The 72,089-nt window shown below is 33.2% G+C and overlaps 2 protein-coding genes, 2 non-coding genes and 1 pseudogene across 6 annotated transcripts; 2 read left to right on the plus strand and 3 right to left on the minus strand.

Moving 5' to 3' along the window:
• The first annotated feature begins 5,837 nt into the window (after nt 1-5,837).
• Nucleotides 5,838-5,944, plus strand: LOC121231250 (small nucleolar RNA R71). The gene has a single exon (XR_005929314.1). It is a non-coding gene; the product is annotated as a small nucleolar RNA R71 (small nucleolar RNA).
• Nucleotides 5,945-27,178: 21,234 nt separating this feature from the next.
• On the plus strand, nt 27,179-32,030 carry LOC107962628 (probable ethanolamine kinase; annotated as a pseudogene).
• Nucleotides 32,031-32,546: 516 nt separating this feature from the next.
• On the minus strand, nt 32,547-36,368 carry LOC107962629 (F-box/kelch-repeat protein At1g55270). 3 transcript variants are annotated; one of them, XM_041115114.1, is made up of 3 exons: nt 36,069-36,362; nt 35,275-35,410; nt 32,547-34,133 (listed from the first exon to the last, which is right to left on the minus strand). In XM_041115114.1, the coding sequence occupies exons 2-3, from the start codon at nt 35,299-35,301 to the stop codon at nt 32,874-32,876; spliced, it is 1,287 nt and encodes a 428-aa protein (XP_040971048.1). In that variant the 5' UTR covers nt 35,302-35,410; nt 36,069-36,362; the 3' UTR covers nt 32,547-32,873. The 3 variants fall into 3 exon arrangements, with proteins under 3 accessions (XP_040971048.1, XP_016754577.1, XP_040971047.1); XM_016899088.2 differs by having other exon boundaries at nt 35,275-36,368; XM_041115113.1 differs by lacking the exons at nt 35,275-35,410; nt 36,069-36,362 and adding an exon at nt 35,106-35,236.
• A 10,015-nt stretch (nt 36,369-46,383) lies between these two features.
• Nucleotides 46,384-47,472, minus strand: LOC107963272 (uncharacterized). Its single transcript, XM_016899831.1, has 3 exons — nt 47,266-47,472; nt 46,745-47,154; nt 46,384-46,396 (listed from the first exon to the last, which is right to left on the minus strand). Exons 1-3 carry the CDS (start codon nt 47,470-47,472, stop codon nt 46,384-46,386), a joined length of 630 nt encoding a protein of 209 aa, XP_016755320.1.
• A 4,590-nt stretch (nt 47,473-52,062) lies between these two features.
• LOC121231689 (small nucleolar RNA R71) lies at nt 52,063-52,169 on the minus strand. Its single transcript, XR_005929745.1, has one exon. It is a non-coding gene; the product is annotated as a small nucleolar RNA R71 (small nucleolar RNA).
• Between the last annotated feature and the right edge of the window lie 19,920 nt (nt 52,170-72,089).

A 72,089-nucleotide genomic window follows, 5' to 3' on the forward strand; every position in this document is an offset into this window, starting at 1 on the left:
AATCCAATATAATATTATAGTTGACTCGTAAATATTAAATAATAACAATTACAAACTCATTTACTGGACTTGTGGTCTCGAAACCACTGTTTTTGGCACTACTAAAAAATAGATTGTTACATCATAAATGGCTATATGATGATCGTTTTATGATTCACTAAACTAGACTACGGTCACGACTAAGGCAAGTGCACCTATCGAATGGTAGTATAGCTATGGTGAGTCTAGAATATCGTATTCATAAGGACTAAAAGTACTAGTATTAACTATATTTCTATTATTTAGCCTAAAATAAAAGGGATTTGTTTTATTTTAAAATTAACTAAACTAATTAACTAATGAACGCGACAGAGAGCGAATTGGGAAAAATACTTGAAGAAAACTTATAAGGAGGGCAATACCCAGGAAAGAATCCACCTAGACTTCACTTATTATTCTGACTCTAAATCAAACGATCTATTCACTTGTCTTGATTCGTAGAAATCCCTAAATTATGTTAATATCTCTTTTAAGACTAAGAACAAATGACTCTAGATTGATTAATTGAAATCTCTTTCTAATTAAAACCCCTATTGTAGCATTAACTCAATCTATGGATTCCCCTATTAGATTTGACTCTAATCCGGTAGATTTATGTCGTCCTATTTTTAGGATTGTATGCAACTCCGCTTAATTATGCTAGATCTACTCTTAAACTGGGACTTTTGCTCCACTGAATATGCACATCAAACTTGGAATAATATCCTGAAAATATTAAAACAAGGATTAAGAACACATAATTAAGAACAAGAACAAGTATTTATTGTGTGATTCAGATAATTAAATAATAAGATCCATCGTAGGTTTCATCCTACCTAGGTATTTAGGGAGTTTAGTTGATAATGTAAAAGGAAGACATCTCAATTTTAGAAAAACAATAAAACATAAAAAAACCAAATAAACTTCGAGAGAAATTTGAATGGAGATCTTCAATCTTGAAGTGGATCTGCTTTTGAGATGATTCCAACGGCTTCCTTCGAGTGATTTCTGCTTTCTACTCTGCGTGTCCCCCTTAGGTCTTCTTCTAGTGTGTTTATATAGACTTTAGAATCCTCAAAAACCCTAAAAATTAGCTTTTTTGCGTGTTTAGGAAACAGGAAGCGATATTGACATGGGCTGGCACATGGGCGTGTGGCCTGCCCGTGTGGATCACATGGGCATGTGCCCAGCCCGTGTGGATCCTGAAAACACTGATTTTGCCCCCCTTTTTCGCTCCTTTTGCTCTCAAATGCTCTCTTAAGTATAGAAACATGAATTTAAGGGATTAGGAGCATCAAATTCACTAATTCTCATCATAAATCAACCAAAAATATGCCAAGCATGGAATTAAAATATGTTACATTTATGGTTTATCAAATATCCCCACACTTAAACATATGCTTGTCCTTAAGCAAAATCCTCAACTCACAATTAAAATTAAACTTTCTCAATTCATAATTCTCATCAATAATGATTTACCATAATTCACAAATAATTACACATTGATAATTTAACTAAAAAACCACTAAAGATTCAAGCAATCCAAGTCAAACATTTTTTTAAAGCATGAAAACATAGGTATTTCCCCTTATCTAAGTAATTACCTTTCATTCAAAACTGATAGGAATTGACATCCTCACTAAAGATTCACTCAAATCACTCAAAGTGTTTAAGGTTTAAAAATTAAGCACTCAAAAGTCAAACAAAGTTATTACCGTAGTCTTGCATGAAAATCAAATCTCCACCACTATAAAATGAGATGATACACAAATCAAAAGGTCTTTACAGGGTTGTAATGGGGCTTGGTTTAAAGGTGTGGATAAAGGTTGAAAAAGAAGGTTAGAATCGAAATCGAATTGATCAAGTACCTAACTAGAAAAATAAGCTAATGCTGAATAATTACATCAACCGAAATTATTAAAGAATAACACGAGCTTCTTCACCGAATATGAAATTAACTACTTAAACTCAGAACAAAGAAATAATAATAATCAACATATATGTATTTTTTTTACTTTTTTTGAATGAATAATGAGATAAAATTAAACAACTGAAATAACAGAACATAGTTAGGCAACTAACCAAATCAAATCTCGACAAAAAGGGAGTCAATAAAAAGGGAACAACAAATAAAAAAAATGAGTTGCGGGTTAATATTGATGGGTGAATCAAGAAACGGTTTGTTAGGCTCAAAGGAGTTCACTAATAGTTAATTATGAAGGTAAGCTTTTTATAGGATAAGTGGGTTACAACCTAGGTGCCTTTATCATCTCAGTATATCAAATCAAATGTGTGGTCGTGACATGTATAATCGAAGCAAGTTCTAGAACAACAAATCAATATTGACACACTCATAACCAATAATAAAGTAAGCAAGAAAAATGTATGCTCTAAAGGATTAAAGTCTCAAAAAAATTATGGTTTTTGATGTCAATCTTACAAATTTCAAACTTCAAGGTAATACCTCAATTTAGGGAAACAACCTAGAAAATTTTAATTCTGAAAAATAGACTTATCATGATTGATTCTCTAATGTCTTAAAGTTTAAACAATCAATGCACAATTACCTATGAATTTAATCTAGAAAATATCAGTAAGAATCATAAATTGAAGAAAAATTCATTCTAAAAGTAATATGAGAAATTACTTAAATACAATACATAATTTAGGGATTTTCTAATAATCATATAAATAACCTCCCCACACTTAAGATATACATTGTCCTCAATGTATGAATATATATAATGACAGTGTAAGTAGAATATCATAAGAGAGGGAGAGAGTGAAACTGGCCTGAATTTTGGATGAAGTCCTCAAATTAGTGACTAGCGGAATTGTAGAGAAAGCTAAATATAACTCATGATTCCGAGCAAACTAACAAGAAAATAAACAAAAATAATAAAAAAAATTAAGGGGCTATAACTCGATTAGAAACAACCATAAATCTTTCAAAAGATAATAATGAAAATAAGTTGAAGAGAAAAAAAATAAAACAACTAAAACAAAATTAAAAAGAAATATAAAAAATAATAATAAAAAAATAAAAAAATAAAAAAAATAAACTCAATGATATCAATAAACTTAAAAGGTAATTGTAATGATAATAGTAAAAAAAATACAAAAGAAAAAAAAAGAAGAAAAAAATAGAAATAGCAAAATAAAATATAATAATAAAAGTATATAAAAATTAAAATATAAAAAAATTAAAATTAAAAATATAAGTTTAAGTATAAGGATAATTAATTAATTAATTAATTAGTAAAATAAAAATAAATAATATAACAATTAAAAATAAATAAAATAAAATAAAATTGGGGTGATTAACACAGTTTTCACAAGGCCATGGACATGCCCGTGTGTCCAGGCCGTGTGGGTCACATGGCCATGTCGCCAGGCCGTGTGTGTTTTCATTCGCTTCTCACACGCCCATGTGAGATCCCACACGCCTATGTGGTCAGGCCGTGTAACTCTTTGACTTTGAAAAAAATTAGCTCTAGGTTTCACACAGCCTAGGACACGCCCGTGTGTCCAAGCCGTGTGGGTCACATGGCTATATTGCCAGGCAGTGTGTGTTTTCCTTCGCTTCTCCCACGCCCATGTGAAACCCCACACGTCTGTGTGGCCAGGACGTGTGCTCCACACACCCTTGTGGCTAAGCCATGTGGGTCAAAAACACACTTTTTTTTAGATTTTAAAAATTAATTAATTTTAAAAAAAATCGTGAAATAATGTTAAGAAAATTAGCAGTGTTAACACTCGGGTTGCCTCCCGAGAAGCGCTTATTTAAAGTCTAAGCTTGACTTACCTCGTATTCGCATGATTACGGTGGTTCACGGAGTCGAGACTCCTCATTCTCACTGTCAATTCTATTATCAACATAATGTTTTAGCCGAGTAATATTTACCTTAAAAGTTTCAAATTTAGAATGATTTACCTCGACTGTACCGTATGGGAAAATATTCAGTACCGTAAAAGAAGTTGCTCCGTTTGCATTATGCTCTAAAGTGGCTATTCAATGGTCCGTTTTATCCAACAATACCTGATCGCCAATCTTAAATTGGTTCGTCTCATCCTTAAGCTCGTGAAGGAGTTGCTTTGGTTCATTGTGTATTCTAGGTTTCTCCTTGACGTGTGTTCACCATTCATCTAGTTCATCGATTTGTAATCTTCTTTCTTCATGATTTGTTCTATTTTTGTTATGTAAACTGGACTAGACTCTGTCACTTTTTTCTGAGGTGTTTCTTTCAAAGAATGTTGAGCCACAAGGTTATTAACATTAACAGAGCTCGTAATATCATCTCGGTCATTGTATATCCTAACAGAATCACGAGCTTGGAGTTTAATCGTGTCATCACCTATACGAAGTATTAACTCACCTGTACCAACATCTATAATAGTTCTAGCAGTTGCTAAAAAGGGCCATCCTAAAATCAATGGTATGTTACTATCCTTATCCATGTCTAGAACAACAAAATCAACTGGGAAAATGAATTTATCAATTTTGACGAGTACGTCTTCAACAATACCCCTAGGAAATCTAATTGTTCTATTTGCCAATTAAATGCTTATCCTAGTTTGTTTGGGTTTCCCAAGACCTAGTTACTTAAACATTTGTAGGGCATGACATTAATACTAGCCCCTAAATTAGTCAAAGCATTATTAACACTTAAACTACCAATTAAACAAGGAATAGTAAAACTCCCTGGATCTTTCAATTTTTTTGGGTAGTTTCTTCTGCAAAATGGTTGAGCACACTGCATTTAGCTCTATGTGTGACGAATCATCTAACTTCTACTTATTTGCTAAAAGCTCCTTTAAAAATTTAACGGAATTTGGCATCTACAAAAGAGCTTCAATAAACGGTAAGTTAATATGTAATTTTTTCAACGGTTTAAAGAATTTACCGAATTATTCGTTTGTGTGGTCTTTCCTTGCCACATTTGGATATGGCATATGAGGTTATATTCCTTAATGACCAGTTTTTGCTCATTGTGGCTCACCTCAACCTTACCTTTACCTACCACATCTTCTTTTCTTAGTTTTGGTTCATCTTCAACTAACCCTTCTTCATCTCGAACAGTAATCACATGAAGTTGCTCCCTTGGGTTAGTTTCAGTATTACTCGGTAAGCTACCTTGTAGTCATTCTGAAATCATCTTGGCAAGTTGACCAATTTGATTTTCGAGCCCTTGAATTGACGCTTGCTGATTTTTTAATACGGTTTCAGTGTTTTGGAAGTGAGTTTCTGACACCGAGATATATTACGTTACATCTCCTTAAGGTTCTGCTTCTTTTCCTGTTGGTAAGGTGGTTGTTGAAAACCTTGAGGGGATTACGGTTGTTGATTTCCTCGACCACCCCACGAGAAATTGGGGTGGTTCCTCCAACCTGCATTATAAGTGTTACTATATGGATTATTCTAAGGTCTAGAATTATTACCCATATAGTGGATCTGTTCGTTCTCTGTGCTAGGGTTGTAGAATGGATATTCTATGTTGTTCATTCCTCCTCTATTTGCATTGCACTGTATTATCGGATGTACTTGCATAGAAACACATAAACTATTAATCTTTTGATTTAAGAGCTCTACTTGATTTGATAACATGGTGACTATGTCGAGGTTGAAAACACCGGCTGCTTTATTAGGCTTTGTCCTCATGACTTGCCACTAATAATTATTCAATGGCATCTCCTCTATGAACTCATAAGCCTCCTCAGGTGTTTTATTATTTATGGTACCACCGGCAGCTGCATCGATCATCTGCCTAGTTGAGGGGTTCAAACCATTATGAAAAGTCTGAACCTGTAACCATAGAGGTAACCCATGGTGAGGGCACCTTCTCAATAAGTCCTTATACCTCTCCCATGCATCATATAAAGTCTCTAAATCCTTTTGCACGAAAGAAGAGATATCGTTCCTCAACTTAGCTGTCATAGCTGGTGGGAAATATTTCAACAAAAACTTCTCGGTCATTTGATCCCAAGTAGTGATGGAACCTCATGGCAAGGAGTTCAACCACTACTTAGCCTTATTTCTCAACAAGAAGGGGAATAATCCAAATGAGTATCAACGAGAAGGGGAATAATCCAAATGAGTATTTGGGTCTTCATCCTACAAACTATCAATCTGAAAAAATTGTTGAATCATTTGAATAGTGTTAGGTTTCAGTTCAAAATTATTTGTAGCAATGGCAGGTCTAACAATACTCGATTCACCCCCAATGAGAGTGGGCTTAGCATAATCGTACATAATACGATGAGTAGAATTATGATTTACAAGAATTGCGGCAACCACAGGAGGTAGCGAATTATTCTGATTTTCAGCCATCTCCTCGGTAATATTAGTATCGTCCTCTTGCCCTTCCTCTATATACTATAGACTTTGCCTTATTTCTCTATGATTTTTGCAAGCTATTCTTTCAATTTCACTATAAAAAAGTAGAGGTTCTGACGGGTTTCTTCTAGTCATAAACTACAAGAACCTGCCTAGAGCAAACAAAAGAAAAGTTAGTAAACAAAAATTAAAATTAAAATAAAATGTAATAAAAATAAAAAATGGCTAAATTAATAAAAATCAAGCGTTCCTAATATCCTAACAAGAACAAGTATTTATTGTGTAATTCAGATAATTAAATAATAAAATCCATCGTAGGTTTCATCCTCCCTAGGTATTTAGGGAGTTTAGTTCATAATGTAAAGGAAGACATCTCAATTTTAGAAAAACAACAAGACATAAAAACCCGAATAAACTTCAAGAGAAATTTGAATAGAGATCTTCAATCTTGAAGTGGATCTGCTTCTGAGATGATTCCAATGGCTTCCTTCGAGTGATTTCTGCTTTCTACTCTACGTGCCCCCCTTAGGTCTTTTTCTAGTGTGTTTATATAGACTTTAAAATGCTTAGAAACCCTAAAAATTAGCTTTTTTTGTGTGTTTGGGAAACAGGAAGCGATATCGACACGGGCTAGCACATGGACGTGTGGCCTGCCTGTGTGGATCACATGGGCGTGTGCCCAGCCCGTGTAGATCCTGAAAACTCTGATTTTGGCCTATTTTTCGCTCCTTTTGCTCCCAAATGCTCTCCTAAGTATAGAAACATGAATTTAAGGGATTAGGAGCATCAAATTCACTAATTCTCATCATAAATCATCTAAAAATATGCCAAGCATGGAATTAAAATATGTTACATTTATGGTTTATCACTATATGGTATGGATGAATGTGTGCATCTAGGCTAAGTGTTTAGTTATAATTGTGACATGTAGATGATCAAAATGATAGTGAAATGGTTGATTTTTAATGTTACAATTAAACCATATTATAAATTGATTGGTTAATGATTTTCAATGGATGAATTGTTTGGTAAGATTTTAATGGATAATTTGAATGGTGTATTTGAGTAGTATCTTAAGATTCAAAAGTTGAAGGTTCATGGGTTAATATGTTTGGTAGGTACTTGTATGTTGATCAATGGATTGGTTCACATGTGAATGGTACAATTTCCAATGGTACATTTTGAAGTTGGTATAGATGCATATGCAAGATACTTGTTAGTTAGCAAATATGGCATAATAGATTGTTAATTGATAAAAGTAAGATATGTGGTATTGTTGGCATGATTTGAACTAGTTTTTATACAAGTTTTGAGCAGGTTTAATTGTGCATTGGGACATCAAATATGCTATTTGTAATATCTCGAATTAGGGCCTAATCGGAATAGTGGTTTCGTGACCATAAATCCGAGATAGAAATAATTATTTTATAATTATTTTGAGGTTTATGTATGAATTGTGATAGTGTGACAACTTCTGACCTTTTTAAATGAATTTTTTTATATAGTAAATGGATCCCGATCCAGCTGTGGCAGATGAAGTAGAGAGTAATGCGCCAGCTCCGGCTGAAGGAGTAGCGCCGACTGAAAACCCACCCCCTACTGTTGGTCAGGGAGGAGGAGAAAGGGATCGGAAAGCCTTTCTCCAAATGATGAGTGCATGGTACACTGAGTTCGTTCCTACGAACCCAAATGTACGACCTCCCCCACCTCCCCCAATTCCTCAACCTGTACCCCCGATGCCTCAAGGTATGGATATGATAAAATTTTCACCCAATCATGCAATCATATCATAAACCTCAAAATAATTATAAAATAATTATTTCTATCTCGGAATTATGGTCACGAAACCACTATTCCGATTAGGCCCTAATTCGGGATATTACACTATTGATTTAGTTTGGCATGAAGTAGGCATCAAATTACATATTTTGTACCACACGGCATGTCCACACAACCATGTGTCACACACGGACTGGTGACATAGTCGTGTGTCCATTGGAAAGTTGAAAGCACTAGAATCACATGATTCCCAATTATCACACGAGTTGTCCACATACCCGTGTGAGTACTGTAGATTTGGTCATCTAGGTTTCACATGGCCTTAGTTAGCTACACGGCCCAACTATGTGGTTGTTTGACTTTTGATGAAATTTTTGGTGTTTGATCCACACGACTTCGGTTTTTTATGCAGCTTGGACACACGCCTATGTGTCCCCTGATTTGCATGAGTGCCCTTATCTTTTGAAAATGCTGTTGATTGATCCTTGTTCGTTCTTGGGTCAATTTTAGAGCTTTCATAAGCTCGATTTAAACTTGGTTTTATTTGTGATGCTAGATATATGTAATCATTGCATATGTAATTGAAATTTTTGAATTAAGTTTTGCATGTACTATTCTGTTGACTGTCGTGACATTCTATAACTCGGGTCTGGTGATCAGACTGGGTAAGGGGTGTTATAGATCTAACCCTCCATCAACAATTGTTTAGCGTCCCATCCATTTAATTGTTAGCAAACCTTTTCAACTACAAATAGAAAAAATGCTAATGCTCACTTCTCCTATGAAAAACCAAAATGCCCAAATACTTAACTAGATTTTGAACTCTACAAGAACCTAAATGCTCACTTAGTTGTACTGCTAGCTCCTTATTCGTGTTCTTGAAGAAAAATAATTTAGTTTTTTGTAGGTTAACCTTGTGCCCAAAAATAAGACAAAAAGTGTCCAGAACTTGTCGGATGACTGATACTTGCTTCAACTCTGTTTTTTAGGACAAGATGAGATAATTTGGAAAAACATATGTGAAATCGGTGGCCCTTGCCTCAAGAGCTTTGTAAGCTTCCATGTATTCCCCTTTACTTCTTCCTTTATCTTGAGGCCCGGCAATCTTTCCATACATAATACAAATAGATACGAAGACAAGGGGCACCTTGTGGGATAGCCCTTGTTGGCTTGAACTCATCCATGAGTTGCTCTTTCCACAAAATTTGCATAATATGATAATTAGATTTTAATTTTGTTCCTTATTGCCTTGATAGGCTTCCCCCTTATTTCTTTCTCTTTTTGAACTAAAATATTACATATGATAATTAGTATTTAGTTTTTTTATTTATATAAAAAATTTTCTTAAGTATTAATAATAATAATAATTAATTAATATTTAAAAAAACAAATTATATTTTGTATTATCAAACATATAGGGAATTACAGTGTAATTATACTATGTCAACCAAACATATCTAGAAAATTAAAATTCTTTATAATTACAAGAGGATGTAATTTCTAGTTACACCCGAACAATTACACTTTCATCCAATTGTTTTGTTGTGTCCAAGCATACCCTAGATGTGTTTAGTTGATAGAATGTTTTTGCATCATAATTTCTCATGTCATGTTTGATAGTATAAATTGTAATTACATAACTATTCAATTTTATATTCTAAAAATGGATATTAATTATTATAAAAAATATCAATAATACTTGAGAATTTTTTTCTAAACAAATAAAAAAACTTAAAACCAGATGATTGTACCTAATAAGTAATTGACATTACAATTACTAATAAAATTAACAAAAAAACCAAACTTCCTATACAATTTTATTTAATTAGTTTAGCATTTTATATGTGGTAGGTTATTCCCTCTCTAACATTAAACATATACTCTTTATCATTATCTATTGGTTCTTATTAAAGTATAAATACTATGTAATTTAGTTAAAAGTAGTATAAATATTTTATAATAAATGTTTTGACTTGAATGAAGCATTAGTTAAAGCTCTTGTCAAACACTCGTTTGGCACGGGTTTGAATTGTGTTACCCCCATCCCCTTGATAACTCTAGAATATAATGTTATCTTCAATACTTTTATACTAATAATAACACCCTTAACCCGTATCCGTTACTGAAACAGGGTTACAAAGCATTACCGGAATATACAGATCAAGTAAACAAATATTTCATTTTATACAGTATTCATGTTAGAAATCAAACATAAAGTCTCTTATATGAACCCTCGAGGTCCAAAACATGCATTAGAGACGAGTTAGGACTAAACCGGTTATTTAGGAAATTTTTCGCAAAATCTCAAAATTTTTCCTAGGTGTAGGGGTCACACGCCTGTGTGGTTCACACGACCAAGGGACACGCCCATGTCTCAGGCCGTGTAACTCTCTAACTTAGGCCACACAACCAAGACATATGCCCGTGTGCTAGGCCCCTGTGTAAATACATGGGCAGTCTATTTTGAAATTTTAAAGATGCAGGGGACACACGGCCAGGTCACACGCCAATGTGCTAAGCCGTGTGTCACACATGGCTAAGACACACGCCCGTGTCTCTGTCTGTATGGACGAAAATAAGCTATTTCCAAGCCATATTTCTCACCCCATTTTCTCATCCTCCTACACCAACACTTTAACACATTCACAAGCTATTATAAGTCATTTAACCCAACTCAAAATCAAGTCCTATACATGATATAATACCTCATATAATCAAGTATACACACTTACTTAAATTACCAAGTTAACATATATGTATATCTTATCAAATATGCTAACTTAATTCAATCATAAAGTTCCTTATAATTTCTATCAATCAACCATTTCAAAAACATACTAAACATATCCATCACAAGCCATTTCAATAGCTAGTTACAATTAAAGCATTTATATGTCAATATTGATCAATTAACCTACACATGCCATTATAACCATAATTGATTTACCATATATATATCAAAATGGGCTGATGGATAGTGTGAGCGATTTTCGCCAAGTTTCCAATCCAATGAGCTTCCAAATTTCTATAGAATAGTGGAAAATAAAATAGAGTAAGCATGAAATGCTTAGTAAGTTCATATAACATGGTAATTAACTTACCACTCATTTAAATTCAATATAAACATACAAGGCACATTCAATCAACTTGATCACGAGCCCTAGCACATATCCTCATACCCTTGTTAGTCATATATTTCATATAAATATCAAGAAACATGTATGGGCTCAACAATAATTAGATTTCCATGTACATATACTTTCCACATCATGTATTCATATAATATATACAAATCATATTCTTGTATTTCAAGTACGTTTTCAAAATAATTCGTATCGAGTTCATATTATTTCATGTCGGAACTTTACCCATTAAATCATTTGAAATATCAATGTCACACGGGTAGTACACTCAAAGCGTACAAATCTATAATCATGGATGAACATATTCATCAAACAAATTCAATGTTCATATATCATCATCTTGTATTTCCATATATCATGTATCATCATTTTCATGTATTTCAGGCAGATGCGTGTAATAATTCATTTCGTGTTCATATTTTCTCATGTCAAGATTTTTCCCGTTGAATTATTAAAAACATCGATGGTTACACAGGTAGTACACTCGAAGTATACAAATCAGAAATTCATCAATTCATATTCAGGGGTGCTTATTAAAGCACATAATCACGACATCCTCTCTCGAGCTCTCGAGCCATATAACGGGAAGCTCACAAAGAGCCACTAATCGGGAAGCTCACAAAGAGCCTATCAGGAAGCTTATTCGGGCTATATAACAGAAAGCTTATAAGAGCCATAATCAAGAAGTTCACAAAAAACTTTTAATTAAGAAGATCACAACGAGTTTTTAATCAAAAGCTCCGGATAGCCATATATCAGGAAGTTTAAGTGAGCCATATCAGTACACTCACAAAGAGCTACGTTTGTGTCTGCAACATATGTAGGATCACAACCAATCATAAAACAGGACGTTCACAAAGAGCTGCGGTAATCTGCAACACATGCAGAATCAATATCAATCAGGATGCTCACAAGAACCATGTAACAGGAATCTCGAGAGGGCTTATAACGGGATGCTCGTAGGAGCTGTGGTGTGTCCGCAACATATGCAGGACTACAACAAATTCAGGAAATCTTGTATCCATCGAATTTCATTATTTAAACAAGATTTAGCATTTATCAGGCTCTGTCGGATATGTGATCAATTTCATGTATTCATAGCATTTATACAATTCACATATACACATTAAATTCTAGCATATAAATATACCCAATTTAGTTACACGAACTTACCTCGACAAATGTTCGTGTACGTAAAATTTACTAATCCGACATTTTCTCTTTTCCTCGTTCTAACTCTGAATTTGGTCTATCCGAATCTATATGAATGAATTTAAAATTAATTCATGTTCATTTCAATTCAATGCACACCTTAGGAAAAATTACCATTTTGCCCCTAAACTTTTAATTAATGATGATTTCGTCCTTAGTCTCGAAAAATGAAATTTATACAATTTAATTTTTATTCCAAGCCTAGCTGATTTTTACATATAAAATTTACAGCTCATATATTTCATAAAATTTATAATTTCTCCATGAATTTTACATCTTTTCAATTTAGTCCCTAAATCATAATTTCATCAAAATTCCATTTACAAAAATTGTTTATCTATCAACAACCTTTCATTTTCTACCATAAAACTTCATAATTCATTTATGTTCATCCATGAAAAAACCCTATTACCTTGATAACTTTTCAAATTAATCCCCCAGATAGCTAGATTAAGTTATTACGTATCAAAAATATAAAAATCATTAAAAACGGGATAAGAAAACATACCTAATTGATCAAAGTAAGCTTGCTTAAGCTGCTTTCTCTTATCTAGGGTTTCCATGAAAATAATTTGGGAAAGATGATGAAAAATATTATATTTTCATTATTTAATTAATTATCATCTTTTATTTTTTTTACTTTCCAATTTCATCCTTTTCTTTATTTTATTTTCCATGGATGAATCATCATCCTTAACCACTAAGCACTTTTAAATGGTCTATTTACCATATAAGGACCTCCAATTTAAAGTTTTATAGCTATTTAATCCCTTTAGCTATTAGAACTCAACTTTTTCACTTTGTGTAATTTGGTCCTTTATCAAATTAAACATGTAATTGGTAAAATTCTTTACGAAATTTTTATACGACATTACTATCATATTATAAACCATAAAATAATATAAAAATAATTTTTCTTTCGAAATTGGATTTGTGGTCCCGAAACCACTGCTCCGATTTTATTGAAAACGGGCTGTTACAAATAATTCATGCAAAATTTGAGTGATTGATAACAAATTTCGTAGTTTTATTATAATTCTATCCTATTGGATAATGTTAAGGTAAATTTGTTATCTTGATTAATTTATATACTAAATGCATGATTTTTGCAGTGTTAAAAGTAGTTGGTGCATTGAGAGGAACAAAGGACTTAAAACTTACTTATGGATGCTCAGTGTTGTAGCATCTCTGCAACAAAAGACCTATGGGATTGAGCTGATATGTTGCCATCTTTGAACACCTCAAAGAAGTTTACTAGACCTCAGAAATCCTCTTGACCCAAGTCTGAAGTAGGTTAACAAGTCTGAACAACCCACTAAGGGAGGAAGGAGCCCAAATCAGTTGCTAAATGGATTTTGCTTTTCAAATGCGTCCTAAATATTTTTAGGTAAACTATAAAATCAACTACTTATCTATAGTTTAAATTATGTTTTGAATTTTGATAATCGAATTTTAATTTATTATGATATGGTTACTAACGTTGTCAGTTTGTGCATTTTGGTCACTGCATTATTAACTATTGTTAACGGGGTAACAAGTTGACATGACATTCTAAATCATCATTTCAAACTAAAATTTTAGGTAAAATTACAAAGCTAATCCCTATACCTTTTCTTTGGAACAATTTAATTTCTTCTTCTTTTTCTTCTTCTTATTTCTTTCATTTTCTTTCTTCTCCCTAAAATAAGATAGTTAATTATTCTTTGTTGTTCCAGCAAAAACAATTCAATGTTTTAGATCTAAAAGGAATTGCCACCCATCAAACATAGAAAGAAAGCTTGTCTTTGCATTACGTCTTATATTGTAAATGAAAATTCAATTAATTTGTTAAAGTTTACTTGACTATCTAACATTCTTGAGAAGTCCCTGAGAATATAATGGTGATATTGTGCTCCAAGTTCCAGTCGTTGAGCATATCGGTAAGCTTTCTTCTTCAACAACTTGTAGTTTATATAATACCTGGAAAATAAACATATTTTTAGGGATACTTCAAGAGATTACAAAGTAAATCAACTACCAATCATTCATCAGGGTGTATATATATGTATATGAATATACATACCCTTGTCATTCTTGAATTTGAGACTCTTTCAACTTCTTCCCAAAGCCCACCATAATTGTCACAAGTATATATTAGATTGTATTACCAACAACGATTTTAAACTTGGGTAACCCATGTTATATAAATGCTGATGAAGGTTTAGAATAGAAATTCTAACTTAATAGAATATATAGAAATCGATTCAAAATTGCACCCAATAGGATTTGAACCTATACCAAAGGTTTAAAAGACCTCTGTCCTATCCATCAGACAATGGACGCTTTTCATTACGATTTTTTGACATTTTGCGATTCACCTTTATCCGAAAAATATATCGAGATTTTTTACATACAAAGGATTTACTTGTTACTAATATAGTCTAGCCTTTACTCTTCTTTAGATCCTGTAACACCCCAACCCGGCCTAGACGTTATGGCTGACTCTGCGATGTCACATTGAAGTGTATTTTGAAAAGTGCCGTTCTATTCGAAAAGTCCGTACTATATAAAAATCCCTCGTAGTGATCTTTTACAAAACTTTTAGGTGGAAAGCTCCAGTAGCTTTAGCAAAGGTTTTAATCATTTTATATTGTTATTACACTTTGAAGACATTGTTTGTTGCGGAAGCTTTCAAAATATATTGGAATGGCGTGGTGTTTTGAAAACATTTATCTTTTGAAAATTCGCGTCCTACTGCTAGCAGATATAAATCAAAGTGAGTAATCCTAAATCAAAGTAAAAATTAAAGAGGCCTTATTACATAACAAAAAAACCCAAATAAAATGGCTTAAAGACTAAAAGGTTAAAATAGTAGCAAAAGCGGTTGTGTGGCCTCCATCGAGTCCCTCACAGCACCAACTTGTCTAAGGATTACCTACACAGGAAAGCAGAAGGGTGAGTTTATGAAAACTCAGTGTGTACTACCTTTACAATAATCAGTCAAACAGTAGGCAAACACTGTAACACCCCCTAACCCCAAACATTCACCGAAATAGGGTTACGAGGCATTACTGGACTTATACACTGGAATTTATACAAAACCGAGTCATAAATTTTCATTCCAAATCAAAATCTTTCAACTTTCACCATAAAGTACCTAATATGGGTCTACGGGGCCCAATACATGATTTACAAGTAATTCGGGATTAAACCGGCAACTTTGGAAATTTTTCCTTGAAGATAGGGGCACACGCCCGTGTGGCCTGGGACATGGCCGTGTGGCCAACCCGTGGGGCTCCCATGGCCGTGGGGCCAGGTCGTAGGCAGATCTAACTTGCACAAACGGTTGTGGGAATAGCCACATGGCCTGAGCACACGCCCATGTGATTGGCCATGTGAAAACATGATTTTTGACCATTTTTAAGCTATTTTCACAAGCTAAACACATCTAATTCATGCTCAAGCATTTACTAATAGTTCTTAATTCAAATATCATTTATTATGCCATTCAAACATAGCAAATATTCATTCATTCACTTCAATACCTCTTAAGGACTATGTACCACAATTTATATCAAAATTATACTACATTAACATACTAATAAAGCTCATGTAAGTTTAACTTCCAAAATATGCATATTTCATACCATGCTTCAACAACTTTCATGTATATTCACTATCATGTACAAAATAACACCTTAACAACCTAGGTACATGCCATTTTACCAAAAGAAAAGTATTCACCACTTTGAGTTCGGGATTGGCTTGGATGCTGAGTCCTTAACTTTCTTTCATACCTAATCCTACGCACGGAAAACAAACCATACGCTGAGTATACACTCAATGGTATTTCTATAAACTAATACTTAAAACATTAAGAAGCTATGAATATACATTGTAACTTAAACTTTTTACTTTCATAATCTTAATAGCTTCATCACTTACCTTTAACTTATAGCTCTTAAAAGTAATTAAACAATTCTTTATATACATTTGATATCATTTAATATCTTTCAATACTTGTATAGCAATCGCAGTCACATAATCAATAGCAGTCAGTCTTTGTCTTTAGTACTTTCATTTACCCCTATTAACATAACTCAGACCTGGACGGATACACGGATCTAACCTACACACCAAGGATAATATACAATGTTTTATCGGTCGAAACCTGAATACACCGTAGGGTAACAGTAACAGTCATAATCAGGTACGAAGTACCTCTTTGGAAAGAATCCGGAATAGTCACAGTAGTCAACACATATAGTGTTTCATCGACACACAGTTGGAATATCCCTGAACACTTCCAATCCTATGGCATGCCAACTATATCCATCTGGCCCGACACTGTTAATAGGGTATTCAAATCATTTCATTTTGATACAGAAACAGTAACAATTTTTCATCATTTTATTTATCATACATGCTAACAATTAAAAATAGCAATTACTTTTATTAAATTATTAAGCATAGTTTATAGAAATACAAACCGAAATTCTCGAGTTTACTCGATATCCTCGTTCAGTTTCTCTTTTCCCTTCTTTGATGACATTTCCGGTGCTACGTTAGCTACGGAAAAATTAACATTTAAAGTCATCAATACATATCATTTAATAACACACTCTTCTAATTTTCATGTAACTTTTATAAAAATTCCAATTTAGTCCTTCCACCATAACCATTCTTTTTCTTCAAATAAACTTATATTTTCATTTAATACCTACTTTAAACGAGTTTCAGCTCTTCATATTCAATATAAAACATTAATTCTACAATTTAGACAATTTAGTCCCTACTATAATAAAACTTATATCTCTTTTTACAATTCAATTCTTCTCCCACTTCTAACTTGAATTTCTATCACTTTATATCATAATTCATCTATTTATTCAACTTATTAAACATCTAAAATTTCACTATCTTCCTAAATTTCAACACAATTCAAGTAGGGCTTTGTTCTAGGATTCTAAAAACATCAAAATTATAAGAAAAGGGACTAAATTGACTTACCACTTGAACTTCAAACATCAAAACCCTAATTTTCCTTTCTTTTTCTTTCTTTCTTTCCCTGCTCTGTTTCGTCCCTTTCTCCCTTCTTTTTCTTTATGTTTTATTTCTTTTATTCTTTCATTATTATATCATATTATTATTATGTTTATATATTATAAATATTATTTCTTATTCAATAAGTAAATACATATTTATACATACATTTGTACCAATCACAATAATGCAAATGCACTTATACATACCACACACTTGTCACATAAAGCTTATTTGCTAATTTAATCCCTTGACTTTTCTATAGTTTATAATTAAACTTTTACCCTATATTCAATCTAGTCCTTTCACTAAATTAGCTTTAATTTAAGCTAATTCACTTAACCAAAGTCTAATTAACCACACTACTAGCTTTGCAAATATTTCTAGTAAATATTTAAGAATTCATTTTGCTAAAATAATAACCCAAAAATTCAATTTTTCGATAACCTTAAAATTTGGGTCGTTACAAACATAGTTTGGGCCTAAGCCCGTTTCAGTGACAGTCCAGTATCTGTGTGGGCCTTAACCATTTATAGTAACAGTATCAGTAATACAAACAGAAATCCTACCCATCTATCCTCTACACTCCATTCCGTCTAGCCCTACACTCCATGTGGGGATAAAATCAACCCACTCATCCCTACACTCCAAATATAGCATCGGTTGCGGCACTAAACAGTATTTACAGCAGAGCTGCCAGTACAGTACACTTCCTCTAAATATATCAAACCCATCCCATGTAATATGTCATGTCATAATATCATACGTGTATGCAACATGTCATGTTCAAATACAGTAAAACATATCATAGGGGGATATCAGTCATTTTACCTCTTAGGGGTATAACAGTCATTTTATCATTATGGGGTCCAAATATACTTATCGACTCAATAGTAAATCCACAGTCGTCTCGGGCGACCCGTGCAACCTTAATGGTCAAACAGTGAAAATAAGCCCAAGGCCCATAACACGGCCCATGTGGGCCCACACGCCCATGTGGCCCAATAAGCCCAAACATGGCCTTGGCCGTGTGAACTACACAGCCTGACCCAATAATCTCCACACGTCCATGTGGTTTACCAGTGTGGGCCCACGAGCCCATGGGGCGGCCCAACGTGGCCCAAAATCGGCCCAAACCCATGAAATCGCTCATGGTGGCCTCTACCATCGAACGTCCACATTTGTGCATCCGGTTCACCACACGAGCGAGTGTACGCTCTTGTAACGTCAACAATAATACGTTTTCGGCTATTGCTGATCTATACTAATAGTAGTGCTTACACACATTAAACGAATATGCGCAAGTCGCCCACAAGCCCAAAGCCTACATTCAACCAAAATACTCCATTTAATCAATAACAATAGGATTAACATCCCTTCTTATACTTATCGCAACCATTTCACTAATACTTGCCTTTATTGAACTAATGAAGATTCCACCCTTAAACCGATACAAAAACCAGATTATAAACTCCTTTAGAGATCATCTGCGTTTCAACCGAACACATATAACTAACATAATACACGCACATGAATTAACCAAGCACACAATCACTTACCAAATGTGTAAAACCAAAACTAGTGAAGGGAAGTAATTGGTTCACAATTTCCCAAAAGAACGCCACTACAACAAGGTAGAACTAGCGCAAACACTCCCCTAACAATTGCCAGCTAGGAAAGAATGTGTTAAAAAGAGAACTAAAGATTCGGCAGAAAGGGAAAAAGGGTGAACAAAAACAAAATCAAAATAGTAGTACTCACCTCCAAGATCAATAGAGAAGAAGCATAAGAAAGAGTCGGCACACAGAGGGTAAATGTAAGAGCAATATTCAGCCAACAAAGAGTAGATTGCACTTGAGAGAAAAAGGAATAAGAAAAGGAAAGAGTCGATTACTCCAGGTTAAACCAAAATGATTTGAGAGATAGGGAAGTAATAGGTGTTCGGCCAAGATGGAAACCGTTTGAGAAAAGATGTGAGGGAGAAGAAAAATCATGGACAAGCAGTTTGGAGAGAGAAGTAGTATCGCAAGCAACTAGGACCAAAAGGTACTTCAAAAACACAACTCCGCTTCAAAAACAAAAGAAAAGAACCTCAATTGTAAAAACCCGAAAGAAAGGAAAAAAGAGAAAAATAGCAAAAGAAACAATAGCTATCAAAAATGGGAATAAAAAACCACACAATTTCGGCACCCACAAGCTTGTGACCGAATTGGCATAATGAGGAATCTCACTTTTGGCCAACTACTACCACCCCTTTAATCCTCTCTTAAAATTCCTCCTCACATCACTCCTACCGATCACTATCCAAATCCCTCAAAATCCCTTTTAAATATCGGCTACACAACTTCCCCATCCCTCCAAACACTCCAACCACCTACTAACTTCAGAGTTCCACTGACATTCAATCCCTCAAGTCCCCTAGCAGAAGTAACACGCCACTATTCCCTGAACCAGCAAGCTTTTTATGACACATCTTAACCATATTTATTTAAGAACCCTACTGTCTAGAGACAAGGTTTATTCAAGCAAAAATAAAATTTTGTACAAGCCAATGCTTGAACTCAGGACTTCTCCAACACTTCTCAAGACACTTAACCACTGAAGCAAGCATGCATTTATGCATCACAACACATAAAAATAAATACTTAGATTTTTGGAGCGTTACAGATCCCTTGTTTCACTTCGATAGTATAATTAAATCGGGTCGATGCAGAAGAAATGAATGCATTTTTACACTATTAAGAAAAGAAAGGAAAAAAAAATATACGACTCAACTCTAACATAATTACTCTAATATAGTGACCCTTTTAGGGACTTGAATATTCCCCAACTATTCTGGTCCATTTACGGTTATTGCTTCTGCGAAGATAGTGGCTAAATAATATAATTGTTCGATTTTCTGTAATTTTTTCCATTCCTCTGTGTAAATAACCTAATATTGGTTCACAGTCAACAACATCTTCACCATCTAGAGTAACGATGAGACGAAGAACATCATGCATTGATGGGTGGTGAGGCCCTATATTGACTATCATAAGGTCTTTTTCTGTAGCTGATAGATTCATAAGTTTTTCCTTGATTCATTCTTACATGAATTGCTAAAAACGAAAACAAGTACATCAAAATGAAAATTTAATAAATCGACTAATTCAAAATTTACAAATTAACGATTTTTTGATTTCCAAATATCCAACTCACCAATTAATTCTTTATAACGATTTTATTTGTCTTTGATAAATAAGATAGCAGTCGTTGATGTTTTCTTAGAATTTTACGTAGACCTCTCTGAGATAAATAGTTTTTTTCATGCAATTCCAAATGTGAAGTAAGTCTTCGTATCTTATTGGTGAAACTAACTATTTGAAATTCAACAGACCCCCTGTTTTTTATATTTTCAGAGAAAGAGAATTAGTATATGATCTATTTGAAGCTGCCACCAGTATGAGAATAATGCATAATTAATTTTGTAACGGAGGAGTGGCGGCCGATCTACCTTACGGCTGGATAGATAAATGTTTGGATTTCTGTGATATTTTTTAACAGGAATTATTGAATATCAAAAACTTATTACGCGAAATCCTACTTTTTTAGAATGAGTTGAAGGGATAGGCATTTTTGGTGGAGAAGAAGCAATAAATTAGGGTTTATCCGGCCCAATGCTACGAGCATCTGGAATCAAATGGGATCTTCGGAAAGTTGATCATTATGAGTGTTACGATGAATTTGATTGGGAAATCCAGTAGGAAAAAGAAGGAGATTCATTAGCTCGTTATTTAGTCCAAATCAGTGAAATGACGAAATCTATAAAAATAATTCAACAGGCACTGGAAAAAATTTCGGGTGGTCCCTATGAGAATTTAAAAATCTGATGCTTTGATCGAGAAATAGATCCAGAATGGAATGATTTTGAATATTGATTCATTAGTAAAAAACCTTCTTTAACATTTGAATTACCGAGACAAGAAATTTATGAGAGAATGGAAGGCCCAAAGGGAGAATTAGGAATTTTTCTGATAAGGGATCAAAGCGGTTTTCCTTGGATATGGAAAATTCACCCACCGGGTTTTATCAATTTGCAAATTCTTCCTCAGTTAGTTAAAAGAATAAAATTGGTTGATATTATGACAATACTAGGTAGCATAGATATCATTATGAGAGAAGTGGATTGTTGAAATGATAATTTATATGAAAGAAGTAGAAGATATCAATTCCTTTTACACATTGGAATCTTTAAAAGAGGTCTATGGGATTATATGGATGTTGGTCCCTATTTTGACTCTTGTATTGGGAATCACAATAGGTGTACTAGTAATTGTATGGTTAGAAAGAGAAATATCTGCAGGAATACAACAACGTATTAGGCTTGAATACGCCGGTCCTTTGGGCATTCTTCAAGCGCTGGCAAATGGAACAAAACTACTTTTCAAAGAAAATATTCTTCCATCTAGAGGCAATACTCGTTTATTTAGTATTGGACCGGCTATAGCAGCCATATCAATTTTACTAAGTTTTTCAGTAATTCCTTTTAACTCTTGCCTTATTTTAGCCGATCTCAATGTCGATATTTTTTTATGGATTGCCATTTTAAGTATTTGTAACACCCCCTAACCCTTTTCCGACATCAGAATAGGATTACGGAGCATTACTGGTCACTACAATTTATATCACGAATTGTATAAAATTAATCATTATAAAGTTCAATAATTTATCTTATTGACTCATAAACGGACATTCGGGGCCCAATGAAGATATTAGAAATAAATCGAGACCTAAATAGAAGCTTATAAAATTTTCTTTAATGAACAGCACCACACGCCTGTGTGAACCAAAGACACGCCCGTGTTGTCACCCCGTGTGACTCACATGGGTGGAACACGCCCGTGCTCCTTACCCATGTACTTAACTGACTTATTGCTTATGAATAAACTAGCTTCAGACAGCCAAGACACACGCTCGTGTGCTTAGCCTGTGTGGATTTTTTTTCAATTCGAATCTAGTGTAGTTTTTATACGGCCAGGCACATGCTCGTGTACTGTGGTCATATGCTTCACGCGGCTGAGACACACGCCCGTGTGGCCATACCTGAGCATTCTGTTTGCCAAATTTTAGATGCAAGGGACACACGGTCTACTCACATGCCTGTGTAAGGGCCCTGTGTCTCACACGGTCTGATCACACGGCCGTATGCCAGGCCGTGTGGACTCAAAATAAACCTTATAGTTCAAGTTTACCAACCCTGCAAACTTCAATAACAAGTGAAATTTAAATCCAATCTTTCAACCAATCCAAAACATGATTAAATACATCTATTTCACATTAAAATCATCAATGTTACGATCCAACTCGAGTGTATTAGTAAGTGTTTAACATAAAACTCCTAGACAGTGTACTTTGGTACTAATTGAATCAATTTAAATTAAACTATATAAATGACCATATTATAAACATAAACTTTGCATTCATGGGTTAACCATTAACATTCTTACACTATTAACATTTACATTCAAAATGACTTCCAAAAGACAACCTAGATACATGCCATTTCTCAAAATAAAATATGTCATCGAGTATTTAAGTTTGGGCTTGGCTTGGATGCTGAGTTGTTAGTCGCTTTCGTACCTAACCTGCGTATGGAAACAAATCGTATGCTGAGTATACACTCAGTGGTATTTCTATAAACCAACACTTAAATCATTATTAACACAATATGCATTTAAGCTATTGACTTCAAATCTAATAGCACTACTTATATTTAAAATTCTTTCTTAATGAAACATTTACTTCAATAATATATCAATCAATAACAGTAGATTTCTAGTACAGTAGCACAGTCATTCAGATGTCCAGTACAGTAAATTTACCCCTATTAACATAATTCGGACTTTGGAAGATACACGGATCCAACCAACACACCAGTATGGCACATTGTGCCTTATCGACTTTGCCGAAGTAAACAGTAGCAGTACGGTACATAGTACCTCATCAGATTAAACCGAAGCATCGAAAACAGTACGACACACGAAGTGCCTTATCGACACAAAGTCGAAGTAATAGTACAACACTATTAGTGCCTCATCGACCCATGATCAAAGTATCCTAGTACACTTCCAATCCTATGACATGCCAATTATAACCAACCTAGCCTGACACTATTAATAGGGTATTCATTTCACTTAAATTTTTAGATAACAGTCAATATACATTGCAATTCAAGTGTTCACAACTCAATTAAATTCAATACAATAATAGCATTACTTACCTCTATATTACTTACCATATATATATGTAAGTAATGCAATAAAAATTTTTAAGTTCGGTTTATAGAAATACAAACCGTAAATTGTTCGGATTACTCCCCGTCAACTTTCTATTTTCCTTTCTTTGTCGATGTCTCCGGTGCTACGTTAGCTACGGAAATTAAACAATTTATACTATTAATACAATAACAATTCACAATAAATAATTAAATTTTCTATTCAATTCAAACCTCAATTTTCAATTTAATCCTAGTTAACACTTTTACTTTTATCACTCAATTCATACTTCATTACTATTTAATTTCTTATCATATTCACCTTAAACATTAGACATCCATGGTAAAACCTAGTTTCAAGTTTCTTTCAATTTAGTCCCTCAAACATAAAACTTATAACTTCCTTTACAATTTAATCCCTTAATCAATTCTAACTTGATATTTATTCAATTAAATCCTAATTCAAGAATTTGTTCAACATAACCGATATCTAAAAATCTTCTAACTTTCAAAATTTTCACTTACATCAAGTAATATTTGTTTTTAGAACTCCAAAAACATCAAAATTATAAAGAAAATGACTTAATTGACTTATCAAATTAAGCTTCAAGCTTCAAACCCTAATTTCCCCTTTTTCTCTTCTCCTTTCTTTTTCTCCCAATTTTTCCCCACTTTCTGTTTCTTTCCTTTTTCGATTTTGTTTCTTTATTTCTTTTATTTTTTTATTATATGCTTTATTTTATTATTATATTATATTATATTATATTAATATATTATTATATTAATTTCTTAAATACTAAGTATATAATATATGTACATTATATATACACACGGAATAATATTTTCCATACATTAGGCACTATTCCCTTTTATGGGTTATTTATTAATTGAGTCCCTTTAATTTTCTTTAGTCGATAATTAAACTTTTACACTATATTCAATCTAGTCCTTACACTAAATTAACCTTAATTCAAGCTAATTCACCTAGCCAAAATCTAATTAATCACTCTACTAACATTCGTAAATATTTTTAATAAATATTTACGAACCCAATTTCTGAAATAATAGGCCAAAAACTCGATTTTCGATACCCATAAATTTCAGGTCATTACAGTATTGCTCCTGTTAGACTTCTTATGTCAGGATACAGATCAAATAATAAATATTCCTTTTTAGGTGGTCTGCGAGCTACTGCTCAATCGATTAGTTATCAAATACCATTAACTCTATGTGTTTTATTAATATCTCTACGTGCGATTCGTTGAACTAGAAAATTTTATTTTACCTATTCCTTTCGTTCTAGAAAATAAGTTGAGTTGATAAACTAAATTAGATAGTTAGATATGAGTGAAAGAAAGCAGCTTATAAATTCGCAGTAAATTAAACAAAAAAAATAGAATCTCATTTCCTATGTACAAGAGTTAAGTGGAAGAAAACGTAAGTGGAAGAAGTCTTTACCCAAGACGGTTTGATTAGTCAATCTAGCTTGAAGCGGGCTCAAAAGATCAACCGTATAATGGATTTCCATACATGTATTGCTAAACAAACGGGGGATTGAACAAAAAACGAGTGGATGGTTAGGAACACCAAAATACATAAAGGACTGGTAATGGAGATTATGTAAATTATATAAAAAGAGACTTCTGGATAACATAAAAAGAATACTAATTGGGGCTTTAAATTCGTAGAAATGACTAGGTAGTACTCCCCATGATTCCGGTCCAGAGTATCCTCCTATCTGCCGGTTAAAGTAATGACTATCAGGAATGAAATACTCCTTTACTATTTTTTAGTTTAAGCCCCATTCATGGTTTTATCATATCCAAGTAGAATAGGAACGAAAAAGAAACAATAAAGAATAAAAAAGAAATCTTTTTTTTTATTCTTTCTTTCATAAATATAGAGAGATCTAATCCATGTCATGATTTATGAGCTAATGGAATGTTTCATTGTTTTCGTAATAGACGGAAACAATGGGTTAAAATATCTATTGATATTCTACAAGAAGTATTTTATTGAAGGCTTAAGTTATTACTCAACAAATAACAATTAAAATTATGAACGAGTGAGATCAATTCAGAAATACCTTTTTTTTTATTCTTCAGAATATAGCAGACAGAATTCCATTGGTATAATTTTGGACCTTCCAGTCTATTTTTTCTCTGTCTATTCTACAACCATACGAAGATAAATAATACTAATTAGGTCTTAAAATTTATTTGTGACCCACGAGGAGCTTTATGAGGCGAAAATCTCATAAATTATACGCCCCTTGGTTGAATCATAAGCACTTACTTCACTTTTGTTGACTCTATCCCACGTTGGTAAAACTCTCCAGAAACATAACCTAAAATCAGATCTTCATTATCTAAAGGAATCCGGAGTGGGAGTGATTTACTAATTAAACCTTCATAAATCCATTTTTTTTGTTCTTTTATTCCATGTAAAACTTCCTTGATGTATCAACTACCGTAGGGCAGGAGGAGTTCTATTAGACAACCCGTGCTTTTTTTTTTTGCACAAATGGATAGTTTCAAATACAATTCGTATACCGGACAGATTACCATATATAACACAAAATTTCTCCACCGATTCCTTCTAGTCGAGCTTTCCGGTCTGTCATTATACCCCGATAAGTAGAAAGAATTACAATCCCCATCCCGCCTAAAATCCTAGGAATTTGCTGATAGTTAGAATAGATTCGTAGACCTGGTCGACTGATCCGTCGTAAATTTAAAATAGTTCTATGTGGTCCTTTTCTATTCCTTCTATGTCGTAGGGTTAAAACCAAAAAATATTTGTTGCGTTCCCAATGTTTCCTTACGTTATCGATAAAACTTTCTCGTAAAAGTATTTTAACAATGTTTTCAGTGATGTTAGTAGATCCTATTTGAATCGTTCCTTTTCTATTCATATCAGCATTTCGTATAGAGGTTATTATGTTAGCAATAGTGTCCTTACCCATGGTAAACTAAAATTTTTGTTGCTCCCGAATTTTGATATAACCAACGTGGTCTTTTTTTTTTTACTTAGTAAAGGTATATACGTGAGACACAATCTACTAATTAATCTATACCATTCAAATACTCTAAATACTCTAACTATACTTGGGTCTCATCTTATAATACCTCGAGAGCTAATGAAACTATTTTAGTGAAATTTAATTGTCGTAGGGATTAACTGTGCAATTTGTTAGCAAATAGATAATATTAGTGACTATTTCGTAATAAATTGAAATTCGATGTCCAAAACGTAAGTTTACCCATTTTTAATTCCCATATAGTAGACTCCATCGATTTCTCCTAATTTTCCCCATTGTTTCTATTATTATTCATTCATTTATTATGGAACTGCCTGCCGTTTCCGGAAATAAATGGAGTTTAGTGGTCCAAAAATGTCTTGGAAATTTAGCCAAACTTTTAAATTTAAGCTCCAAGAATTAACAACGGGGGCAACGGAAGACCGCCATGGACATCGCACCAAGCGTAGCTATCCACGATTCAATCCCTCACCATCCTCTCTCCGTCGATACCGCTCTTTCTTTCCCCGTCATGTCTCATCGCGTCATGTTATTTTCTTCCCCGTTCTCTTTTTCTTGTAAAATTTAATTTTCAGCTCTTAGCTTGCATTGTCTTATGGTTTCATTTTCATTTTCTATTTGACGGATCTTCAAGTTTTATTTCATTGCTTTTAAGCTAAGTATGACAAGCTCAAACGCCTGGAATTTCGAATTTATTTTGTTTTTAATGACATTTTTCTCGGTTTATATATTTAGACAGCGACGTGTGTAAGAAACTGTTCAGGAAATGGGAGAAGTTGGACGATTCTCGTTTCTCCGTCGAGACTGTATCAGGCGGCATAACGAATCTTCGTGAGCCCTTGTCTTTTTGTTGTTTATTATGGAAAATTAACGTTCTACGTAGAGGAGAGAGTTAGTTTGTTCGTAGTTATTAGAACGATTTTTCTAGCACAATTTTCTTATCGTGTTTCAGATGGGAAAAAGAATATGAACTAGAATTTTTTTTAAAAAAGTCCGTAGCACGAGGCTAGAGATCGGTTTAGTGATTGTTCTCGTGTTTATTTTATATTATCTTTTTCTTTTATTTTATTTTTTGCGGTTTTTGGTTGAGTTTGTGGCAATTTATTTGCTAAGCGTGAATAAATTTAATGCAGTGCTAAAGGTTTCTCTGAAGGAAGGAAATGGAGATAATGTGGCTGTAACAGTTAGATTATATGGACCTAATACTGAATATGTCATCGATCGGAAACGTGAGTTGCAGGTATTCCCGCTATACTTGTTCGATGCTTCTTTCTGTAGAAAATTGTCTTCGAAAATGTCGTATTTTTTAGCTGAATGATATTGGTGCGCATAATATTAATTACCTTCATAATGCTCAAACCTTGCTTAAAAGGAATTGTTGGACTTGGTTTAGGATTTCTTTTGAAATATGTTTCTTACATGCATGTAATTGAGGTAGCAAAGATATGCTTAGTAATTCTTTTTGATGTTCTGCTCAACTAAATTCTAGCTACTTGTAATTATTAATTCATCCCAATCTTTTATTTTTTTGGTTTCATTGCCATCTTTCTAGTTGATGGCCCTTTTCTTTCCTTTCTTTACTTTTTAATTGCTCACTTCATATTGTGTTTAGGCAATCAAATACCTCTCGGCTGCAGGATTTGGTGCTAAATTGCTTGGAGTTTTTGGAAATGGCATGGTGCAGTCTTTTATAAATGCACGTACCTTAAACCCAGCAGGTAAGCATAAGAGAGATTACCCATGGGAGTAAAACTGCACCTGAAATTGTGTTCTTTAGAAATCAGAAATTTGAGAAGATTTATGCCTTGAGCAGCTTAATCCCATGTTTTGCACTGGAAGCATGCTTAAGAAATTTGTCTTCCTCTCTTAAAGCCTTTTATTTCCCTGTTTATTGTATAACTATTATTGATATTGACATAGTCTCATAGTATATTAAATTTAATTTAAGAAGTCACTGACTTCTTTGCAAGTAATTACTACCTTTAGTATTGGAGATTGTTCTTTAACTCAACTGCTAGCTATCGTTGGGCCTGCAATCTTTGCACTGATAATTTTATCTATCCCCTTGACAGACATGAAAAAGCCTAAGCTGGCTGCTGAAATTGCTAAGCAACTTCGTAGATTCCATCATGTGGAAATTCCTGGTTCTAAAGAGCCTCAACTATGGGTTGACATCTTCAAGTTCTTTGAGAAAGGTTTGGGAACCAACTTTTTCCACATGATTTTATGTCAGTTTTTTACAGCTAAAATAAATTTTAAGTATGTCTTCCATTGTAGTGACTTCAGTACCCGTTTTCTTTCTTTCATTTATTTCCCAATTTTGGCTTTTAAGAGAGACATTCATTGTCTGGGGTTTGGACTGATTACAGTCTGCTATTGTCGATGGTCCTCACTAATGCGGGACTCGTTTAGTTTGTTCTCAAGATTATTGCCTAGCAGTACACGATGTAATCTAATGCTTTGGGGCCTTCTGTTGCAGCATCTTCTCTCCGGTTTGAAGCTCCCGATATGCAGAGGAGATATGAGACAATTTCATTTAAGGAAGTGCACGAGGAAGTTACACAGCTGAAGGTAAAATCTCTATTTATATATGGTTTATTCATCTCATGCAGATGAAGGAAAGGTGTTACATGTTTATTGGCTTGGAAGATAAGGATGATTATGGTGTGATTTGGTGTCTAAATTTTTTAATTCAAACCAATCCAAATTACAACAAGAATCATCTCCGACAAAACGGAAAGAATTTGGCTTGGTTTGGTTTCTTATTTGGTTTTCGCCTCAAAAGTCAAAATCATGTAAACTATGACATGAAAAAATAATGAAAGAAAAAGTCATCCCTTAAATTTCGAGTGTGTATAACTTCTCCTCAGAGGAAATTGTAATCTAAATAATGCTTATATATTTTAGACATAAATAAATATGTAAAAAACTTCCTCGAATAAGATAATAAAATAATAGTATATATTATATTATTTATTTTTAGTTTGGTTTTTGGTTTGGAATTTGGGTAGGCTTTAAAATATTACGAAACTAATATATAATTTGGTTTGCTTCCGAACTGAAATTTTTTAACTCCGAAACCAAACAACTCCAAACGAAAGCAATGGGTTTGATTTGTATTTTTGGTTTAACCAAATAATACTCAGCCCTATCAGGAAGTCTTGCTGTTCTGTCTTTTATTTTTTATTATATATTGATTCTTGTAAGATCAAGAACTTTATCCCAGTTCATGAGAGTATCTCTTGATGGACCAGGAATTAACAGATCGACTTAATGCTCCGGTGGTGTTTTCTCACAATGATTTACTTTCTGGAAATTTGATGCTTGATGATGAACATGGTATGTCTCTGAACTTATAATCTTGAGTTTGAATGATCTGTTAGCCTGCCATCTTTCCTCTTGTTCTGTTGATACTGGAAGAACATACATACATACATACATACTATTCAGCTTAGGTTACCGGGAGGCGTAGGCTGCTTGCAATGTGGAAAATCTCGAAAAAATGTAATCTGTACTGGGTTTTATTGCTTTCTTGTTAAACCTAACCTAAGGCCACATTCAAGAGATGGATAATAAATCCCCATGGACCTTTCTTTTTCTATTTCTGAACATTGCCTATTTCCAGCCAAAATTAGTTTGTCTAATATGATTGAGATGTCATTATCAGACACTTCAGAGCATTTAAGAATCGAAAGAAGAACAGGGAAGAGCCATAAAGTGCCATCTGTCTGTATTTTCATATTGTTTTACTTGAAATTTTGTCCACTGTCAACTGTGCACCAGCAAATGTCCAAATTGTAGTGTCTATGTTTTCATCTGATTTGAACACAACTTGCAACATGTTCATAGTCGAGTGTAATATGACATGTATGGATACATAGAATGGTGTCTCTACTCGATTAGACATTACTGGGTTGAAAATCTGGCTTTATCATTATTATAAGGGTTTTTTTTCTTCTTATAATTCCTAATAAAGATACTGGCCCTGTCACCGTGATAAACACATAGGATAGGATGTCTTGAGAAATCAAAACCTCAAAACAAAAGAATTTGATGTTATCTTGGTTCCTAATTGCTGGATTTAATCCGAGAATATTTTCTTTATGCTTCCCTTACCTATAAGTTGTTTCAATTTCTTAGTATGCTCACCTAACTGTTGATCTTGTCAATGTCCAGATAACCTCTACTTCATAGATTTCGAGTACGGTTCATACAGTTACAGAGGCTATGACATCGGAAATCACTTCAATGAATATGCAGGCTATGAATGTGATTATAGTTTGTATGCTTCCTCTATATTTTCTGCCTTATAATTCTGTGCTTCTTTTCTGCAGTCAAGTTGTGTATTTGAATAGCTTGATACCTACTGATATTGAACATGGTGTTAATGTAGGTATCCTAGTAAAGATGAGCAGTTCCATTTTTTCAGGCATTATTTAAAACCTGAAAAACCGTATGAGGTATGTAAGGGTATCTGATTAGTTGCATATGTGATTTGAACAATAAGAGGTTTCATCTTGGACATGAATGTAACTTTCTTTTATTTGTATGAAAAGAACATGTTTATCAATTAAAACAAATGTTATCCGGCCTCATTGATGAGTGTTGGACACGGGTATCTATTGAGTTGTTATTCATTCAAACCGATGTTATTCGGACTCGGTGATGAGTGTTGGATATGTGTATCTGCTATGGGTACACTCAAATTTTTTTAGTTTTCCTATTTGAGTATGTTACGGACACATGTAGAATGCGAGTACTTTAAGAGAATGAAGAGTTTGAGTAACTTAGTTCTAAAACTAAATCCAGTTTTGGAAAAATATCTACATTGAAAGCTCCTTGTGTTTAACCGCAGGTACCGGAAAAAGATCTTAAAGCTCTGTATATCGAGACACACGTTCATGTTAGCTTCGCACTTGTATTGGGCTTTATGGGCCCTAATTCAGGTACTCCTTTTCTCCACCTAGCCTTTCCAAACCCAACAAACCATAACATATATCTAAGTCGTATCTTTTTTTTTTTTTCCTGCTAATTGTTGTAGGCAAAGATGTCTGCCATAGATTTTGATTATCTGGGTTATTTCTTCTTGCGGTATAATCAATACAAGAAAGAGAAGCAGATGTGCTTGCACAATCTCACTTATCAGTCTAAAAAAGCATAAGATTGTATAGTGTCATGCCCAAATAGCAAAATCATGTATGCAATGGACTTGAAAGAGCACTTTGTTTACCTTTTTTTTTTTTGTAAAATATTGTTTTTGCATCCCATTTTTGAGAGACACAGTTGAAAAACAAGATTGAAAGAAAACTAGTAGATTTACAGTGATCATCAAATATTAAACGTTCATATCCAAAATTCAAGTTCAAAATGGGTTACAAATCACCAAAAATAGGCGCAATTGATGCATTCGGTTGTGTCAATTTTAGTTAAATTAAGGTTTATTAAAACGGGTAAATTCATTGGTAATGATATCCATAACCAAAATGATTGAATTAATTGACTTTAATAAATAAATTAAATTAAATTAATTTAACTCAATAAATTTGATAACATCAATTATTTTTAAAAGTGGGCGGTCAAATCAATTAAGTAATTAAAACTGAGTGAAAAAATAATAACCAATGTAATAGTTGTATTATGAGTGAATGTTATGAGAGGTGGTGGCAAATGTCGTTTCAAGCTGTGACCCATGGTTTAAAGTTTAAGAAGATAAGCATAGCATGGGAGAAGAGTAAGACCTTATTATGGCACAAAACCATAGTGGGTTCAGGATCTCTTGTACATTTAAAATACATGTTGATTATGTTGAAAAATTTGTGAAAGAAGTGATGAACAAGCTTTTTCAACTTTTTACATGTAATGTAACAACGATGTATTTATATAAATGTTTATACTCCTACCAAATCTAGCAAAACCACAATTCCTCATTAATATCACCTTCATACCTTAATGGTGTATCCGATCCTTTGACTTTGACAAAGCTGCTGGATCTTCAACCCCATCACATTCCAAGAGATACCAAGAGGCTTCAGCTACTGAGCCCAACCCTATATTGGAAAACAAAATTTACAATCAAGCTTGGAGAACCTGGCAGTGAACAATGTGGCTTTTCAGCCGGTTCCGCCCAGCAAGGCTAGACCAAAGATTTGTAAACAAGGTCTTGAACTGACCCTTCCCTGCTATGGTTTCCCATAAATGTTCAGCTGTAGCTCCCCTCAGATCGTCGGATTTTGTAACATCGACCAAAGATACACTCATATTATTCCGAATGATGCAGAGTTTCCTGTTAAGTGGAATGAGAGCTGCTGCTTCTAAAGCTCGAGAATTGCCCAGATGAATCCTACTATCAATATGCTTTCCCCAAGAATCAGTCACTTCATCATAAACCCTTAGCTTACAACCATCCTTGCACTCCAAAGCATAAAGATGGCCGTTTAAGGAAGTACATGGGTTCCGCCAGCCTGCAACCATTCCGTTATAGACGGGGTACCAGTTATCAGTTTCAGGTTGGTAGACCTCACTCATTACCTGTTGGTGAGGTCCAAGGCCCTTCAAGAACCACTTCCCCTCGTATACAACCCCAATGAAGGGCACCATTGCCATGCTCATATCTGAAATATAAGACCATCTATTCTTGTTGGGATCATAGACTTCAGCAGACCTCAATGATCGATGTACCCCTTCATTCTCTCCACCAGCAACATACAAGCAATTGTTTATAACACACGAACCAAAGAAATGTCTTCGACGAAGCATATCTGGGGCACGGTGCCATTTGTTTGTCCTAGCACTATAAAATATAACTCGTCGCATTGATCCTTTTAATGGATCCTTACCACCGAATAGATAAAGGTGGCAACCACTGAGTACAGCACATCCAAAGCCAAAGGCTTCAGAATACTCCTTAGGGACAGGAGGAAGTGGCTGCCAGAGCTGGTATACAGGATCAAAGGCATGCCAAGAAATTTTTCCATCTCGATCTCTCTTAATTACATATATCCATTCTTCAGCAATTCCAAGGCTCTTACGGAGTGAATAAAAGAAGTTACCAGACAAAAGTCTATACCATCTTTTGCAGACCAGGCGGAGCTTTCTGTGCTCAACCCGTGGGACACGTATTAGGCAAGCAATAGCAAGATCATCAGGGAGTCCAGGGAGCAGAGGAGACTGGTTACGGCTCCTATCACCACGTGTTGCCTTGCTCCTTGTCGGATGAATGGATGGTTTAATATCAGGTTGGAGACACAACTTTGTACCAGGTACATATCTTTTGGCTCCAGCAACAGTTTTGAGTCCAGCATCCACTCTACATAAACAAGCTGTTGTATCAACCTGCCAAGAACATTCACAATTAGTGAGAGTTTTTTTCTTACCAAATATATCATTTATTTATGATGATCGAAGACATTTCTAGCATGCATGATCTGCTTATCAATGTTTAATACTTGATTTATGACATCTTTTATTGTAAACCCCGGATGCCAACATACAAGCAACAATTACCATCTTGAGTAGATGTTGCACTTGGTTTTCTATAGTCAGTAAGATGAAAGGGGGCGGGGGGAACAGTATTGCAAGATCCAATTAACAATCCAAACCATAAGAATCAAAGACAATTCCAAAAATACTAAAGGAATACAAGACTTGTGAGTGGAAGCAGGACATCTTGGATTCCTTTTCCATTAAGAGCCATACTGATAGTATTAGACAGTCAAGTACACAAAATAAGATGTTGAAACAGAACAGATTTCAACATTGAGGATGGTAATGCACCTTCTAACCTAATTTCACAGCATCATAAAGGTATCTATTGCAACTATTCAAAGCCATAAAAAAACCTCGAGTTGGTTAGCGCTTTGGTTTCACATTTTACGTACTTACCATCCATAACAATTCAGAAAAAAAAAAGAGCTTGGAAGTTTAAGACAAAGCCATGAAGATTGTAAATTCAGCTAACATGTTTTTGTATATATTACCAATATTATTATGTTCACCACTTCTTCCACATAAATGCACGCACAGCCAAACAATAAAATGAGTCTACCGAAGAATAGTTTTTCAGACAGACTAAAGCTAAGAATGGTCAAGCCATCAATAAAAGAAGGATGGTACAAAATCAATCACAATCGTCAAGAGAGAGCTAACTTTCCAGCCTCTAAGAAATATGAGGTCCATGTTGTTTGCTAAGTTTAAAAATCAAAATATAGAACAACGAATTGGACCGCCGAGCCACTGCAATATGAGAGTCAGATACAAGTATGTTTTCAACACCGAGTATGTTCAATATTTGAAGGATCATCATACTAGAGTGTTGGACATGGATACTTGAAGAAAAGCTCTTAACCAGCATAGCATCAAGTAGTTAGAAAGGCAAGCATAAGCTATTATCACTATAAACCATTTAAATAGCATTTATTCAAACAGATGATAAGATTGAATTGAAAAGCAGAAAGGAAGGGGCTAATTAACTTACCAATGGAGGTTGAATCATTCTATCCATGCTTTCCTGGTTCAACAACAACTAGCCAACACCAAATTCACCCACAACCCAACCTCCAGAATCAAACCCTATCTCTCAATCATCATTCTTCCACCCAACAAAACATCAACTACAAATAAACAAGTTTCACTATCGTCATCATTTCACTTCAAAGATTTTCCATTTTCAAAACAGCCATCTCAGAGATCTATACAGATTAAGGAATCGTTTCTTATGAACCAAAATCAAAAGGGGCTAACTTTTAATCTTTCCAAAATCCACAGCTTGAATGAAAATCTTAAATATAAACACAACTAAAGCTTAACGATCAAACACCTCAACAATCTATCAAAAGAAAACAAAAAGGGAATTTGCAATATGAAGGGGGAGTTCGGAGCTCAAAAACCAGAATCAGTCAAAATTTGTGATTACCATCCAAATCCAACATTTTAAACAGGTAATCTCCAAAACCCATGCGTGAAATCAAAAACCCAAATACAGAAACCCCATAACACGACTTGCCATGGACTCAAAATGGAGAAAACAGAAACCCCAGAATCTTATCTTTTTGGTAATAAGAACTCAAAAGAGGAAAGGGAAAGGAAAAGAAAACATAAGATGCGAGACAGCACAAAAAATGGGGGCAAAGAGAGCACTGAAAGAGGAGAAAGAGTCCCATTAAAATGTATCAGTGGAGTTCAGGGCCCATCTACCTCAACGGCACAACCTACCAAGCAAAAGAGTTTATTCAACAAGAGAGAGAGAGAGAGAGAGAGAGAAAAGCAAACCTAAAACATCAAAAGGTGGAGAGAAAGATGAGGCTTAAATGATGACACTTTGGTGGTTTGTTGTAATGGGGAGCAGAGAAGAGAAGAGAAACTTTAATAGCAAATCACAAATAGGAATATAACTGTTGCCCCTTGCCTGTTGTTGAACATTCAACAAGCAATCCAATCCCACTCCCCCCCTTCTAGTTTTGAGACAAAGATTTTGTTATTTTATTTATTTATTTATTTCTCACAGATTTTCAGAGAACTGGACAAAGATTCAAAAACAAACACAGTGGGTCTCACACCTTCCACAACTCCAGCAAATGGTACATGATAGACGACTACACCAAATTTATTACACATCACCTAGTTCCTACTCCACAAAGGAGCATTGGGCCATTTTTCTATCTTGTCTGAAAATCATGATCATTGATGAAAATGGGTCCAATCCCCTAGTTGTTCTTCTTACTCAGATCTGAGATCACAGTGATTGGATTCTGATTGCCAAACAGAGCTATCAACTTTATAAATATTATATATGTATGTACACATATTTCTTTCCAATTTTCAGACTGTTTAATTTGAAGCCATTTTTACTCTGCATATACATATTGTTTTCTGTTTCAAATGATAATCTTCAATAGTGTGCTTTAGATGATATTTATGTAAAAAAATATAATTAATGGTTTAATGTATGCTTCTGAATTAATACAAGTAAAAATTATTTATTATTTTTAAAATAATAATTACTTCATCATTAATTGTTAATAAATATCCTTTTTCTTCTTCTTTTACGTTATAAAAGTAAACTTGGTAGGTTGGAATTTTGAATTAGAACTATTCATAGGTTATTTGGCAGTAAATGTATCATGGTAAGAATTAAATTGTATTTTCTCTTCTTTAGTAATAAAAAAAATAGAAAAGAAAAGTAAATTAGTATGTGTATGTTAGATAAAAAAATAAACTAATTTTTTTCTATTAAAAATTTCATCAACTTTACCGTTAAATAATGACATTGCTGATAAAATAAATAATTAATTATATGTGGCGTGCCACGTATGCCTCATATTGACATACATTAACCAATTTTTAATAGTAGAAACGGATAAAATTTTTAATAGATGGTTCTTTGATCTAATATATAAAGTTTAATTTATCTAATTTTTCTAGTAGGAAAGATAAAATATAATATGAATCTTAATACTTAAAAAAATATTTTTCTATAAAATTTGAATAGGAAATAATTAGTGAGGCATACCCTAATTTCCGAAGAAAATCCCCCCTCCTATGGAAATCGGTGGTTTGAATAAAAAAAGGGAACCCTTTTCTGACTTTCAATTTTAATGAAGAATATAGAATTGAGAGAATGTTATTTTTATGTTTTGAATGCAATTAAAGATGGTGGACTAGGGAACTTGCAAATTGGTTGCCAGTCAGCTGGTCAACACATCTTCATAAATTAGATACAATGTATTAGTTTATTAATAAGTATTTGCCTTAAATCTAACTATAACATTAATTTCTATCCAATTCTTCACTATAAAATTTATTTCTTTTTAACTCGAAATTCTCTTAATTCTTAGAAGAGTTAATATGTCAAATTAAACTAAAATTCAACCAACTCGTATGATTAAAATCCAATTCTTCACTTTTAGTTTTCTTTTTCCAAGGAGGGAAGTGCATTTTAGCTTTGTTGCTTTTTGGTGTGGACAATTGGACTTTAACAAAACTAGGGCTGTTAGATCCCAAAACTATGCAATGAACCTTTCTTCTTACGCGGTTTGGAAATTACTGAAAAAGAGTGAAGTAGAAGTGTTTCATAGGACAAGCAAATTCTTTTGTAAATGTAAATAAAAAACAAGAAATGAAAAGGTATCATTCACTTCATGAAATAAAGATGCAATGCATTGGATAAAAAGGCGTAGTTCCTTAATGAAAGGGAAAGGTCCCCCCCCTGTATATTTTGCCTTATAGTTGTTTGGGGTTAATTGCATCGTATGTCTCAAATTATGGTTTAAATTTTAAATTATTTTCTAAACTTTAAAACGTACTATTTGAGTTATCAAAGTATTAATATTGTATTAGTCAAATTCTTCCGATAACTTAACATCAACTTAAGTGTTATATCTAAGCTCATAAATGATGCAGAGCATATTTGAAATATACGAATCAAATTCTAAGCATGTACATGTCTACCATATTGATAGTTTAGATCTATTGTGTCAAAAAATAATTAGATACACTTAAAATTTAAGAGGCTATTCCTTTTTTTAAACACCTTAAAACAAGCTCTCCAATATATATGCTTAAAATTTGATCACTAGTTTTGAATATGCTCCACGTAAGATCTAAGGTAACATTTAAGACTTAAATTGATGGGGTACAAATTGTACAAAGTATTTGCATTCAACTATATTCCTTTTAATGAACTAAATTTTACATTCTTAAATTTAATATGCATTAACTTTTCCATCTATTTTGGGATGATTTAACAAACAATGCAAATTGAAATGTTAAAAGAGACGAAAAATTAAATAAATAACTAAAATGAATTTTTTTTATAAAGTTGGATGACTAAATATGTCATTATACCTATATAATTTTATTATCTCTTTACCTATTAAGATTACACACATTAAACCTCATAGAAAATTTATAACCTCCGTTATTAACGTTTGTGTAACAAAAGGGAAATAGTCAAGATGTTGAAATCAATTTATCACGATGATCTTCTTTGTTAGGCCAATTTTACATCAAATAATTTAACATATTTTTAAAAAGATCATTTTATTATGAAGATTCTAAAATTATTAAGGCTTAACATGTTGATTGACCCCTGAATATAGTAACTTTTCTCACATTAGTCCTTAAATTTTTTTTATCATATTAGTTCAATAAAACCGCTACATAAATTAGCCCCTTTTTTTTTTCTAATTTTCCATAAAATCAACAATTCCTTTATGACACGTCTTTCAATAATTATTTATTTATATAAATTAATTTAATTAAATAATATTCCTTTAATGCTCTAGAATGGAAATGATTTAATGGAAATTTTGCTTTTATGGAAATAGTGGTGAGATCTTGAATTGAAAGGCAAGGAGTGAAATTTTGGGCTTGCATGGTTTTTAGTAGGAGGTGGCCGATGTTCATGGTGTTGATGGTAAAGTGTTTGATATTGTTCTACATCACCAAAATTTCTAAAAATAAAAGGGGTTAGCGATGGAAGTAAACTGTTGTGATTTGACAAAAGAAAACGTAAGTTGAAGAGTTAAAAAATTTTAAAAATTAAAATAAATTTTTTTAAAGTTGGAGGACTCAATCATCATTATGCCATCAATAAATTAAGTTTAAATTTTTGTTCCACACCTAAGTAATGATTGTAAATTTACAAGTCATCCGACCAATCTGACACCCAAAGCTCATCTGTTGACATTCTTTTTACAGTAGTAGTTTGATGTTATTTTGATGCAGAAGTTTGATGTATCATCTTACTCATTAAACAAAAATTTTAAGCTTTATTTGATAGTAATTATTTAGTTAAAAATAAGAAGAAATGATTTTGATAGTCCAAAAAAACTTATAAGCTTCTCTCTTTTTTTTTTCGTAATTCCAATTATGAAATTGGTTACTTGATGTGCTATCTCCAGCTTTATGATTTTGGTTCCCTTACTTCATATGGATATTCGGCCTCATTCTAAAGGCATATTTCAACAAATATATTTGTTAATTCATAATTTTATTATTTTGGATATCCCTAATTAATATTATAATTTTTTATATTTATTTTATTTTTTAATAATTTAAATAAACTTTTTTAAAAAAATTTGCTAAAAAAACACATTTTAATTTAAATGTTAAAAGTAAGGTATAAATATTAATTACATTGATAAATATTAAATTAAGTGGTAAAATACATTGTAAAAAAAAATTTAAATTCAAACTCAACAAAAGGCATTATCAATAGGATCATCCATGAATTCTAACAAATTAGTAGTTATAAACAATAAAATAGAAATAAAAGATACATTAATTACAACTTCAAAAGGGTGTTGTATATTTAATTTTAGAAATAAAATTATAAATATATGTTACTATTGCAGTTGATGTTTACTGAATAACATAACAGTTAATGAAAGAGTTTAACTGTGGTGATCACTATGACTTGATATTGCAAAAATTATGCAAACAAAAACACAAAAAAATGACTTGGCACTATAAAAATTGTGTAAAAAAAAACATAAAGAATGCCAAGGTATGTTTGTGCCATTTAATTCCTTACGTCTGCAGAGTCTAGTTCAATAAATAATTCCACTATCTTTAATCAACAATACAACAAGTGAATCGCATTCTATCACTTTCCAAATATAGAGGTCTCATATTTGTACCTAAAAATTAAAACACTTATCTCCAAATTCTCCCCCTAAAAACTTGGGTAGTAAACACATAAGGTTTACAAATCAATTTGTGCTCTCACAAAAACAATTCCTCAAAGAACAAATACAAGTGCTCTCAATATGCTCTCATACATCACATGGGTAAGTCTCTTACCATATATCAATTTCGATTTTCTAACATACAATCTAAATGAATACAAAGCAACTCCTTGAAAATAACAATTTTACTCAAACAATAAAATTATTAATATGATAAAGATATGACTTTTCAAACTTAGCATTGCAATCTTGATCAAGTCTCCACAAAACACGTGTTGTCTTGATTCATTTGAATCCAATCCAATCTTCACTAGCCACAAGTTGGTTTTCATAAATAGGCTCTAGTATCTTCAAAAAATCTACACAATAACTAATCTAAAGATTTTGTTATATAAAATTACCGACACAAATAAAACAAGTATTTTTACTACTTTAGTGGCAGTTTATAATGAAAACTACTGAACACCACTCAACATAGAATCATATCTTGCTTCAATAGTATATATCATGGGCGAATCTAGGGGGGTTGGCAGGGGCCCGACCCCCCTAAAATAGAAATTTTTTTTATTTTGGCTCTTTAAAATTTTTAAAATTTTAAATTAGTAAAAATAAAATTACATTTTGACACCCCTAAAAATAATTAAAATTTAATTTAATATTTTAAAACTTATATTTTACTATTATAAAAATTATAATTTAATTTCAACCCTTAAAAAGATTTTTTTGACTTCCCGTGTTATATATATAATTTTTTTATTCTTTTCATCCGCATGATAAGAATGATATAGTATAAATACGTGTGATGGGCATGTACCTGAACTGTTTGACCTAAGACTCACATTACATTCGCATCATGCCAAAAATATGTTCCATGACGCAAACTAGAGGAAAAAGAAAAGAAAAGCAAAGCAAAGCAAAGTTTAAAGAATATCTTACACCACTTTCTTGAATGAAACCATATAAAAGTAAAAGTAAAAGCAAAATGAGGCTGTTGTTGTTGTATATGTATGTATGCTTCTGCCCCTACTACTGTATTTTGAATTGATTGATGTTATGGCTTGGCAACTAAGTTTGTCGATTTCAAATCAAACTTACTTCCACAGTATATATATATATATTCTTCTCTTTTGATCTTATCGTTTTTCTCCTAAGGTCTTCCCCCTTTAGCTTCCTCCTTAGCAAGAGAGTAGATTTTATTCGGACATGTTGAGGGTTTATTAGGTTGTAAGAAGAAGAAGAAAGTTTGAGAAATTAAGGATAAGCTTGAGTTGAGAGTAAAGAAACAACAACACACACACAAACAGGGATTCATGGAAAAGGACGATGTTGCTTTTGCCTTTTGCTATTGCTTATAAGCAAATTTGGTGATGCTGACTCTTTTAAGAATTATTCTAAGCACTAATGTGAGAATTATAATGCCTTCATTGCTGATACCTCGCACCTTTCCCTATTTGGGGGACAAAACATGGTTGAATGTCTTTTCTGGGTTGTTTTTTTAGTTTTAAATAATGCTTATTACATATTTTGGCTCCTATACTATATATAAATTATCAACTTGGTACTTCAAGAAAAATTTTCATCTTTCTAACAATCATTTTGTTGATCCCATAACCTCATCTACCATTTTATGTTACCAAACCTAAAGTTTAGACGTTAAAAATCTAATGAGATATATTCACATGCGTATTTTTTTTCCCTTAAAAACTTTATTTATTTTTCATCTTTTTTCATTAATTTCAAGCCTAGTTTTTTTATTGGATTATTTCCTTTCATCTTTTTCCATTTATTTTATGAACTTCATCTTTCTTTAAATACTAAAATTTCCTTTATTTTATTTTCTTTTCAAACCCATATTTTATAAACCTTAAAAAAAGCAATATATATATATTTGCCAGCAGTGACTCCAACCACCATGCTCCATTGTGATGGTCATCGACTCAAGTTCAAGCTCCGTCGGTTTAGAGTTCTCCAGCTCCTAGAGTTGTTCATTTTTCTAAAATCCTCCTCAAACCCTATAAATTGAGCCTTAAAAGATACAAGACCCATCCATTCTAATATGCAGTTCGAAATATCCAATATAGGAGCGAAGCTAAATTTTTTTTTACGCCGAAATTAAATTATAACTTTTACTATGATAAAAATATAATTTTATTATTTTAATAATTTATATATTTATAATATTTATAAAAAATTATATTTTATTATTTTAATAATCTATATATTTATAATCTTTATCAATTTAGAGAGTTAAAATATAATTTTATTTTTATTAATTTAAAATTTTAAAAAATTTAAATAATAAATTTTCCATTTTTAGAGACTGACCCCTGTCAACCCGTTAAGTACGGCCCAATCAAAATATCCCCAGCATTGCTATTTCAAAAGAAAAAAAAATCTTCCTATCATTGGAAACCATGAAACCAAATATGTGTTTTCTTTTTAATCTTTCTTTCTTTTTTTTTTGGCTGCATTTCAAGTTTTTCCCTCGTTCCGTCGATGGATGTCATTATTTACTTCAGCATTGAAGAATCGAAAATAAAAAAAGATGGAAGAACAATAGAATTTACTAAAAAATGAAAAAAAATAGAAAAATGAAAAGGTTTTAAGAAATTAAAAATATATTTCTGTAAATGGCAATATTTGATTGGCTTTTCAAGCTACGTAGTTTTTTTCAAATAATTTGACTGACAGAATTAAAGTATAAGATATCAAATTTACTAATTTTTTTTTCTCAATATGGTACTAAGGCTTTAAATAAAGGCATTGTTTGTGGTAGCTTTCTCCATGTATATAAATACATGCATTTGTGGTAATACGCTTCTTTTTTCCACTTTTAGCTGTACTTTAAGATGAAGGACTTTAGGGCATTTTATATCGATTCAGCTATAGCATCATGATTCAAATATATCTGTGGCAAACCCCATCATAATTTTTTTTCATAAATTAGTCCATGAGAGAAAGAAAAAAAAAAGGACAAATCCCTTTTTGAGTTGTTTGAACTAAAAATCACCAAGATTTGCGTGAATATATGAATTGAAAGCTTTGCCAATTGCTAAGCCTGATATTTATGTAAAGATAAGAATGGGATACCGAGTATCTGTTTCATATGATATAATATATACTCAATTTTTCAATTTTTATTTAATATGGTAAAATTATATGACATATTAATTTTTTATAGGAAAATTCATTAATTCATTTTGTGAATGGGACAAAACAATTCGGGAAAGAAAACCACATCCACTGAAGCAATAAAGAACAAGCTCCGTCAACACAATAAATCTTTAGTTTCAGTATCAACAGAAAATCATGACATATTGATAATTGGTTTTGTTACAACTCAAGCATGACATATTTGGAGTGCTTGCAAATACTTAATACAATAAGGAAATCAACTATGGTGGGTCCAAAGTGGTAGGCAAAATTTGGTAAAAGAATCTAGCATCCGCCAAACTAGAGAGGACGCGACAAAACCATCCCTAAAATCACTTGTAAAAGCAAGACTACATGTATAAGCCAGACTAAAATACGTGCTATAAAAGTAGAAAAAGACTTATAAAATTGAGGACTTATTAAACAATAGAAAACAAATAAAAAAAATAGAACTTAAGACAACATGGGTCCAAACCAACTCGTGAAATCATTTATTATTCTGAAATAATTTCAAAACAGAAAAGTATTAAGAAGTCGACAAAGAGCCACCCACTTTCCAAAGAAACTACTAGTGGCTGGTGGAGTTTCAGCGACGAAAGACACTTTTATCTGTCCATCACAACTTATGAAAACAACAAAGATACCCACAAAATAGATTTGCAAATTTAAAAGAGAGAAGACACATGGAGTGAATGACGAGAAGAAAGAAAGAGAGAATTGATAGGAGGGAGAAAAAAATGGGCAATAGCCAGTTTGGAGGTTCGTACTATTGCTGGGAAAAACAAAAAAGAAGAAGCAAACAACTTGGAGAAAAAAAGAGAAAATTTGAGGGCTTTCTTAGATTTATTATTCATTTTAAAATATATGCTAAATATTTTTAAAAATTCCTTATGATGGAAGCTAATATCTATAATCTAATTATTACTCATCAGATATTAGGATTTATGTTTGAAAGGTAATAAGCATTTCATTAGTCCAAGATACAAAACATGACATAATTGTATAGGTTTGTACAAGGTCTCCCCATTATATTAAAATTACAACCTTTTCACAACAACATTATCGGAATAAATAGACAAAGCAAAAAATCGAACGTAATAAGTAGTAGATAGAGCAACTAAAAGGCGACCTAAACAACATTAGACTGGGAAAAAAAAGAAATCTAAAATGAAAAATCAAATGAACACATTTAGTTAATAAGAAAACTCACTTACTCTTGCTTTCGCAAGCTTTTTTGCCTTGACATTTTCTTCCCTTGAGATTAGCTTAATTTCCCAACTCTGGTACTTATAGTAGTTCAAGCACGAGGCAACATTATTTTTGAAAATGTTAGGGGCTATACTGGGGTATTGAAACTAATGAACAATATTGCAATAATTACTCTCGAGAATAACTTTAGTAGATCCAACCTATCTTGAAATTAAGAAAATGATGAAGGTTTCCTTGACTGTGATGGTTTATGCCAAAGTTGGATCAGTCACACCAATTGATTTCAAGAAGGCTAACTAGGTTGCCCCGTTGTGATCACGGAGGATACCTTTGATCTCTGCTTGTCTATATTACCTTTTACGGATGTGTAGACGTTGAATTTCATAACATTAATAGAGGGAGGTGCCCAAATTGACCCAACTGGGTAATCTTTCTTAAGGTCCACTAGACAGAGATTATTCGGTGCCAAGAAAAAATCATTCACCAAGACAGCAATTGATTTTTGTTTTGCCTTACACGATGCAAGAAGTTCACATAGTGGTGGTGTGCTGAGAGCTGTTAGAGAATGAAGGGTGTTTGTGGCATTCAAGTTGTGTGTGTATGTTTAGGGAAGCAAGGAAGGAAGAAGACATATCCTAATGCGAGGGTGGCCATTTCTTAACCTTAGGCCTTGACAAGTGTACGATGTGGGTTTTCTCATGGTTGACCATTTAAGAAGTACAATAACCTTCTAGGTAGGTGGCAATAAGATAGACATAGACTAGGTCAGGTCTCACGTGTGATTCATCCAAGGGGATCTTACACTTTTTCTTGTTGAGGTAGATCAAAGGAGCTCTAGGTTTCATGTATATATGTGTTAATAAAGCTCGTAGTTGACAAAGTATTCCTCTTGGCAAGGTCATAGTCAATGATGTTGTGAGATGACGGGGCAAGGGCAACGCTATTCTATTGTCAAGGTACCAATAAGAATTACCCTCCTAATCGAGGAGGTATAAAGTGACCTACCTTGAAATGATGAACTTTCTTGTTTTCCAAGAATAAATACTCGCGAAATGCATGTTTGGTGAGGAGGTAGCATGTGTTTTACACATAAGTGCTTTTATAACATCGTTAATTTGAATTTAAGAATAACATTGTTTGAGTTTGCTCCATCTAATAAGGAGGATATATATTTGATCCTAATTGGTTACAAATCGGTAGGTTAATATTTTATAAATGGTACAATGGTTAATATTTTATTGTTGTGGGAAGTTGTGCCATTTTTGAATCCTCCCTCATATGCCTTTCATTCTATAAACGGGGTACTTTAAGGCTTTTGTTGAGATTTTTGTCCCTACATATTAGAGAAAAGAAAATTTTAAAGAGAGTTTTGTAGATAAGTGTTTTTCGCTCAAGATCTTGCTAGAGTTTCTACCATCGTCCCTCCTTGTTAAGTTTCAAATTTGTTGTTTTTGTTTGTTTGTGTAGAAGGTTTTTTTATAGATAATAGGATTAGGTTTTGGATTTTGGTATATATATCATGGCTGGTGATAGTGTCACGTAATGGATCTAGAACAGAAGAAAAACAGAGCGAAAATGAAAATGAAAAATTGAGAGAAAAGAGAAAAAGAGAATACTGAGAATATTGATTCAAATTTCATAACTTTTTTTGGACTGTAGTTGCAGGTATATAAGGCAACCAAGTAACAGAATCATACTAACAGTAATAATAGGCTAAAACACACTGTTTTAATAAGAGGGGTTTTCAGCAAAATGACCTGTTTAAACTAATGCTATAACGCACTGTATAACTCGAATAATAACAGAAGTAAAATGCAGCGTCCAACAAAAGAAATAACAACAATAACGAAAATATGAAAATGAAAAATACCGTTGAAACTATTCCATAATAAATACCCCTCCTCTGAAACAGGATCCGTGTCCTCAAGGATCAACACAGGAAAGCAACGTTGAAGATCATGCAAATTCTCCCAAGTAGAATCTTCAGGAAAGGTGTCTGCCCATTCAACAAGAACCTCTACAGCAACATGGTTACCTTGCTTGACGAGGCGTCTGTCCAAGACTCGAATCGGTGTCTTGAGAAGAGCTCCATCAGACCCCACTTGTGGTAAAGTAGAAGCTCTTACTGCAGAACCAATATGCTTTTTCAATTGGAAGACATGAAAAATAGAATGAATACGAGCAAAAGGTGGTAATAACAGTTTGTAAGTAACTAGTCCCACACGAGCCTTCACTGGAAAAGGGCCAAAATATCGAGGTGACAACTTTTGGTTCTTGAACTTGCGTAAAGAATGTCGTCGATATGGCTGCAGCTTCAAATACATTAAATTTCCCACCTAAAATTCTCGTTTCGACCTCCGTTTATCCGCCATTTGTTTCATTCAATCCTGAGCTTTAGTGAGATGAAATTTCAAAACCTTGCGCATGATTTCTCTATGTTGCAAGGTACGATCTACCATAGCCACTAGAGAAGCACTAGCCAAGTAAGGTAAATGAAGATATGGATCTTGCCCATAGAGAGCTTCATAGGGAGTGGTCTGAATAGCCGAATGGTAGGTGGTATTGTTCCACCACTCCACTAAGGGTAGCCAAGACGCTGAAGCAGAGGGCTTTTCACCAGTCATGCATCTCAAATAACTTTCTAAACATTTGTTAAGAATTTCTGTCTAGCCATCAGTTTGTGGGTGGTAGGCAGTGGACATCTTCATTTTGGTTCCCAAATGTCGAAACAGTTCCTGCCAAAAGCTGCTAAAAAAATTCTATCTCTATCAGACACGATCGACTCAGGTATCCCATGCAACTTATAAATGTGGTTAAGATACTCTTGAGCGACGGTGAATGTAGTAAAAGGATGAGCCAAGGTAATGAAATGACCATACTTGGTTAAACGGTCAACCACTACAAGAATGGCTGATTTACCTGGTGACAAAGGCAGACGCTCAATAAAATTCATGCTGATGATATTCCAAGCATGATCAGGTATAGGTAAGGGTTGCAAAAGCCCAGGTGAAGCAGAGTTATCAGCTTTGCAGCGCTAGCAAACTACACACTCTAGTACTTAATGCTTAACATTTTTAGAGAGACCTTTCTAATAGAGCAAGATAGAGATCCTGTGGCGAGTGGCATAGATGCCAGAATGACCTCCCAAAGTACTATCATGAAAAAGACCAAATATGTGTCTTCGAACCTGGATATCATTTCCAACCATAATTTTTCCCATTCTATGAAGCAATGTACCATGCCACGAGTATTTAGGATGCAACTGGGGCTGCGTTTGAACATCTTGACACAGCTGGTGTAACTTCTTATCTGTTTTCCATGAAGCAACAATGCATTCCCATACCTTAGACCAAAAAGAGTCAAGATTACCTTCGCATTGGAGCAGTTGATGAGTGTGGTCAGAAGGTTTCCTGGACAAGGCGTCTACTACTGTATTCTAAGCTCTTTTGCGATATGAGATCGAATAATCGTATCCCAGCATCTTAGCAACCCACTTCTGCTGGTAAGGTATAATGGCCTACTGTCTGATAGGAATTTTAAGCTCTGGTAATCTGTTTTGATGAAGAAATACCAGTCAACAAGATAGGGATGCCACTTCTTAACTACTAACAGTACTGCAAGCATCTCTTTGTCATAGATGGACAAAGCTTGATACTTAACTCCCAACGCTTTGCTAAAGTATGCCACTGGCTTTCCATTCTGCTGCAAAACAGCTCCAACACTTTGGCCACTAGCATCCGTTTCCACACAAAAAGACTCCTGAAAATTGGGTAAAGCAAGAACTGGAGCTTGAAAAACAGCTGCTTTGAGCTGATCAAAAGCAATTTGCTCCTACTCTGTCCATTGCCAAGTTACATCTTTTTTAATAATATGGTGAGGGGCTGAGCCAATAATCCATTCCCCTTGATGAATCGCCTATAATACCCAGAAAACCCAAGGAAGGCTCACAAACTCCTTGACAGGCTTTGGAGGAGACTAGTTGAGAACAGTAGCCACCTTGGTTCGATCCATACTGAAAACTCCTTGAGAGATAATATGTAACACCCTCTAACCCTTATCCGTCGCCAGAATAGGGTTACAGTGCATTACCAAAAAATTCAGATCAATTACGAACAATCACATGATAATTTAACATACATTTCATAGTTTAATCATAAAGTCCCTTTAATGAGCTCTCGACGCCCAAAACACGTGTTCAGAACTAATCGAGACTTAATTAGAAGCTTAGAGAATTTTTCACTAAATTTCAAAATTTTTCCTATGTACAGGACTCACATGCCCGTGTGATTTAGGGACATGCTCGTGTGACCCTAAACATGCCCGTGCTTCAGGCCGTGTGGACTAAAAAATGAGCCTTTTACAACAAGATTACTAGCCCTGCAAACCTTGAACAATAAGCAACTTAAAATCCAATCTTTCAACCAATCTAAAACATGATTAAATACATTTAAAACAGGTCAGAACTATCAATATAATGATCTAACTCATGTATGTTCATAGATATCTAACATAAATTATCTAAACAATTCATTTAAATACCATTCAACCAATTCAAACTAAAACTATATAAATGGCTATATTATAAGGCTTATGTTTATATATATAAATCAACCAATATCATTTTATACACCATTAATATTCACATCTCAAAATGACATCAAAAGACAACCTAGGTACATGCCATTCTCAAAAGAGAAAATACTTCACCATGTGTTTGAGTTTGGGATCGGCTTTGGATGTTGATTCAATAATCGGACTTTACCTGACCTGCGCACGGAAACAAACCGTACATTGAGTATACACTCAGTGGTATTTCTACAGTCCGAAAACTTATTAAGCAAAAATTTATAATATTTATATACATAATCATACATAATAATAATCATTCAACAAATAATTAATTTCATAAAAGTCATCATCCATATCACTTTCAATCATCATATCTCTGTTTCAATCTCACAATTGCTATTCAATAACATTTCACAATAAATTTCTTTATTTCAATTTCAATATTAATTTTCATTTCTTATTCAATATCATTCAAAGTCAATCATTTGATCAATTCATTCATATATCCCTATTAACAGGACTCGGACTCCGATGGATGCGTGGATCCAACCCAAACACACTAGTACGTTACTCAGTGCCTCATTGGCTGATAAACCATAATTTATACATATTTTTACCCCAAGCTTGGCATATTTATGAATGATTTCTCCTTGGTTTTAGTGAATTCGATGCTCCTAATCCTTTAATTTCATGTTTTATACTTAGAAGAGCTTAGGATAGCAAAAGGAGAGAGAAACGGACCAAAAACGGATGAATTGGGCTTAAATTAGTGTTTCACACGGCCTAGGCACTTCCACACGGATGATCCACACGCTCGTGTGTGGCACACGGGTAGACCACAAGCCTGTGTGACATGGCCGTGTCGACTAAGAACAAACTTAGTATTGCACATGGTCTGAGCACCTTCACACAGGCATGGCACACGGCTGTGTCTCTACTGAACCCAAGCCTAGTTCTATTCGGAAAAGGGAATTTTTGAGGGTTTTGAAGCATTCTAAATTCTATATAAACACCCTAGAAGAGAATTAGAAAGGACACAGAGAGTTGGAGGTAGAAAGTACTCAAGAAAAGCCATCAGAATCATCTCGGAGCCAGGATTTACATCGAGAATGAAGATTTCCATCCAATTTCCTAGAAGTTCTTTGGGTTCTTTATATTTTGTTGTTTCCCAAACTTTGAGATGTTTTTCATTATTATTATGAACTAACCTCCCTAAATACCTAAGGGAGATGAAACGTATGACGAATCTTATTACTCTTTGATTTATATAATAAATATTTGTTCTTCTTATTAATTGTGAGTTTTAACCCTTGCTTTAATATTCCCGGATATTAATTCAGTTTCTTGATGTGCTTATTCAGTGGAACAAAAGTCCCTGTTTAAGAGTAGATCATTCATAATTAAGCGGAGTTGCATGCAATCCTAAAGATAGGACGACATAAATCTACCAGATTAGAGTCAAATCTAATAAGGGAATCCATAGATCGAGTTAATGCAACAATAGGGGTTTTAATTAGAAAGAGATTTCAATTAATCAACCTAGAGTCAGTTGTTTTTAGTCTCGAAAGGGATAATAACATAAATCAGGGATTTCTATGGAATAAGTCAAGTGAATAAATCGTTTAAGTCAAAGGTAATAAGTGAAGTCTAGGTGGATTCTTTCTTGGGTATTGTCTTCTCCATTGGTTTTTTCTAAAGTATTTTTCAACTTTCATCTCTGTCGTAATCTTAGTTAAATTAGAAAATCAGTTTATTTTAAAAACATCATTTAATTCTTAGGCTAGATAATAAAAAGATAGTAATTACTAGTACTTTTAGTCCTCGTGGATACGATATTTTTGGTCTCACCATAACTATACTACTGTTCGATAGGTGCGCTTGTCTTAAGTCAAATTTTTAGTTAGTTTCACGACCATCAAGTTTTTGGCGCCGTTGTCGGGGACTAAGATATTAGGAACATTTAATTTTTATTACTTTATCCATTTTCAATTTTTATTGCAATTTAATTTTATTTTTTTATTACTAAATTTTCTTTCTTTTACTTCTGGCAGGTTTTATAGTTTATGACTAGAAGAAACCCGTCGAGACTTCTACTTTTTGATAGTGAGATCGAAAGCACAGCTTTCAGAAATCGAAGAGAAATAAGGCGAAGCCTACGATACATAGAGGAAGGACAAGAGGACAATATTCAAACCACAACCGAGGAGATGACTAATAATCAAAATAATCAATTACCTCCTGTGGCTATTGCGGACCTAGTAAATCAAAATCCTGCTCCTCGTACTATGTATGATTATGCTAAACCTAGTTTAATAGGAGCTGAATCGAGTATAGTTAGACCTGTTATTACTGCAAATAACTTTGAACTGAAACCTAACATGATTCAAATGATACAACAATTTGTTTAGTTTGATAGTTTGCAAGACGAGGATTCAAACACTCATTTGGTGAATTTTCTAGAACTCTGCGACACTTTTAGGATCAACAGCGTTTCTAACGACGCCATTCGCCTTCGGTTGTTCCCATTCTCATTGAGGAACAAAATTAAACAGTGGTTAAACTCGTTACCACGAGGGTCAATCACTACTTGGGAACAAATGACCGAAAAATGTTTACTAAAATGTTTTTAGTCAGCTAAAACAGCTAAACTAAGGAATGATATCTCTTCTTTTGTGCAGATAGATTTAGAAACTCTTTATGATGCATGGAAGAAATACAAGGACTTATTGAGAAGGTGCCCTCACCATGGGTTACTTCTATGGCTGCAGGTTCAAACGTTTTACAACGGTGTGAACCCCTCAACAAGGTAACTTATTGACACAGTCGCCGGTGGAACTTTAAACAACAAAACACCTGAAGAGGCTTATGAATTTATTAAAGAGATGTCACTGAATAACTATCAGTGGCAAGTCATGAGAATGAAACCAACGAAAGCTACCGGTGTTTTCAACCTCGACGCGGTTACTATGCTATCTAACCAGGTAGAACTTTTAAATAAAAAGATTGACGGTTTGTATGGTTCTACTCAAGTACATCCAGTAATGAGGTGTGATTCAAGTGGAGGAGGAGTACACACAGATTATCCAACATTCAACCCTAACACCGAGGAGGAACAAGTTCAATACATTGGTCATAATAATTCTAGTCCTCAAAATAACCCATACAGTAACACTTATAGTGCAGGTTAGAGGAACCATCCCAATTTCTCATGAGGTGGTCAAGGAAATCAAATGCCACAACATCCCCCAAACTTTCAACAACCACCTTACCGGCAGGAAAAGAAGCCGAACCTTGAGGAGTTGCTAACAAAATTCATCTCGGTGTCAGAAACTCGTTTTCAAAATATCGAGATAGCTCTTAAAAGTTAACAAGCATCGATTCAAGGACTCGAAACTCAAATAGGACATCTTGCTAAGTTGATTCCGAACGACTACAAGGTAGCTTACCGAGTAATACTGAAACTAATCCAAAGGAACAGCTTAATGCAATTACTGTTCAAGATGAAGAAGGGTTAGTTGAACCTGAACCTGAACCGATGCAAGGAATTGTGGTAAGTAAAGGTAAGGGTGAAGTGGACCACAGTGAACAAAAACCAGTAAGTAAAGAATATAAACCTCGTGTACCATACCCCAGTGCGACAAGGAAAGACCACACGGATGAACAATTTGGTAAATTCCTTAAATTATTAAAGAAATTACATATTAACTTACCATTTATTAAAGCTCTTTCGTAGATGCCGAACGCAGTTAAATCTTTAAAGGAGCTTTTAGCAAATAAGTGGAAGTTGGATGAGGCGTTGCATGTGGAGTTGAACACAGTTTACTCAGCCATTCTACAGAATAAGCTACCCAACAAGTTGAAAGATCTAGGGAGTTTTACAATTCCTTGTTTAATTGGTAGTTTAAATGTTAACAATGCTTTGGCTGATTTGGGGACAAGTATTAATGTCATGCCCTATAAAATGTTTAAACAACTAGATGTTGGGAAACCCAAACAAACTAGGATGAGCATTCAACTGGCAAATAAAACAATCAAATTTTTTAGGGGCATTATTGAATATGTGCTTGTTAAAATTGATAAATTTATATTCCCAATTGATTTTGTTGTTCTAGACATGGAAGAGGATAGTGACGTGCCCTTAATTTTAGGAAGACCCTTTCTAGCAACTGCTAGAACTATCATAGATGTTGGCACAAGTGAATTGATACTTCGTGTAGTTGATGACACGATTTCTCTCCAAGCTCGTGATCCTGCCAAAGTATCTAGTAATCAAGATGATTCGGTTAATTTAAATAATATTACAACTCAAACTTTTTTGCATGCGTTTCCTAGGAAGAACGTGATGGAGCCTCATTCTAATCCATGCCACAAAAGCAGATCAACTCACGATGAACGAAGGCTTCAGATCGATGAACTAGACGAATGGTAAACACATGTCAAGGAGAAACCAAAAGCACACGGTGAATCAAAGCGACACCTCGATAAGCGTAGGGATGAAACAACGAAATTTAAAGTTGGGGTTAAAGTATTGTTAGATGAAAAGTACCTCCGGATTGCACGGAGCAACTCCCTTCACGGTACTGAATGTTTTTCTATACGGTACAGTCGAGGTAAATCATTCTCAATTTGGCACTTTCAAGGTGAATATTACTCAACTTAAACTTTATGAGAATAATAGAATTGATAATAGAAGTGAGGAGTTTCAACTCCTCAATCTACCGTAATCATACGAATGAGAGGTAAGTCGAGCTTAGACTCTAAATAAGCGCTTCTTGGGAGGCAACCCGAGTACTAACACCACTAACTCGTGTATTTTTAGTATTTGTGTAGGTACAGTGACCCACACGGCTTGGACACACGGGCGTGTCCAAGGTCGTGTGAAAACTGAAGCTTAAATTTAAAATTTTAATTAAGTTAGGAAGACACACGGGCAAAGCACACGGGCGTGGGAAAAGCGAAGAACATCGCACACGGATGTGTCCCCAGGCCGTGTGACAATTACACATTCGAATTTCACGATAAACATGGGCTAGGCACAAGCCACACGCCCGTATGACACGGTCGTGTGGCCTAACACGGGTCTCATACGACCGTGCCCCTTTAAAACCTCCAACCCGACCTTTGTTTTCTCTTTCTTCTTTTTCATCTCCCTCTCCCAAACCCTAGCCGCCGCAAACCTCAAAACCATCCCCCATGCCGACGCCTTATTTCTGCCACTAGCACCGCCGGCCGACCACCCTCCTCCCTCTACCTCTCTCTTTCTCTTCCTTTCTTCTCCCCCTTTCTTTCTTCTTTTTCCCTTCCACCCCCTTCCCCCCACGCACCATACGGCTTCACCCACCCCACCACTCTCGTGTCCAGCCTCTGCTTCTCCGAAGACCGGCCACCACTACCGTCGATCACGCCTTGCTTACCCATTTTTCCATCATTTTCAGTATTTATTTTTATTTTTATTTTTTCTTATCATTATTATAAAAAATATTATTATGTTATGCCTTTTATTTATCTTTATTTTTTAAGCCTCTGTCTTTACTTTGGCCTTGCTTTATTATGCCATTAGGTTTATGTTCATGTTGCTGAAAATTAGTTTAGGATCATTCTATTAAGTCTAAATTACTGCTGCTATTTTCTTAGAAGTCCCATATTTAGTTTATCATGTTAGTCATATCCATCTCATGCCAAATCATATAGTCTACTATTCGTTCTTTTGTTTACTATAACACTCATTATCATGCCTTTACATATAAGTTGAAGATGTAATTAACAGCTACTTAATCCATTTAATATAGATTAGATCCATAATTTGCCTACATCATTCTTCACTTGCTATTTTATTTCCTAGTTGTCTTTTTATTTGGACTCTGTTATTCTTGTAGGCCTATAATGACAAAGACACGAGGAAAGAAAATTGTTCCCGCTTCGAAAAAGTAGAAGGGTCCTGGCATAACCTCATCGAGCGCCTCGACCGAAGCTCGTCACCCACTACTTCGATTCAACTCCAGCCATAGGATGACCTGTTTCAGCTACTACATGTATGACCGCTAGGTGTGGGCTGATGTATTGATTGGGCCGCTTTGGAGCAGGTCCAACTCGCTCACCTTATTCGCTTCCATCTCGATACTGCGCCATGGGATCGATTCTTTACGATCATTGAGCCCACCTATTCGGAGCTGACATTGGAGTTCTGCACTACCTTCCACCTACAGCACGTGATGAACACACATGACGAGGTTGGTACTATCGTTTTCTGACTTGGTGGACTTGTCAGACATATGAGTGTACCCGAATTTGGAGCTGCTTTGGGCCTCTAAACTGAAGAGTTCATGTCTACAGAGAACTTCCTCCAGCTTCATCGACACATTCATCATTCCCCTTCATGCTGTTGGACCGATCTCATAGGTGGCCAGATTATATATGACGCGAGTCGCTCGAAGGTGACTTTTCTCCCTCCAACACTACGCTACATTCATGCTATCTTGGCCCACACATTAACTGGGAGGAGAGAGAGCACTGGAGTAGTTAGCACCACCGACGCGTACTTCCTATGGAGCATGGCGACTGGCCATGTATTTGACCTGACATATTTTTTCGCCCTTACCTTTCACCACCAGACGGATCGCTATAGAAGAGGCCCCATCTTCCTTGGCCCTTACGTGACTTGCGTAGCTCGACATTTCGGCCTCTTTGACACTCCAGAGACGTCATCGACACTCACATTAGTTGGCCAGATGTCTCCGCAGAGATTCCAGTATGATTCACATGCGGATGATAGAGCGACGCCGTGGAGTCAACCCACCTCAGTACAGACTCGTCTAGTCTGTTGACCAGGATGAGCCAGAGGACATTACTGAAGATGTCCCTACCCCTCACGAGGACCCACCCTTACCACCACCACCGTGTCACCGCCCTCCTACTGCTACTTTAACAGACTTATTCGAGTGATTCACTCGCTTTGAGCAGCAGTGTTTCAAGCGATTCGACATCATTAATGCCACTCTCAGATAGATTTGCCACCACCTCCATATCTCTTCTCCAATGCCACAGGCTCACGACTCTGATGATGAGGACTTTTGAGTCCCTTTATTTTACTATGAATTTTATTTTTATTTTTATCTTTATTTAAATTTTATTTTCTCTTCTTTATTTTTGAAGACTTATGTTTTATATTTTAAACTTTGCTTCTCTTTGTGATTATTATCGAATTATCCTTTAATTCTCTTTCACTATGGTGTTTATTTTTTTTAGTACCTCAAAATCATGCCTTTTATTCGGCTCTCACCTACAATTCTCGCTCTCGTTAATCCAAGGATCTCATCCACAATTTCAGGGCAGTTTCGCTTCTCTCCCTCTCTTTTGATATTATCTTTATATTGCTATTATATATCTTTGTACATTGAGGATAATGTACATCTTAAGTGTGGGGAGGTTATGTATGTGATTATCAGAAAATCCCTGAATTTTTATCTTGTTCTCAAATAATTTTCTCATATCATTATTGGAGTAAATTTTGACCGAGTTATGATTTTTATTGATATGTTTTGAATTAAATCATAGGTAACTGTGCATTGATTGGTTAAACTTTAAGACATTAGAGAATCGAGTATGATAAGTTGAAACTTTTGAGAATTAAAATTGCTAGGTTGTTTCCCTGAATTGAGGTATTATCTTGAAGTTTTGAATTTACAGGTTTGACATCAAATACCCATAATTTTCGTGAGATTTTGAGCCTTTTAAGAGCATATATCTTTCTTGCTCACTAATTTTATTGATTATGAGTGTGTCAACATTGAATTGTTATTCTAGAACTTGCATCGATTATACATGTCGAAACCAGACCTTTGATTTGATATACTAAAATAATAAAGGCACTTAGGTTTTAACCCATTTACCCCATAAAAAGCCTACCCTCATAATTAACCCTTAGTGAACCCCTTTGAGCTTAACAGCTATTTTTTTAATTTACCCTAAAATTTAACCCCTATCTCATAGTTTTTGATTCGTTGAGAATTTTTCCCAATTTATTTGAGCCCTTTTTTGTTGAGAATTGATTTGGTTAATTGCCTAATTATTTTCTTTCATTCGAATCTTATAATTTTCTCTTATACAATTATTTATTCTTATTCTTAAAAAAAAATACATACATACATACATACATACATACATACATATTGGTAGTAATTCTTTTTTTTTTAAGCTTAAGTATTTAATTCCATATTCTGAGATGAAGCTCATGTTTATTCAAGTGATGTTAGTTATTTTCTAGTTTGGTAATTTATCAAGTTAATCTCAATTCTAACCATTTCTTTTTTAACCTTTATCCACACCTTAACCCAAAGCCCCGTTACAACCATTCAAAGACCTTTTGATTTGTGCATTATCTCATTTATAGTGGTGGAGAATTTGATTTTCATGCAAGCCTATGGTAATAATTTTTAATGTTTGACTAATGAGTGCTTAATCATTGAATCTTAAATATATTGAGTGATTTGAGTAAACCTTTAGTGAGGATGTCAACCATTGTCAATTTGGAATTAAAGATAATTACTTAGATAAAGGAGGATGCCTATAATTTTATGATTAAAATATTCAACTTCGACTATTTGAAACTTTAATGTTCTTTTAGTTAAATTTTCAATGTATGATTGCTTGTGGATAATTTTGAAACATTATTGATGAGAATTATAAGTTGAGAAGAATTTATTTTAATTGTAAGTTGAGGATTTTGCTTGAGGACAAGCAAATGCTTAAGTGTGGGGATATTTGATAAACCGTAATTTATACATATTTTTATCCCAAGATTGGCATATTTATGAATGATTTCTCCTTGGTTTTAGTGAATTCGATGCTCCTAATCCTTTAATTTCATGTTTTATACTCAGGAGAGCTTAGGATAGCAAAAAGAGCGAGAGACGGGCCAAAAACGGACGAATTGGGCTTAAATCAGTGTTTCACACGGCCTAGGCACTTCTACACTAGTGATCCACACACCCGTGTATGACACACGGGCAAACCACACGCCCGTGTGACATGGCCGTGTCGACTAAGAACCAACTCAGTATTGCACACGGTTTGAGCACCTTCACACGGGCATGGCACACAGTCGTGTCTCTGCCGAGCCCAAGCCTAGTTCTATTCCAAAAAGGGCACTTTTGTGGGTTTTGAAGCATTCTAAAGCCTATATAAACACCCTAGAAGAGAATTAGAAAGGACACAGAGAGTTGAAGGCAGAAAATACTTAAGAAAAGCCATCAGAATCACCTCAGAGCCAGGATCTACATCAAGACTGAAGATTTCCATCCAATTTCCTAGAAGTTCTTTGGGTTCTTTATGTTTTGTTGTTTTCCAAACTTTGAGATGTTTTCCATTATTATTATGAACTAAACTCCCTAAATACCTAAGGGAGATGAAACCTATGATGAATTTTATTACTCTTTGATTTATATGATAAATATTTGTTCTTGTTATTAATTGTGAGTTTTAACCCTTGCTTTAATATTCCCGGATATTAATTCAGGTTCTTGATGTGCTTATTCAGTGGAGCAAAAGTCCCTGTTTAAGATTAGATCATTCATAATTAACCAGAGTTGCATGCAATCCTAAAGATGGGACGACATAAATCTGTCGGATTAGAGTCAAATCTAATAAGGGAATCCATAGATCGAGTTAATGCGACAATAGGGGTTTTAATTAGAAAGAGATTTCAATTAATCAACCTAGAGTCAGTTGTTTTTAGTCTCGAAAGGGATAATAACATAAATCAGGGATTTCTACGGAATAAGTCAAGTGAATAAATCGTCTAAGTCAAAGGTAATAAGTGAAGTCTAGGTGGATTCTTTCTTGGGTATTGTCTTATCCATTGGTTTTTTCTAAAGTATTTTCCAACTTTCATCTCTGTCGTAATTTTAGTTAAATTAGAAAATTAGTTTAGTTTAAAAACATCATTTAATTCTTAGGCTAGATAATAAAAAGATAGTAATCACTAGTAATTTTAGTCCTCGTGGATACGATATTTTCGGTCTCGCCATAACTATACTACTGTTCGATAGGTGTGCTTGCCTTAAGTCTAATTTTTAGTTAGTTTCACGACCATCATCAGCCATGCTGAAGTAAAACAATACGGTACTCAGTATCTCATCAGATTTATCTGAAGCAATAATAATACGACACATAGTGCCTCATCGACTCGAAGTCGAAGTATACCTGAACACTTCCAATCCTATGGCATGCCAACTATATCCGACTTAGCCCTATACAGTTAATAGGGTATTTCAATACATAATTCAATTTCCAATCAATATACAATTTCAATCCATTCCAATTCAATACACTTTTCAATCATACACATACTTTCACAAAATAATTCAATTCAATGTCAATATATCAAACTCACCTCAATTTTACTTACCATACATAATAATAAATACAAAAAATAATTTTAGTTTTCGGATTATAGAAATACAAACCATATTTTTCAAGCTAATCCTCGTTGACTTTTTCCTTTCTTTTCTTAGCTGAGGTCTTCAGCACCGCGTTAGCTACGGAATTAAAACAATTAAAAATTATTAATACACTACAATTTCATATTAAATATTTCAATTTACATTCAACTTTTGTATAATTTTCAATTCAATCCTTAATCAAAACTAATTTTATTTTATTTACAATTTCCTAATTTCACCATAAAACCCTAATTTCAAATTTCTTTCAATTTAATCCCTACTACATAAAACTTATAATTTGTTTTACAATTCAATCGTTTTCTCAATTCTAACTAAAAATTCTATCAATTCAAAGCATAATTCTTCAATTAATTCAACATAACCCACATCTAAAAATCAACTAACTTTCAAAATTTCCACTTATACCAAGTAGTATTTTGTTCTAGAATTTCAAAAACATCAAAATTACAAGAAAATGGACTAAATTGACTTACCAATTAAACCTTGAATCTTTAAACCCTAGTTTCTCCCTTTCTTTTTCTTTCCCTATTCTTCTCCCTTGTTTCGTTTTCCAATTCTGTTTCTTTTTCATCCTTTTGTTTCTTTATTTCTTTTATTTTATGTTATAGAATATAATAATAATATAATAATATCTTTTACTTAAATAATAAGTAAATAATTAATTAATATATGCATTTTATTTTACCACATGTATTTCACTATCACCACACACTTGTCACTTATAGTTTTATTGCTAATTTAGTCCCTTGACTTTTCTTGATTTTATAATCCAACTTTTACCCTATATTCAATATAGTCCTTATACTAAATTAACCTTAATTCAAGCTTATTCATCTAACCAAAACCTAATTAACCACACAACTAACTTCGTAAATATTTTTAATAAATATTTACGAATTCGTTTTACGAAAATAAAGACTGAAAATACAATTTTCCAATTACCGTAAATTTAAGGTCGTTACATAACATGTCCAAGATACTCTACCTGAGTAGCTCCAAAAATGCACTTAGATCGCTTAGCGTAAAGTTGATTAGACCGTAGCACTTGAAGCACCTCTTGTAAGTGAGTCAAATGGTCAATCCTTTTCTGGGAGTACATGAGTATGTCATAAAAAAAAAACAAGAATTGATATCTTTAAGAAGGATCGAAAAACTGAATTCATCAGTAATTGGAAGATAGATAGGGCATTAGTTAAGCCAAATGACATGACCAAGAATTCATAATGGCCAGCATGAGTTTTAAAAGCGGTTTTATACACATCCTACTTATACATTCGACTCTAATGATAGCCTGAACGCAAATCCAATTTCGAGAAAAAATTTGCTTGCCCCAATTCATCATAGTCAAATTGGAAAAATTCCATACAATTGGACCAAGAGATAACAGCTAGTGAATACCAAGCACCAAGTCAAATCCTTTCACTGATAGAATTAAGAAAGCAGTAGTAAAATTATAACCTTATGCTTCCATGAACTGCTCTGTACAGACCTTGAGTAGACAATCCAACCCCATTTGCTACCATCACTCATAAAGTACTTCCTGATTCTACTGCCAAATTTAACTTTTTAGCCATCTTAAAATCTATAAAATTGTGTGTGCTACCAGAGTCCACTAACACAACCACTTCAGTGTGACCAATAACATTTGAAAATCTCATAGTGTTATGCCTCTGCAACCCTTGAAGAGCATGTAATGACAACATAGGAGTAGGGTTTTTGGAATCTGATCTGCTAAATCCAAATGCTTACAATAATCTTGAAATTTTTCAGAAGATGGACTCTTCATGTCAGAACCTTGTTCCCATAGTGGGTCAATAATAAGCTGGTATAGTTGAAACTTAGAACATTTGTGGCCTGGTGAGTACTTCGAGCCGCACCAAAAACCAAAGGCCCTTCTTCATTCTTTCTTCTAACTCTGCTTGAGACAAAGACTTGGATGGAATTCTTTGTTCAGAGTTACCATTCACTGACCCCCTAATTAGGCCGAGCTTCCTATCCCTTGCTACACCTTAGAAATAAAAAATAAAGGTCTCGATGAACTAACTCCACTACCAGCAGTGAACCCCCTTTTCACCGGTCCAAGCACAATATTCTCAACTTGCCTAGATAAATTGTAACCCTCCACCAACATTTGAGGCTTAAACAACCTGAGATACTAACCTATTTCAGGTTTTAAATTACTGATGAATATGCTTAACACATATGTTTCAGGTAGATTCAGCTGATTCAACAAACTCAGAAATCGATCATGGAACTGATCAACAGATTTATGTTGCTTAAGAGTTACTAACTCAATCATGGGATCAAGGAAGGAATCAGATCCAAAACACTCCCTAAGTCCCCTAGCATACATCTCCCAAGTCAGCTAGTGCAACCCTCCATGTCTGTGTACAAAGAAGTGATGCCAGACTAGTACCTTCCCTTCTAGATGCAACATAACCACCCTAACCTTAACATGTTCACTTATCCCTTCAGCCTCAAAATATTATTCTAACTTAGACTACCACCCTCTAAAATTACCACCATAAAAGTGTGGACAGTTTACTCGAAATGAGGTATTCCCAACTTCCAAAGTTCCTCCTCTCAAGGACATACTTGAATGTCCTAGATCTGGTATATGCGACACTACTAGGTGTTCCTTTATTAAGAAACCAGGAGGAGCGCCTAATATACCTTTCCCTTTACCAATCATCACACCAGTAACTGTAACAAGAGGACTTTGTCCAGAATACTGCTCAAATAAAGAATAAAGTTCAGATCGTATTTTCGACCGAACCTCAGACTTAATTCCCTCTTGAAAATCATTCAAACGCGCATCAATCCTTGCATCTAACTGAGTGAATTTGACTTGCAGTTGAGTAAACTCTCCTTCCATTATTCCTAGTTCCTTTTGTATCCTTGTAGTCACCTTCTTCACGGCCATGATAATCGACAAAGCTCTGATACCTTTGTTACGTAATGGATCTAGAACAGAAGAAAAATAAAGAGAAAAAGAAGAGGAGAAATTGAGAGAGAAGAGAAAAAGAAAATAGTGAGAATATTAATTTGAATTTCATAACTGTTTTTGGACTGTAGTTACAGGTGTATAAGGCAACCAAGTAACAGACTCACACTAACAGTAACAACAGGCTAAAACACATCGTTTTAATAATATGGGTTTCGAGCAAAACAACCCATTTAGACTAATGCTAAAATGCATTGTATAACTCAAATAATAACAGAAGTAAAACGCAGCGTCCAACAAAATAAATAACAGCAATAACGAAAATATAAAAATGAAAAAGACCGTTGAAACTATTCCATAACAGATAATAGTTGGCGATGAAGGGGAAAGGTTAGTGGTAGAAGAGGAAAAAGGAAAGATAATGCCAGAATTCAAATAGTACAACAATAGTAAAGAATCTTGATAAGTATAGGGAGTTTTTAGTAGCTATTTCTGGAAATAAATGACCATGTAAAACGAAAGAATATGAGATAAATAAAAAGTTGAATATGAGAAGAATTAGGTTTCCCAACTCTACTTTTAAATTTTCAATTCATGATTGGGTGAACTATTTGAACGATGTAACCAGAGGCTTCTTTTTATCGTTGTTCATCTTCGAAGTTAGGTTCCACCTACCTTTGCATCCTTTCTTTTGAAAGGCACTGAAGGAGTATGGCATAGCCTCTGATCAACTGATGAACTTCTCTTGGTATATCCTCGTGTGTTTCCTTATTAATTGTCATAAAAGAGGCAACTTTCCAATGCTAAATGTATTTTGTATGATTTACAGACTTACCATATCCAACATCATGTGCTTGAAAGGTATGATGTATTTCACACCTCATAAAGAGAACTGAGAGATAATAAGCAATAAAATGAACAATCTTCATCTTGATAAGAAAAACTAATTTTTCATCAAATAGAACAGTAAAGAGTTGTTTGATTTTTTAAAGAGTTGTTTGATTTTTCTATTTGATGGTTCATCCTAAGTAGCGAATGTTGCACCAAGATTTCAAAGTTGAAAATGTATACAAGCAAACTTAGTATGCTCGTTACAGATGGGGTTACCCATTGAAGATAGAAGAGTTGGTAACCATAGAAAAAGTTTGGAAATATTACTTAGAAGAGAAAAGTCCAACAACTTTAAAGTGAACTTAGTCAAAGAATAAATGTTGATGGATTAGTATCATGTAAGGAAGCTTGGCTATGTGGTGTTGATGAATAGATAAGGTTGATTATGTTAGGGAAAATTAAAGAACCCGAAATCCAATTATTGTAAGTGTCATAAACGCTAGTGATCATGAAGATGTATCAACAAGTTTTGGTGATCCTAATAAAGATGTTGACACTAATGTTGTTGCTGGTGCTAGGATTATTGGAGCTCGCAACACTATGGTCGAAATTGCTAACAGTGAGATTCTTTCTCTAACATTATGGAGAGCCAATCCTACATTCTTGTGATTAATTTAACTACCTTGAATTTGAACATAACTCCTTTGAGTACTTATTTTGGCAAAACTATACCATGTAGTTTACACTTATAACTCTGGTGTGTGTAAAAAATCAGTAAATCACAGGCTTCTTTTTCTTGAATTAATCTTGTATATATTTTATCATTTTTAAAAAGTTTAAGTTTTTTTATTATAAGAAATCCTCTAAAAAACACTATGGATATCTTAGCTATGGTTAAAGATATCTTAAGGAAGAAAAGGCCTAAAAGCAAGCCTAATAGAGAAGAAAATCCTTCATTGAAGAAACAAAACACAACTATTGGTCAAGTTTGTATTGGCAAGGATGTCATTTTTAAAAAGAGGATATCCTTACAAGAAACTAGAGAATCTCTTCAACCAGGACAAAATGGTTCTCAGTTGAATAAAGAGAAGGCTTGGGAGGCCAGGGAAGAATCTCACCAAAAGAAAGGAAAAGACCTAACTTACTAGTGAAGGGATGAACCTTGCAAAGACTGGGTGTCAAGACATTTCAAGGTCTCTTTGTCTACTACTGAGAACAACAAACCTTAGTAGCCCCCACTCCCACTAATATTCTGGCAACTAACCCTTACCGAACAAAAAATCACAAAATGCGTATCCATAATTTAACTTTCTGTTAGCCTTACGAACTAGAAAGACCAAACTCGAACTAACAATCTCAACCGCGTGGGTTGTTTACATCCGATTGCTATTTCTCTTGATGGAATCCAACCGACTACTTAATTGGACACGTCAAGGTATTCTTTGGTAGACTAAAAATGATAGACAATTAACTCGGTACTTCTAACTATACGTCTATCAACATCGAATCAATGAACTCTTTTTGACTTGATGTCAATATTACTTTATGAGCTGACAGTGTCTATCTCCTAAACCGGAGAAACAACAGGTATCAAAAGGAAGGCTTTTAAATGTGGGTTCGGAACTCACGACTCTTTACTAGATTATTTATTAGTCTAAAACTATAAAAAAAATCAAATAAAAAAATTGCGCAATTTTGCGCGAGTCAAAAGATACAAACATAATTGAAATTTGCACTTGCTTTTAGTGCCACGTACAGGGGTTCAAAACATCCCTCCTGCTACGCATATATATAAAAATATATTAAAAATATAAAAGCTTAATCCTACTTTAATTTAATCTAATCTAATCTAATCTAATATTAAAGAGTTATTTAAAAATAATTAAAAGATAAAATAATAAAAAAAATTAAAATATTATCCTAATGAAAAATTAAAAATATCATTTTTACTAATAAGTCTTCAAAATAAAAGTTTCCAAAATAGATAATTGTTCATCAACTTTGTTCTTTAGCCTAAAAGTTTTACAACAGCTCGCTTCTTTGCCTCCTTTTTATTTTTTTTAGATTTATTTTTACACTTAATAAAAAATCAAATAATAAGGTCAAAATTAATTAAATCTAATTTAAAAATATATCAAAATTAAACACAATAAATATATAAATTGGACATATTATCAATAAGTGCATATTTAAAAATAATTTAGATTAGAAAAAAAAAATTTACTTAAAAAATGTCTATTGCCACCCATCTCTCTTTCTTAAGAACTTACCTCGTGCATAAATTTTCCAATATATTCCATAATCGTCTTGTTCTTTAAAAGCTTAAGAATAAATTGTTTGATGAATCAGGAAGGTAAATGTTCCTGTAGGCATGGGTGGAGGCACAATGACCCCACAAAATTGACCCAAAAAGAAATATTAAAAAGTACTTATAATTTTATTTTTTTAAAAAATTATATAATTGGTAAATCGACTTATAAATTTTTTTGAAAATAATCCAGAAAAATTTATTTTACACAAACTTCAAAAATATCTACTAAAATTTTTGAAATGAATTATTTTATAAAACAAATTAATTTATAAAAATAAATAAATAAATCTCTTTCTACTATTAAAATTTAAAAATCTCTAATCTTTTTATTTTCCTTCAACACTCATCACTTTTCTTTCAAATTTCTCTTATTGTCACACACGCTCTTTAAAATTTTTACAATATAGGTGATCAATCTTTCATTACTTTCAAGTGGGTCTCGCTAATATAGTAACAACTCTTCTTTTATTTTCAAGCTTTATTAATTAATCTCTAGAAAATTAAGATTATGGTTAACCCCAAAAAATTAGAATTGTGGTTTTTCTTGTCATGGATTAGGATCTTTCATGCAAGATTTAGATTTTATTTATTAAATGAGTTTGGGATATTGATTTTGTATGAGACTCCTAACATCTTGATTGTATTTATACAAATAGGATTGATTCTATTTATACTCTGAATTTCTTGAATATTTATTAAAAATTTAACATTTTTATCTGAAATAGTTGTTGTTAGTGTGATTATTGTGAATCTTGTATTTGAATGTGAATCTTGTATTTGAAAATTGACATATTGCATTCTTCTGATATTAGTGATTTTAATTTTTGTGAAAGAAAGTTAATAATTCTATGTTGGCTTCCATAAAAACTTTTGAGTTTAAAGTTGATATTTATTTGTTATAAATGCTTAACAAGAATGGAAAATGTTTTAAAAGAATGTTTAATAGTGAAGTTGAGTATTTTCTAAATGTTGACTTGCGTTGATTTTGCTAGTTGCTACAACAGGGGTGGAAATAATATTTTTTGCAATAAAATTTGTGAAAGAATCATTTGAGGAATTGAATTTGAGATCAATGGATGAATAATTATCTGATTATATAACTTGAGAAAGATATTTTTAACAACGTTGACAATGAAAAGATAATTTAGCTGTTTTAACATATCAAAAGCATCATGAATAATTATAAAAATAAAGCATGTATCATTCAAATTTATTTGATGTATATTTTTTTTAAGTTACTCTTTTAATAGTTTTGTAATAATATTATATTGGTTTATCCACAATTAATATTATGCATGCTTTTATATGACTTTTACAAATATTTTAAAGCAAAATAAAACTTGTAATACATAAAAAAATTATTTCCATTATTTATAATTTTTATATTTTTAGATTATATATTTTTATGAATTTTTAAATATTAATTTTTATAATTTTTAAAAGTTCACGTATATTTGATAAAAGGAAATATATATTTTTACAAAAGACTGTCATGTGATGCTATTTGATTGGCCACCAATTTTTTTAGTGTTAGTTAAAAATTGTATCATAAACTAAAATGTAGTAATACTTAAAGTATCAAATTAGACAAAAAAAATTTAAGTGTCAAAGTGAAAAAATAGTATACTTTAAGAATCGAATCGTGAATTAAAACTTTTATTAATGAGGTTATGATTGTATTGATAAGATGGAAATTTTAACTAATTTAGGTTCAAATCTTACCATAGTTTTGGAGAGTGATTTTATTTTTTCAAAAATCTAAATTACTTATAAAAACACCCTACTTATTATTTCTTTTGTTTTACAATTTTGATTTATTTGTATTTTTTCAATGCATTAATATTTAATTAATTTGTAATATTTTGATTTTAATTCAACATGATTGCTAAAATTCCTCCAAAATCTAAAAAAAGACTAAAATATTTTCAAAAAAAAATGATAAATGATATAATATTGAAATGAATCGCAGCTAACATTACATATATGGTATTATCACTCAGGATTTCAGTTTCTGTTTCTGCCTTTGAGATATTATTAGCATTAATTTGATTATACTTATGGCTATATACATTTCATTATTCTCTCTCAAATTGGTCAAGCTTATTACTTATCGGTAATCTCTTAATATTTGTTATTTGTATTTTCATAAAATATTTAATATGTTATTTTTACTTTAAAAATATTTAATATGGTACATGAATTATCAATACGCGTTTTATTACGATATATTTATTTTCATAAAATCTTCAATGTAATACCTGTATTTTAAAAATATCTAATGCGATATTTGAACTATCAATATATGTTTTATTACGTTATCTCGTATCAGCAATGTTAGTTAATTGTTAAATTAGTCAATGAAAATTTAACACATAAAATTGTTTTTTTCTAAATCATCAAGTCTGCATTAATAATATAACATTATGTGAAAAACTAAATAAAAATAATTTAAAAAATGACTAAAGATCTAATTAATAAAAAAAAGTAAATACTAAACTTACAAAAAAATACATGTACCTTCATGGATAATAAAAAATATACTTCAAAAATAAATTAAAAATAATATTTTAAATGTGAACTCTTTGGAGAAGATGACCATTTACTTGAATGGAGAAAATGAGGTTTTTGCATATATTTACTCCTTTTATTAACCACATATATATATTTTTGGTATAATGAATGATATCCCTATCCTTAATTATCTAGGAGAAGGTGATATTCTAGATGCTGTGGAGAATTTTTCATATAGAAAGTTTTTTAATTGAAGAAGTCTTCATTTTTTGTCTTTGAGATAAGCTTGATATTGAGTCTTAGGTCCATACTAGTATCAAGAGTAAAATAAAATAAAATTAAGATTGTGATTAATAATTATCAAATAATTGATAAAATGAACTTTTTTATTTCACAATTTATCAAGATAAAAAAAAAAGCAACTCATCCAATAAAAAAAAGGAAGCCCTTTGGATTGGATGGGACTAAATGAAGAAATATTAATTTAATTTGATTTTTTTGTTTAATTTAGTTATTTATTTATTCTAATTAACCATATTGAAGTGTCATGGGGCTAGAATTATAGTCTGACAAACCGCGAGACCTTAGACAATTTCTTGGGTTCAAATTCGTCTAAGTCAGCCTTGCTCTTGAAAAATGAGAATTCTTGTAAAAATTCAATGTAACACCCTTCACTCGTCACCATCATCGAATTAGGATTATGGGATGCTACAATAAATAACATAACAGAATCATGCTATATCAATTCAAATTTCTCTAAACGATTATTAATCATCAATCATAAAGTCAAGAATAGGTTATTCATACAATATTAGGGTTAAATCGAGCTTACAAAAGCTCTAAAAATAATTCAGAATAAAACACGGACTAATTTGAAATATTTTAGAAAAATGTTGCAAAAATGCAAAACAGGGGTCACACGGCTATGTCGATAGGTCGTGTAACTAACTGTGGCCATGTGGACCTAATTGTAAAACTTTGCAAACATTCACACGGCTGGGTAGCCAGGCCGTTTGAGAGACTATGATCGTGTGTACTTAAAACCAACCTAATTATATAGAGCACACGGTCGTGTCACTTGCCCGTTTGTGACACACGGACATGTGTTAGACCATATATAACATTATAGACCACCTAAAGCATAACACAAACTAACCTTACGGAAATGACCTATAATGCAATCAATATCTAACGTAAAAACTGTCCCAAAACTTGATCAATTCATGATATATCATAGCATAAAATCTTTCCTAAACATACAACCAATATACCTTCATTGGCACGAACACAACATTAGACTCAAGTCATTATAATTCAAACCAAAGCCCTTAACCATTTCATACCACATTTTATTTCATATTCATACTAACATCTAAACTTTGCCATTACTATTAACCTTCTAAATACCAAACTTGGCATCAAACCATTCATCACATAACAAGTTATCACATAAAATTTTATGCAAGCATAACTATACCAAAACACATTCATCCACTTATACAAGTTTAACCATCCTATGTACATGCCACAAATAACCAAACTCGAAACACGAAAAGTCTACCAAATTGAGAGCCAAAAGGTGTGTGCTTCTCATTTATCCGATTGACACGTTTTGAATGTCCAAAATCTACAGGAAAGTAATAACAAGAAAATATTTAAAATACTTAGTGAGCTTATACAATATAAACAATTACTTACTCCAATTACTTATCACACATTCAATTCATTATGCAAAATAAATATCCCTATCAAGATACAGTACAACAACATCATATACATAAGGCTTTGAGCTCTAACCATGCATATAACCTCAGTTTTCCATTTTCTATCATAATCCAACTTATACCTTATATCCAAATCATATACATTACTTTGCCAATATCCAATGGCATATCATCACATTTTCATTCACAATATTGCTCAATGAAACTTTGTAAAAGAACTTCATACACAGGTGAAAGTAATAATCCAGATTACATGTTTGGGTTAAACCTACACAAATCGGATAATAGTGTCCAGTCACCCGTAAGGTTGAACCTACACAAATTGGATAATAGTGCCTGGTCAGCCGTTAGGATTGAACCTACACAAATCATATAATAATGCCCGATCACCTGTTAGGGTTGAACCTACACAACATATAGCCTGACCAGGGCTTAATAAACCTATATTCTCGAGTCTGCAACACATGCTGGAGCTCAGAACCCGCTGACAATAATCCGTAACCTCGTATATGAGACTTACTAATTTCATTGGTATTTATTTCACATTATATCACAATTCACAGTCACCAACACTCATCATTGCCAAATCAAATATAACATATTAGTATTAACAATTTAATTATACTATGAGCTTACCAGGGGCTAACAACAAAAGTAGAAGTGTTAGTGAATAGTCTGTAAATTTCTTTTTTCCTCTTTTATCAACCGTCTTGTTCAAATCTTGATCTATAAAATAAATTTATTTCAATTTAATCACTCAAATATCATATAACAGCCTATTACAAATATATGTAAGCTCAATTTTATTATTTTGGTTAATTTCTTCAAGTTTAACGTTTTATTCAATTTAGTCCATAAAATCAAACTTATCATAACTTTCAAATTTGGACTCCAAATTTTAAACCAACTTCAAATATCCAATTACAACCTCCTATTATAAAAAAATACAGAAATTACATGCCAATTTAAAGATATTAATAATTTAGTCCTTATGTCCAAGATTAACAAAAATCACTTTATAAAACAGTCATATTTTCCATCAAAGCTTCAAACTCTACCATAAACATTCAAAAACTTCAATTAACATCAACGAAAACTTTAAAAATCTTTAACAGTTTTGAAAACAGTGATACGGATTAATTGATCCTAATTACAACGATTTCAAAAATATCAAAATTACAAAAAAGAAAAATATTGATTTTGACTTACATGCATCAAAACAAAGCTCAACCAAAAGTTAGTATTCTTCTCCCATGAAAAATTGGTGGTGAAGGAAGAAAAGAAAGATGATAATGGCTACTTTCATCTTTTTTTATATTTTAATATACTTTTAACTAACCCTAAAGATTAACAAATAAATTGTTAATTACTAAGCATGACTGTCCACTAAAAGTTACAATGGCCTAATTGTCATTTTGGCCTTTGTAATTATTTTTTTCCTATTTAATTAATATCATTTAATAGCAATTAAGTTTTATAATTTTTATGATTTAATCATTTTTCCCTAATTAATCATCCAAACTCTAAAATTTTCAAACCAAACTTCAATTCACTAAAATAGTAACTCCGTAAATATTCAACAATATAATTTACAGACTTGTTTTATGGAAATGAGGTATCAAAATCTTCTTTTTCAAAATCACTTGACTTTCGGTACGCGTCACTTGTATCTTAACTAACTAACCATTTAATAAAATTTATTATATTACGATTCACTATTATACTGTATTTAGTTCATAAATATTAATTAAATATATTTATAGACTCACTCGTCAGAATTGTGGTCCCAAAACCACTATTTTTTATACTACTAAAAAATGAGTTATTACATTCTCTAAGGCACCGAAACAAAGTAGAAACAAACTTGAAAGAGAAAAGAGTCACGGATGAA

This window comes from Gossypium hirsutum, chromosome A06, assembly GCF_007990345.1.
Source record: "Gossypium hirsutum isolate 1008001.06 chromosome A06, Gossypium_hirsutum_v2.1, whole genome shotgun sequence".
Classification (NCBI taxonomy): Eukaryota; Viridiplantae; Streptophyta; class Magnoliopsida; order Malvales; family Malvaceae; genus Gossypium; species Gossypium hirsutum.

Excerpts from the sequence above, each read along its gene's own strand:
- LOC107962629 (XM_041115113.1), bottom strand. The coding sequence starts at position 35,213 with ATGCTATTTAAATGGTTTATAGTGATAATAGCTTATGCTTGCCTTTCT. Across the intron at positions 34,134-35,105 it reads TATCCATGTCCAACACTCTA|GTTGATACAACAGCTTGTTT; the intron begins GTATGATGATCC and ends TGTTCTTGGCAG.
- LOC107963272 (XM_016899831.1), bottom strand. The coding sequence starts at position 47,472 with ATGACTGGTGAAAAGCCCTCTGCTTCAGCGTCTTGGCTACCCTTAGTG. Across the intron at positions 47,155-47,265 it reads ATAGAGAAATCATGCGCAAG|CCATATCGACGACATTCTTT; the intron begins GTTTTGAAATTT and ends TTGAAGCTGCAG.